Here is a 61776-nt window from a genome sequence, read left to right on the forward strand (position 1 = left end):
TATGTGAGAACATGTGTAATGCGAATTCTATTGTTTTAAACTACAATACATGCATTTAAAGCCTGGCTAAAAATGCATAAAATACTGTGAGTATTTAATCGAGTACTTGAATGTATATAATGCTATGAATGATATAAGCATGTTTTAAGGTGATGAAAGCTGAAGCATATGGGTAAGCTTCTGTTTGTATATTATTTTGACATTAGCCTTTACCATATTTTTCAACTGTATTTCTTTGTAACATATTTCATTTTTGTATTTATATTTTTGCAATTCATAATTTCCTTTTGTTTTCTACAATACTGCCGCATCGATCGCTGTCCTTTTTCTGAAACAGTTGTCAGATAACACCCCCCACCCCCCACCACACACAATAAAAATAGTTTTTTGCACTTCACGAATCATTAAGATATGCAAGAAATTTATTAGTGTTACAAAACAGTGATAACATCATTAAACGGTCAGAATGTGGATATTAGTTAACTTAATTAGTTATTTTATCTAGAAGTAGTTCTGGGTTCTGAAGAGTTTCTATATCAATATGAATAGAAAAAGTTCCATCCTGATTGATGGGAACAGCAACAGGGAGAGGAACAGCCATCCTTGACAGTGTCATCTAGAGCAGAAGGTACAAAAGTTAGGAATGTAAAAATCGTATTTTTTTCTTATTTTATATGTATTCTACTTAATAAAAAAAAAATATTGGCCTCTGACCTCTGGAATCCTAGCCATGATATTCAGGGTCCTCTGGGTTGGCAAGGCCACGGTCAGATCAACCTCTTTCTCACTGTTCGTGGCTCTTTCAAGCTTGAATCCAGCCTGGAGAGCTGCCATAGGGATGTGCTTAGACAGCCTAAGTGATACCCCAGGAGAAGAGAAAAAAATTAACAATTTTGTCCATTTTAACATATCAAAAACATTTCATGTGAGGTGTTTGATGTGAGGTGTGAGGTGTTGAACTATACTTTTTGGCATAGGTGGTGACAATTATTGGAAGCTTCTCCCATTCCAGCTCTAGACGGACAGCAGGGAATTCTCCGAGAACACCGGCCTCAGCTTTAGCAGTAACAGCATATTGTTGACACTCTGGACCCCAAGCAAACTTGGCCTAAAAAAGTATGTTTGTGCTTAATGTTAATGAAGTCAGTTTGCTTTAGTGTGAAGAAAAAATATTATTTTTGTTTTAGTATCACGAGTTCCAATCTTACAGTGACTTTGTGTTTACTGAGCAGGACACCATCAGCACAAATCTTCAAGTTGTCATTTTCAGCAATTGAGGAAACAATGAGCTGCACTCTTGCAGTTGGCTTGTCAAAGTAGGCAGCAAGTTGGTAGCCCAGTAGCTTTTGGTCAACTCTTGCAGCACGGGCAATGATAGCAAAAACAGGTGGAATAGAATTTCCGAGGAACTTAGCCTGAAAACATGAACAATAACCATTGAACCAGGACATTTTAGTAGTTCACCAAAGTTCACCTTTGGGTTTTGTAATATAACGTACAAAACAATGTATTAACATTTTAATAAAACAAATTGATTCACCTGTTTCTGAATATCCTCAAAGCTAGATCCAGTGCTTCCACTGCTAACTGCCTTTGAGGCTCCACGGGGTGCCATGAACTGCAAGCAAAGTCAAGTTTTAATTTCAAGCTTTTCAAGATAGATAATAGAAACCAGACAAATTAAATATAGTAAAAATCTTAACAGTATACATTATATATATATATATATATATATATATATAATTACCCGATCTTTGTGGAATTTCCTGAAGGGCTCAATCATGGTGGCAGTCTGTAGATCAATACAAAATAACTCAGTGCAAAACAAAATACTTCATGAAGATATTTATGATACAAATAATGGCTGTTACCAACAATCAACAATCCGTGTCCTCACCTTAGTTATACGAGAGCGGGACATGGAGGAGCTTGAACTGCTGGAACTGATGCTGCGGCGGCTACTGCTGCTTTCAGAAGAAACAGGAACTTTTTTCGCTTCAGTCTCCAGGATTTCCCTCAGTTTCAACAGGATGCTCTTTCCCTCTGGAGTGTCCTCATCAACAAGGTTGTTTTGCTTAAGGAGCCTCTCAGCAGCTCTAGGGCCAACTTGAACCTCAAGCTCGAGTTTTTCAACTGCAGGACCTTCACCTGAAGCCAGAACGACAAACCATTAGCATTATTTTTTTATAACTTTATATAACTTTAAATGTGTCTTAAAGAATACCTCTTGCTACTGAAACATGGGCTGAGTGCTGTCCAATTATGTACAACAGAGGAACATTCTCAATAAAAGCAGCATTGTGAGAATGGACCTCAATGCATCCCTTCATTTCAATGTATGGGACAGCAAGACAGAGGGTCTTGTGGAATGGAGTAGCAGTTCTCACAGCAGGCATTTCAGGATCAGTGTTCTCAGAGGACTGTGAAAATTAATTAAAAAGAAAAATGAATGTCAAAGAAAGCCATTTGAAAATGTTAAGCATATGTTCAACATTTTCTCCATCTCCATGTGTGTGTTTAAAGCTTACACGGTCACCAGCATAAGAGGTCTTTTGCATGGACAATTCAGGTACCAAAGAAACAATTCTCTCTGCAGAGGGATCTTCAATGTTTCTGACCACAGCAAGAGTCTCAAAGCTTTTGGAACAAGAACAGGATAGGATACCAAACCACAGGGGTTAGCCATTTTTAACCTTTTTAATCTTTCAAAAACCTTTTGGATCTTCCAGAAATTCATTTAAAATGTTTCCTATTTCAATATCATTTACATTGCATTACCTCAAAGTAGCAATATGTTCAGGAACCTCAACAGGCAGAGCCTCCACCTTGTAATTGCCCTTGAGAATATCTGCTCTTGCTGAAACTTTTCCAGGGACAATTGTACGGATCTTTCCTTTGGCCATAACAGCAGCTTGAATCAAGGCAGTGTTAACTCCCATCACAGCAAAGGTCTGCAGAGCAATGCTGGAGGAAGAATTAGGGAGATTGTGTTTGTTGTTCACATTTTTTATTATCATATCTTTAACGTGTCAGTGAAAGTGTACCTTGGTTTAACTTCTGCTTGGAATTGAACATCAGTCCTCTTCAGCTGCTCAAGAGTGATGGTCTCAGGCTGCTCAGGGAGAGGAGGTGTAATGGTAGCCTGAACTAAAAGGATGAACAGAACAATATCAAAGTAAGAAGTGACCCTTTTATAACTGTATAAAACTAATGCTGAATGAAAAATAACTCACTATTGACAGATGCAGCAGCAACTGCAGCAGTGTAGAAACTGAACTCCATGGGCACACCAACTGCTGTTGGAAAGATGCGACGTACTTCAGCTGCTAGTAGGGGTTTGGCATACTGCAATGCAATTCCTTCCTGCAAAGCTTTCAGGGCCTCCTTCAACAGTTCGCGTGGTTTGGGTCCAGTAGTCATCTGGGAATAGGTTTCATTTAACAGTCATCTAATTTTGAGAACTGCTAATGTGGGAGAAAACATTAAGTATAATACAATACCGGTATTGCTTGTTCAATGATGGTTTTGTCAATGTTCACATAAGCCACTTCCTGTCCAAGAAATTTGATGTAGACAGAAGCCAAAGTCTGATTGTTTGGCAGAGCCTTCCAGTTTGTGAGCTTGAAGGAAAAAACAGAGAAATTAAAAGTATTTTGCCCAAGTCATGTTTTTGAAACTACTTAAAATTAAACAATAAAGTGGAAATCATAACTTACTGCTCTTAGGGTGCGCTTTAGCTTGGTGATACGGTCAACACTTGCATCTGCTGCTGGAGATTGCAAAAGAGCCTCCTGGATTCCTTCAGTTCTTACACCAATCTGTTTGAGAGAAACCACAAAGTGAAGACTATTAAAATAATTAAAACAATACATCATTTTGTTAAAAAATCAAACCCTTTTTGGTGACCCACCTCAAGAACATCAGCAGCAGCTCCAGCAAGGTAGGCACGTGCTTTTGCTACTACAGCTCTAGGCAGGATGGTGGCAGCATCATTGATTATGTAGGCACTACCAGCAGCTCCAATCATAAGAGGAGCTTTACAGGTAAAGAGACATTGATGAAATTAAATTCTGCTATTTAATTCCAAGAGATTTTTTAAACATGTTAAGAAATGTTCACTTTGCCCTCTCTTAACTGACTTCTGAAAATCAGCAAGACTTACTATGATAGATGTCCAGCTGAAGGGCTCTGCTGAAGTGGTAGCTAAGCTTGTCCAACTTGTTGTTCAAGAGCTTTTGGCAACATTAGCTGCCCCAGCACTGAAATGGATAAGCATAATCACATTAGGCTTGTGTTTATGTAAAGTGATAAATAAAACATTTGTAAAATGATTTGCTATTCTTACACAGTTGCCATATCAGGAGCAGTGATTCTGGCCAATGACTTGATGTGGGAATAGGCAAAGCTTGCAACCTGCATATTAGTCTCAATCATTAAAGCACCAGCAAGACTGGAGATGAGAGCCACTGAGGGTCTGGTCTCAAACAATGCAATACAAGCAACCATACGCACTTCAGGGTGGAGAGCCCTGTCCAATAAGAGCTGCAGGGCCACTGGCTGAACCTGAAGTAGGAAACAAGGCTAGTTATATATCTGAAGAAAACATGCACAACATTTTATCCATATTGAATCCAGCCTGTGTCTGACACTTACCAATTTGGGCTCTTTTTTGGCAATGTTCCTCATGGCCATGATGGCATCAACCTGGACTCTAATGGGCAGAGAAGCACCTGCAGTTCTCAGTCCTGGCAGGAGTTTCATGATAGTTTTAAAACTAGCAGGGTGACCAGCATTGCCCAGAACTTTCAGGGTCAAAGTCATTTCATGAATATCATTCTTGGCAGTGGCTTCTGCCATAATGTCATGGAGGGGCTGAGGAGTGTGATGAACATATACAGTAATTAGAAAGTACAGTAAAACAAACTGACCCCAAACAGAAATGTTTGGAATGGATTAGGCATTTACCCTGAGGAGCTCTGCAGGGCAATTAGGAACTTCAACACAGTACTTGGCAATCATGGAACCATATCCAAGCATGACAACTTCACGCAGAGCTGGAATTGTAGCGATTTTCTCGTGCATTGCCAGACTCTGTTCAAAAAGATATGGAAATGATTAGTTTGTTGTAGACAACATTTGAAGAACGGCACTTTGAGTAGGGTAAGATGTACCCACAGCAGTCAACTGGATGGTGTCCAAATCAGCTGTGACCATTTGCAGAGCAACCACAAGAGCCTGAGTGAACTCAGCAATGGTACATTCACCAGAAAGGAATTTCCCCTTGAGGAATTTTACAATTACTGGTGTGCCAACAGCAGGAAGAGCATCCAAAAGCCAGTGCCTAACAGATGAATATTTTTGTGTTAAAAAAAAAATAGAAGCATTACATTTTATCCATTTTGCTTTCAACTGTCCAACGCTTTACCTGTAAACGGGTTTGTCCTTGAACTGAGCCCAGATAGCCTCAATATTCTCCAGGGTGGCAACACGCAGGAGCTGGACGAGCTGAAGATACTTAAGCGGAGCATCATCATGGACCATGGCCACATTGTTTTCCACCAGGTGCTTTAAGACCTCAACAATCTAGAAGGCATCAGACCAATGCTCAAATAAAGTCTTGAAAGTTCAATAGATACAACTGTAGAGGTTACATGTAAAATTGTACCTTTATATCAAGGGTTAAAACTTATTTAAGGTTAATTTGATTGAATGAAACAATTAATTAAACCTGGGCTTGTGCATCACTGATACTCAGGAGTTGGACTGGAGTCTGAAGAATCTCAGTTGAGAACTCATACTGCAGGGATCCACGGGCCAAATAATCAGATTCTAAGGGAACAATTGGGGTCTTCTCAATTTCAACAAAAGCCAAGGTTTGTCTGAAACAGAAAAAATATATATTTCTCAACTCTCACTTGATGAAATAATAAACTGTGTAATCAATATTGATTATAATTTTTTTTCTAATGGAAATCAAAGAGGGTCAATCATACTTTGCTTCCATCTGGGCAGCACCATGGATCTCATTGAAGGGTGAGTACTGATACAGTTCCTCAACTGTTGCCTCTGAGATCAGTACACCATTGGCAGCTGGTTTCATGATGTAGTTGTAAACTGCTGCTTCAACCAAACTCTTGTCCCTCTGTTAAGTAAAGATAAAAAAGTACTGGGTACCCATTTTCCATATATTGAGCAAACCTCTTATTTCTTAGCTGTCTATTGCATTACCTTGGTGCATTCAACACACTTCTCAGTGTACGTCAAGCCAATATCCTTCATGATTCTCTCCTTGCAGTGGCTCAGATCCTTAGACTTGGTGACAATAATGTGGTTGGCCTTTGGATCCTCATTGATGACATAGTGGGTCCTGCACACTCCCTGAACTCCAGCCTTAGAGAATAAGTAGGAAATTGAGATTGCAGATCTTTTAAATAGATGACATATTTACTTAATTCACTTTCTTACCTCTTGCAGTTCATAGATGTTCTGGGTCTTCTTTAGGTTGAGCTGAAGGATGTTGAGGATTCCTCTGTGCAAGTTCATGACAGTAGGGGAGACTCCTGCAGGAGCAAATACCTTTCCAATCACACCATTAGAATACTCAAACTTGATGGGAATCTGGAATTGAGGAGCCAGTGCTGAGGTGAGTTTAGTGGCTGGAGCAAAAGAGTCCGTGGGCCAGATGCCACTGTACTCATAAAGTACAGGATCCAGGAGCTGCAAGGGAGCATTTGCATTTTAACAGATGATTGTTGCTTTTAAGAGCTTTTGCTAGCTAGCACGTTTAGTATTGTCTCACAGTGGAACACCAACAATTGCTTCAGAGCTTAGTAGCATTTACCTTCATCAGGTAGGTATTCTCTGTCACAGCACTGAGGAGAACCTTGCTGCTGACTTTTAAACCAGCTCTTGCCAGACCTTCATGAGGGAGACCGCCCAAAAGCAGAGCCTCATACTTGTACACGTAGGTTTTATCGAGGGCAAACTCAGGAACTGAAAAGCGTTCAAGATTATTTTAGTTATTTATTTGTTTTAGTTTTTTTATTTTGTTGAGTGCATTAGTATGATTATTACTTTTTTAAGCAATAACGAAGTAGGTTTATTGAAGAATTACCACTAATTTGGAATAAAACATGTCAAATTGTACTACTTACCAAGGTTGATCTGTTGACTTGCTAAAAGAAAGAAATAAGACAATATAATTTAGATTTCAAGAGATATAATTTGTTCTTATGTGAAATCACCCTTAAATAATAAAAATAAATCTCAGCCACTTACCCACAAGGGCTACAGTCAGGGCAAGCACAACAGCTCTCATTGCTGATGGAATGTGAAGAACTTGACAGAGAGACAGATCTTTTATAGTACTTTTTCTGACATAATATTAATTCTTTAATGAATTATTAACAGATGTTTTTACGTGTTTGAAAATGTGTGAGACAACAGTTTTCATTGGTCATAGATTTAAATTAGAAGTTAGGTTACCCTGGTCTGTCATCATGTCATCCTCCAGGTCAATGTCCACTGTGAAACACTGATTGTTTGTCTTCATATCTGAGAATGTTTGTTAAAGAAAAAAAGGTTTCACTTTTTTAATGTATTCAAATTTATAAATAATACAGAAGACCTATTCAGATTTAACTTATACATACTACTGTTTATCTATACAATAAACAGAACAAGATTTGTTTATTTTTCTATGCCGTAGCATTTGGATTAATCTTAACTGGAATTAAAAAGGCTTGCTAATTCGAACGTTGTGTCCACATACTGTACTTTTGTCCATGTAGTGTATGTTGACAGACTTTATTTTAGGTTAGGTTACCCTGGCCCCTAACCATATCATCGAAAAACATTTAGTTAAAGTCTCTATTAGTTTATTTTACTAAAATAAGGAGAATGTAACAGTTGATGAACTTTGCTACTAGACCATGTGTCAGTTGGAATTTTACAATTGTTAATGCTAGTCATTTTTAATTAAACAGAAAATATTGTTTTTAAAAGATTAATAAAATAAAAAATTCATGAAATATAACACATTTAATCACAAATACTGTACATACTATAATATTATATTTTTTAGTTTTTCTTTCCCTGTTCTGGAGGCACACCAACAGTACACCTTTTCAATGTACATTTTCCTAACTGCATTTTTTCACCCTTGAAGAGCACTTCGGGAAGGGGATGCCACTTGATAAGTCATTCCAGATAAAAGTAAGACAGCTTATTTTTTCTCAAAAGGGCCCTTTTACAAGGCATTTGGTGAAGAGTATATTCAAACTCTAATGCCATGTCCTCTTTAAGAGCTTTTTCCTTTGTAGTGAGTATGGAATCAGGACGATCACTTTCGTTTGGAATTTTCCCAGTGTCTCCTTAATCTAACAAACCTGATTCAACACATCAGCTACTTAGAAGAGTAATTCAAGAACTGAAATGGATGTGTAAGATTAGGAAGACATCCAAAACGTTAACTGTTTTGTGCCTGAATTAATTGAGTTGAGGAACACTGAAACAGAACCCACTTTTAGAACACACTTATCCACTTCCCTTACCCTAAATTTATCCCTAATCACTTCTCAACAATGTTGCATAAAGTATCCATTCATCATATTTAAGTAAAAATTGTATAAATAAATCGTATAAATTATGGAACAGCTAATTAAACCCATGGAAAGATATTGATTGCCGGTGCTCATCATTTACTCACTCTTATGCCATCCCAGATTCTGCTGAACACAAACAAAGATTATCATAAGAACTTCTCATCCCTTTTGGTCCAAACAATACAAGTGAAGGGTGACCAGAAATTTGAAGCTCCGAAAAGGAGATAAAAGCAACATTAAAGTAATCCATCAGACTCCAGTGGTTTAATCAATGTCTTCTGAAGAAAATATAACTCCTTTTTTACTCTACACGTTGCCATTGCAGTCCCCAAGCACGATCATGATTTCATGCTCAATATTTATAGTGGAAAAGGGGTTATATTTTGGTCTGTTTCTCACCCAAAACCAACTGAATCGCTTCTGAAGACATTGATTAAACAACTGTAGTCGTATGGATTACTTTTATGCACCCTTAGTTTGCTTCTTTAGAGCTTCAATTGTCTGGCCACCATTCACTTACATTGAAAGGACCTACAGAACAGAGAAAGTCATACATATCTGGGACTGAATGAGGATGCGAAAACGAGTGAACTATCCCTTTAATGAAGCATTCAAGTCACTTCAGAATTATCATATTTATGAGATTTGTGGACATGAACACACCACAAAGTTGTAAATCCAGTGAGATTTTATTGAATTGCAGATTTTCTGAGATGGTGGCATGTCAATTTAAGAAGCACGGCAAGAATCGAGCAAACTGGTGACTGTACTGTTTAGATTGATTGCATTTTTGTCCTGTTGATGAAGAATAAATCTTTCAGAAAATGAAAGAGATAAAAAATGTGAAATGGGCCCATTTTGTCAAACTAAAATCACTTGAACACGCATTACATTGAAACTACGACTTCTGAACTTGTAAGTACGAACTTTCCTAGAGAACTTGGACAGTTTAAACCATAACATTACTGAAATAGTGTTTATATTGGCAATGTGTTAAACGTATGTGGATTAGACATATTATGATTTAAAAAAAAAAAAAAAAAAAAACTGTCCACAACAAAGTGTAACATTGAAGGAGGAAGCTGAGACATTTTTATTGACCAGAACAGAAACTTGCGGAGTGGGCTCTCTTCATTTGGGCCAAATAGTAACCACCCAGAACACCCTAGCAACTGCATGGCTATGTGCTAAAAACACAGTTAAAACAACTTAACAACAGCAACCTGACAACCACATGAGCCCCAACACACAGCAGATCACCTTGACAACTGCATAGCATGCCCCAGCAACCACACAGCACACCCTAGTAAACACATAGTCTACTGTAGCATTATTGTCCCCATTCCACCTGATATTAAGATATTATTCTGGTGATTGGATCACATGTGGTCAGCAGTGCTAAATACAGAACTAAGTGGAGTCTAAAACGTTTTGTGATCAGATCACAAAAACCACGAGTGTAACCGGCAGAGTAGACACTGTCTGGGTGAAGTTTGTCCCTCTGCAGCTATGGTAGCCCCCTGACGTCACTGTGCTCAGCTAGTCGCTGAGTGGCTAACAATTCATTTGCAGCTAGGCCAGTTTCTAGAAAACCGTTTTTACAACGGGCTAAGAGAGATTCCCTGGTGTCCAGATAAAGTCTACAATCTTGTACTGTTTCGATACGTGGTTCCCTTGTGCAACCAAGGTGTCCGATCGATTGCCAGACGCTTCCGGGTAGTCGTGCTGTGTACTACCGAAGGTCTTGGGCAAGGCACCCGCCGGGTAGCTGTATCGCGATTACAACGCAACATCTAAAAGGATTGTGAAGACCGGTGCAAGGGCTGTTTCTCCACTGTGTCATTTTATGTCACATTGAGATTGCTCCTGCTGCTTTGCCTTGCCTATTGTTAAGTGTAAATACACTTAACTATCAATATCAATAGTTTTGCCTTTCTTTTATATTTTCTTTTGTTTGGTTATGTTGCCGTGGCCTTCGCCTAGTGCCTCGTCTGACTGAAGTGGTATTGGCTGTTCCAGTATTTTACATAGTCCTGTTAAGATTTTGCCCAGCTGTATCTTCTATCCACCCTGCTAGAGATAACAACCTTTTCGTCCCTGTCTCTCTCCTCTAGAGTACTAGGGTAGCTGCTCACAGGAGAGGTTCCTGGTAAACTGCACCTCACAGTATTGATTGAATCACTTGCTTGTAGTGGCGGTGCCTATGTGTGTGTGTGTGCTGGGTGTGTATATGTATTTGATTTGTAGGCACCAGAGTTCAGAGCACGGTTGGTGAACTTCACGTTTATCCGGACCGGTAGCCTACCTTGACAGTGAGTCAGTATTGCCTTGTTGTGTACTGTCAATTATATTGTCTCTAGTAGCAGCCAATACCAGTCTTGGTCTTTTCCTTTAGGCCATGCCTTTTTGTTTGATATTAGGGACTCATTACATTGAGAAGGATGCTACAGACTTGTATCACTCCCTCACGCGTGCTGTTCAAGAGTCAAAAGAAACACCCATTCAGTTTTTAGTCGCGAGCCATGGATCTGAGACAACAAATTGTCTTTGCTTCAGAAAGAGTTAAATCTGGTTTGAAGAACAGCGCAGAGCTAATCCAAAATCAATTCCTACAAACAGTACTCACTGCAGACATAAAGCCATACTTACAGAATCCGAAAGTTGAAGATGAAGTCCTTTTGGAAAAAATGACAGCTGCATACACTCTGGAAATGGAAAGAAAGAATAAGTTGTCAACTACATCAAAAGCAAATATGATCAAAATTGCAGCGGTTAGTGAGGAAAGTGAGGAATGTGGAAAGGAAAGCTATGTGAATAAACCAAACAATAAGAATAAACACTATGAGACAAACAAACGTGATACACTGATGGAAAAGGTTGATCAAGGTAATAAAGTTATATGTGAAGCTATTAAGAACCTCACCACTCAAATTGTTAGTCTCCACCAGACCTCTAAGCCCCAACCAATGAGAGTGAGTGAACAGCCGAACCGAAAATATCACCCACAGCCAAAGACTGTAAATAGGAAACAGTGTCAGCAGTGTCAATTGTCCAATCCGGATGGAAGGTGTAGTCACTGTTATAAGTGTGTCAGCGCAGAACACTGGGCATCAGGTTGTAGAATGAGAAATACCTCAGCTAGTACAAACAAAATTGAAATTCTGATTCATCCTGCCGAAAACACAGACAATGTGGATCTGTTCAGCTTAAGAGCACCACTCACTGGTAAACAGCGACAAACAGCCAAGCTAGTAGGGAAGAGATGCCTAGTTCGAGCCTCCCTAGGGGAGTTGACACTTCAATACTGTGGGACACTGGTTCACAGGTATCAATAGTGGGAACGAACTGGAAAAGAAAATACCTGCCAGATGTTAAGGTGAGACCAGTGGAGGAGCTGCTTGAGGAGGGAGCGTTGGAGCTTTCAGCTGCAAATGTAACAGACATTCCGTATGATGGATGGATGGAAATCAAATTCACCTTGTCTAAGAATGCTTTGGCTGGGATGAGTGACAAACCTGTCGTGGTCCCAATCCTGGTTGCCAGCAGTGATATTGAATTTAAAGCCCCATCATTGGCTTTAATGTGATTGAAGAACTAGCATTGACGAACGACACCCGTGGAGACTGTACTCCTTCTGGTCACATGGTGGAAAGGCTGTGCTCAGCACTGGAGGTAGGGCGTAAAACGGCAAGAGCTGTCTTGAGAACCAACCCCACATAGCCAGAGCAGGCAGACAACCAGTGACCATCCTGAAAAACAAAGTGGTAGCGGTGCCATGCGGCCGGCTAAATAAGAGAGTGTTGAGTGCGTCACATGTAGTGTTGGTGCCGAACCGTGAGACACCATGGCCAACAGGCTTAGTCATCAGAGAGCAGTTAATTCAGCTCCCTACAGAAGATAACGGTAAAATAGAGGTTACCGTTGAAAACCTAACTGACAATGACATCATGCTGTGTAGTCGCACGACACTTGGATGGTTGCACTGTGTTGATGCCATCTACCCGTCGCAGACAAAGTCTATGGTTGATCAGAGACCTGAGACACGAGACAGCAGCAGTGTCACCTCACTTGCACAGCAATCCAGCCGGATGCCACAACCTGAGCCCTGGAACCCACCTGTGGACCTGAGCCATCTGTCAGATGACCGACGGCAACAGGTACAATAAATGCTCAGAGAGGAATGTGAAGTTTTTGCAAAGGATGATTGTGACACGGGGTGTATTGAAGATTTGCAAATGGACATACAATTAAAAGACAATGTGCCTGTGCAAGGAACATACAGTGCAATACCTAGACACCTCTACCAAGAAGTGAAAACTCACATACAGGACTTACTCAGTCGAGGCTGGATCCATAAGTCTTGTTCTTTATATTCTTCATCTTTAGTATGCGTCAGGAAGAAAGATGGAGGTCTACGCTTGTGCATAGATTACAGATTGCTGAACGGAAAAACACAGCCGGATCGTCATCCAATCCCAAGGATACAGGAGATCCTGGAAAACCTGGGGGGGCAACTCCTGGTTCACGGTGTTGGACCAGGGCAAGGATTATCACCAGGGCGTCTTGAGTGAGAACAGCAGACCCTGCACCACATGCATAACACCATGGGGACTGTATGAATGGGTGAGGATCCCGTTTGGGCTTACTAATGCGCCTGCAGCTTTTCAGTGCTATATGGAGGGATGCCTGGGAGATCTTAGAGATGAAGTGTGTGTCCCGTATTTAGATGATGTTTTAGTTTTTAGCTCCAGCTTTGAAGAACACATCCAAAACGTGAGACAGGTACTGCGACGGCAAAGAGAGCGTGGTATAAAGCTGAGGCCATAAAAATTGACTTTTTCAAAAGTGAGGTCTGTTATGTAGGTCAAGTAATCTCTGCAGAGGGATACAAGATGAATCCCAAAGAGGGGGAAGCAGTTCAAGCACTGAAGCATGAGACACCAACCACTGTGAGAGAGGTGAGAAAGTTGATGGGTTTCCTCAGTTACTATAGATCCTATATACCAGACTTCTCCAGGATAGCCAAACCTCTTTACGAACTGTTAGCAAAGTTTAAGTCTGAACAGACGCAAAGCCAAAAAAGAAAGAATGTGAGCCGTAAGTCTACTCAGTTGCCACTGTCCTATCCTGTCCAGTGGACAATGATTCACCAAGAAATACTGAACAGAATGGTAGATCAGCTGACAAATCCACCAGTGATGGCATATCCGGACTTGGAGAAACCCTTTGTACTTCACGTGGATGCCTCAGAAGAGGGCTTAGGTGCAGTTCTATACCAGTGCCAAGAGGATGTTCTTAGGGTCATTGCCTATGGCTAACGGACATTGTCAGCAGCAGAAAAGAATTACAAGCTACATTCTGGCAAATTAGAATTCTAAACACTAAAATGGGCCATCACAGAATGTTTTCGTGACTACCTGTTCCATGCACCTGACTTTGTTGTATATAGTGACAATAATCCTTTGACCTATGTCACGAGGTCAGCAAAGCTCAATGCAGCAGGGCACCGCTGGGTGGCAGAGCTGGCTGATTATAGATTCACATTGAAGTACAGACCCGGAACAGCAAACAGAGATGCAGATTTCCTGTCACGAAGACAAAAGCCCATTGAAGAGATCATGCGAGAGTGTACAGAGGACTGCCCTCAGAAAGCAATCAAATGCATCGGTAAAGCTCTGGAAAGAGATAAAACCCAAGATGTTGATTGGATCTCTGCTGTCTCTGCACTGCCAGAAGGGTGTAACATCTCAGAGCCAATCCAGCCTCTTGCAGTGGAAGATATCAGAGTTGCCCAGAGTGCAGATTTAGCCATAACCAGAGCTCTGGCTTTGAAAAAAACACATGCATTCTTGAAACATAAAGACAAGCTGGCAGAAAGTGAAGCAGTGAGACAACTTCTCCGAGAGTGGCCCCGTCTAAAGATTGATGGAGAGGGCATCCTCATAAGAGAGACTGCAGCGAGAAAGCAGCTAGTTGTTCCTGAGTCCCTGAAGCCTACTGTGTACAAGCATCTCCACTGGGAAATGGGAAATGGTGGCTCTCGCAAGAGAACGGTTCTTCTGGCCAAAAATGAGACAAGAAATGGAACACTATGTTACCCAGATGTGTCGCTACATAAAAAGGAAAAAACAGAATAATCAGGACACCTATCCAAAGCATTGAGACCTCTGCACCGTTTGAGATGATATCCATCGACTACCTACACTAAGACAAGTGTAAAGGGGGTGAGGAGTATATACTTGTAGTTGTGGATCATTTTACCAAATACGCACAGGCCTACGCTACGAAAGACAAGTCTGGGAAGACAGCGGCCAGAAAACGCTTTGATGATTTTATTATGCGTTTTGGTTTCCCATCCAAGATACATCACGGTCAGGGAAAAGAGTTTGAAAATACTCTCTTTCACAAGCTACAAGACTACTGCGGTATTCGCCATTCACGCACCTCCCCATACCACCCTCAAGCTAATCCTGCAGAGCGCTTCAACAGAATGCTGCTGGGTATGTTGCGCACGCTTGAAGAGTCTCAGAAGTCAAGGTGGAAAGAACACCTAAACAAAGTGGTCCATGCCTATAACTCAACTCTGCACGAAGCAACGGGATTCTCTCCATTCTTCCTTCTCTTTCGTCATGAGCCAGCTTTACCAGTCAATTTAATGTTCCCCAAGAAAGGAGGAGAAAGGAACCAGTCATAGACTGACTATGCAGAGAAGTGGAGCGAAGTCATGCAAGAAGCCTATGCTATTGTGATGCAAAACATGAAGAAAACTGCAAGGAGAGGACAGAAAATCTACAATCAAGCGCACGTGGAGTTCTGTTCTGTAGCCAGGTGATCATGTCCTGGTGAAAAACCTCACGCCCAGAGGTGGTACTGGAAAGCTGCGTAACCACTGGGAAGACATGATTCATATTGTCAAGGGAAGAAAAGGCCCTGATAGTCCAGTATATGTGATTGACCCTTTGCAAGGAACAGGGAGAAGATGGGTGTTACATCGTAGCCTACTTCTACCATGCCCTTATCTGGTTGAAGAGCCAGAAGGTCATGAACCCAACCTTGAAGAGAAAAACAACAGAAGAAAAGCAAGACGGCCAGACATGATACTTACCGAACAGACACAGACAGTTCCAGTGAGGAGGAGTATCGTCTCTGGACAGAATTGAGACATGCTGCGGTATACACCTCTGAATGCAGATGCAGAAGAGTTCTGTCCGAGAACAGAGACACTCCGAGACAGGCCTGAGAGGGCGCTTATACCGGAGTTGCAGCCTGAAGAGGAGCCTATTGAGGAGAGACATAGCTCGGAGAGGAATATTGATGTTCTGGCTGCTGAATCAGAGGATGAGTGAAGTGATACTGAGATACCACCATGTGTTCTGTTGTGGGGACATTGTTGATTAATATTGTGAAGATAGGAAAGAAAATGTTTAGACATTTTTTTTAGTGGGGGAGGGTGTTGCGACCTAGAAGTATTATTTAATAATTTCATCATTTCCCAGAATAGGAATATGTTTAGAATTCTGTATGGAAATCACTATAATTTCATTGTAATTTCATTTGATAAATTTTCTGGATATTATTCTGATTTATGTTACTGAAAGGTGAAAGTTCAGTTACGATGCTGTCATAAGCCAGCGCAGTAGCGGTGTCGAGAGCTGAGCCGAGTAAAGTGAACGTAGGCTATATCGCTGAGGTTAAAAGATGTTGTGTTGCTTCGTGTAAAAAAAGATAATTCCAACAGAACTGGCAAAATAAAGTTGCAAAAGAAAAGACGGAGTCTGTTTTAAGTGTGCAACACTTACTCTGGCGATGTGATTTGTCAGATTAAATGAACATGATCCCCCTGAACTTTGTTATAAAACTCCATATTACCTAAAAAATTAGCTCTGAATAATCACAAAATGACAAATAACTGCAAGTTACAACAAATACAATAACAGTAGCATAAATAAAACCAGCAACCAAAAAATCATTTATTCATACTGCAAAGCATTACTGGGAACTTGATCACAGCTTCTTATCACAGTATTATAAGACACAGATCGCAAACTTTGCTCACACCTCTCAGAAAAAATGCTTACACCTCTGTTTGGCCTCATGTATTCAGATACAAGACAAAGGCAGGCCTAACACAGTCGTAAAGCCTGACTGAGGCCCACAAAAACAAAGTCATAAATCTTGCTGATAAAAACTGTCCAAAGTCAAACAAAGGGAGTACAAAACCGACTACAAATCCCAAGAAGCCTTGCTCACTTTACAACTGTGTGAAATTTCAAAAGATTGAACTCTCAACTCCTATTGGACGAGGCACTCTACAGAACGCACCTCAACTATGGTGTCATGAGGAGTAGAAATACCTCGAAAATTGTCTGTACCCCGCTTCCAGTGACGTTATGTGCCGTATGCAGCTCATCGCTGCTCTCAGGTGTTGCCTCGTTGCACAAGGAAGTAACATGCAACTTGAAACTGCGGCAATACAATCTCTATCTCGCTGGACGAGTTGAGGTTACATTGTGTTCCACCGAACACTTTAACGGATCTGAAGGTAACCGCCGAGCAATCCGCATCTTCATCCGTTTGCCTGCAGAAGTGAAGAAAGAAGGATCCCCTTTCCTCTTCAATCAAGTTGACGTCGCTGATTTCTCCGCCAGCCCGCCGAGAATCATCAGCCGTACCGCCCACTGACAGAGCGAGGAAACGGCCCCCCCCGTCATCACCCGAGCCTCGAGAAACTGAGTCGGAGTCAAACGATGGATGAACACATGTTCTACACGCGTACCCACGCGATCCAAGTAAGAGGTTAACATCTGGGCAGAGATAGAATATTTAGGTGTGTTATTTTTGTGAATCAAGTTTATTGTTTGTACAGTTTACGGACCACCGAGTCCACTCATTGTTGCTAATAATACTCAAGGTATTAATGTAACATACTTTTATCACAAATGAGAGTTTGCTGTGTTGTAATCCAACCACGTTGGACTGTTGTGTATTTACGCCATCGCGGATGAGACCGGCACACTGTGTTTATCCATTAAAGAACCAAAGGCCGCGGGAGGGGTTACGCGTTCACCGCGAGCCGTTCACCGCGTCTCTGAGTGATAAATTAGTAGTTGCCTTCTCTCCCACTATCGCGAAACTGGCTTCGGCGCCGCCACTCTCTCTCTCTCTCTCTGTCGTACTAACCACACACACACACAAGTCATACAAGCGAAGACACGCCGCACACGGGCAGATGCCATTAACCGGCTTCTCTCCGCCCACATTCATGGCCATACTCTCTGGCTGGAAATCTCACGTGACATACTCTCCACGAGAGTCACGTCCGCCATTTTGTGCGCATCACTCGTCACACACACACACATACCATCCTCTCATGTGTTATAGGCTTATTTTGGTTACCATATCTAATCACGTCACTGTTTAGTTTGTAGTTGGATGACTGAAGTTTATTGACTGCATTGTATTCATTATTAATTGATATTAGATTTTCAATAAACTTCGTTATAATTAAAAGAGAAGTGTTTTGTTTTGTTTTGCATACACATGTGTCAAAGGCTGGCAGAGGATGCCAGTGCTCGAAATCAACCCTTCGTTGTTCCCTTTTTAATCTTGATAATCTACGGACATCAATTTTCCTAAGAGAACAATCTAACATTGAGACTGTTATACTGTCTGGTTATTAGTCCCTGATTCCAGGGTGGTGCCCCGTCGAAAATAATCCTGATAATTGACAATTATCTTTGATGATTGCTGAATTTGAAAGATCAATAAGCTAGTGTTAAGTCTAATCGATGTTTAATTCATTTTAATAATGAATTATTATCTTTGATAATAATTAATATTCTATTAATTTTGATGATTGTTGATATAAAGGATTAAAAAAGCTAACATTGATTCTAATAAATGTCCTATTGATTTTAATAATGAATAATTATCTATGATAATTATTAATTATTGCTAATAACCAAACCCGCTCCTAAACTGTGAGACCTACACCTCACAGGAATGCAGGAAATAAGTCATACAAAATATGACTGTGGCTCTTTGAGTCGTTGAGGCTTACTTTGTTTAAAGGATGGCAAAAACAGCGCTTGTCAAAGCATTGGGCGTGTCACGTTCTCTCAAGAATAATCTAAAGAAGGAATTCAGACACAGCCGATATAAAGATGCAACAAACTCATACTCAATATGAGCAATTATCTGCAAAATAACCAAACTATTCTACAGTATCTGCTCAGCTTTTAGAGGTATGTTTATACATTACATATGTTTTAAATATAACCACACACACTGGTAAGACAAAACTTCATATGTTTACTTGTTGCCATATTAATAAAATTGAAATAACTTTTAAAAGTTCATTTTGTAGTAGCAAAAGTTAAAGGAAGGATTGGTGAATCCGCACTCCAAAATGGGATAAATCTCACATCAATTTATTTATACAGCGGCCCCAAAATAGTACAAAAATGTGCAAAAAAGTACCAATTTTTGGTTCACCCCTTCATCAGTGCTAAATACCTATGTGTTTGAGCGTGCATGTGTGCGTATGTGTGTGTGTGTGTGTGTTTGTGTATGTGTTGTGCTATGCGTGTGTGTGTGTGTGTGTGTTTGTGCGTGTGCATGTGTGTGTGTGACATAAATTCAAGCATTATTTCGGCCAATGCTGTGTCTTTGTTGTGAATTCATTGTCAAGTTTCAAACTTATTGCTTTATTATTTAATTAAATTAAGTTAATAAATATGGCTTATAATTACATAATATTTTAGTTTATCTTCTATTTATTTGAATTATATCAGATACAGTTTTTAGAGAGGGATTTAAAGCTATGGTCACGTTACAATGTGCTCCTCACCTGTTACAAAACGCCTAAGTGTCACGTTGTAACGTTTCACTTTACTTTTTCCAGGTAGATGGTGAAAAATGTATAAGCTGTATTCATGAAACAAGTACACATATTTGTACCAGTCATGTGTAAAATTAATCTGAAAAAATACTTTAAACTCCAAAATGCATAGCTGTAACGGTTACCCTGTCTTGTCCCTCTGTTGCCCTTTGTTTGTGATTTTGTCACTTTTGGTATTCCTTAGTTTTCACTTTTGTCACGCTTGTACTGTTGTAGTTTTTCATGCCAATTTTGTGAAAAATCACTCAAATTTCAGAAGAATAGACTTTATTATCACACAATAAAGCCGAGTTGCCTACGGTGAAACCACAGTACCAACAACAACAACAACAACTGAACCATCTCTGATTTGGTTTTACTTAAATACACCTCCTCAAACAAGGTGGGGCTTACATGCATTATCTATCATGCTCTTCATTGACTCTGGTCTTACCATATTAAGAAGTAACAGAAAGTCCTTTGGAAGAGATCAATTCTCCCCCCTAATTAATGCTATTTATGTTTCTGCACACACAGTCAAATTGTCAAACATATGTGAGCACACATTCATCACGTCACAGGCCTTTACACAGAGTAAACTGCATGTTTGCCCCTCAGACATAACTGTGGTATAAATCAATAATGTTTTCATTGATTACTCCTGATTAACTTGATAAAAAATATACTACATATTCCCTCCTCTGTGACTTTCTATAGTCACAAATTAACATATTTAAGCATGTACGTGCTCCTGGTTTGGTCTTGTTTTTGGTTGTCACATTTATGTAGAGTGTATCAACAAAATATTCATCCTAATTTTAAGAGTTCTTGCTTGTAGTGTAGATGTCTTCAACCCAGATGCTTTGCGCATCGTAGAGGATCACCCTTTGGGGAGAGGTTAACCAGCACTTACACCCAGGGCGTGGTTCTTCATATCTTCTTATATATTCATTGAAGGAATCAATTTTCTCCCAAGTTGGTCTTTCTGTCCATTCAGGGTAGTTGCCATTGCCTTGGGCCATTCACATCTATCAAAGTCATCTGCTTTACTGTTGCTTGAATCCAAAATTATTTTACCAACGATCACACACAACAGAATCTTATTCCTTCCACAATGTTATTATCCAGATATTATATTAATTTTAGTTAATTGTGCACCCCATTCTTTTGGCAATCAGGCCATGTTAATTTTTAGTCACCACCATATATTCTTTTCCATTCTTCATTATTATTAAAATGTACATGAGTTCAATAAAAGCATAAACAAAAATAATTTTCCAATCGTAATTCTTCATCATGCAAACAGTCCCAGGTTTGCTTAATACTTCTTTAATAATTTAGGCACTTCTTTGTATGTAATGGTTCTCAAAGCTTTACCTCCAAAATCAATCTATAATTGGTCTTCTACACAGGGTGTGATCCCTGATAACACAGTGATAGAATGCTTGTTATTCATCGCTGTGATAAAATATTTTAATAAAGCGGTTATTAAGACACAGTTGGGTTGAGTGGAACTCACAACTTCTGGCAGGTTTCTTCTAGACCTCCCTTTTGATGCTTCTTTCCTAAAAGCATCCATCCACTTCCTTAAACCCAGTTCACCCTTCTTGGGCATGTTTCCAGGGCGGTGGCGCCCTGTCTTAGGCAGCTCTCATTTTGCAAATGGAGAGTCTTTACCCGTCATTGGGTCGTCACCTCTTGCCACTGGAGAGTTTTACCCATCATTGGGTCATCATCTCTTGTCTCTGGTCTCGGTACCGCTCAGTCTTATTATCCAATCTTTAATAATCTGGTATCAGCAAACAGCTATTTTCCCTTGCTTCAGGGAGCATCACCTGAGAACCATCACAGCCAATGGAACCATCTACAACTGCTCAAACATTGAGACAGTCCAAAACATGGTTAAATTCACAAAGCGTTATTCAAAGTTCAACAATCTATTGAAATTGTCCAAATGAAAAGTAAAATGCAACAATTGAACTCATTTATAGTTCACTAATTTCCATTCAAGTTGTTATGTTTTCTCCTTTAGCAAAGGTCACAAAAGACCTTGTCTCTTGGTGAAGACTGACCATCAGAACAAATCAAAATACAGGGTCGCCTCTGTCAAGCTTCTAAGATGCTTAATTTAAATCATCACTTTAATTTAATAATTTTTGGGTAGTTTTAGAACCTACATTTATTCTTCCAGATGTACATTCAACCAAATCTCTTATCGTTAGTATGAGCACTTCACTTGAAATTGCCCTCTGAAAATAACAAATCTTTAATCATGATGAGGAAAGCTGTTTGAACCTTTCCTTCATATTACTGTACCTAACATTATTGTCAAATCACATAATTTTCCATATAAAAGAAAACAAAATCAAAAGAAAAGAAAACAATTTAGTGATATGGTTTTAGCCCACTTAAAAATTTAAACTTGAGAGCGAGAGGGAAAGAATTTGAGGGAGAGATTGCACTCCTTCACACTGTTGTTACAGTTATTCCCTTTTTTTTTTCTTAGAAAATCACAATAACACCTTTATGTAATTCTACAACAGTGAGAATAGTGATAAATGTAATATTCAAATGAAATAATATTCAAATATATTTCATTATATTATCTGCTTTCAACCTTTCCATTTTAAACCATCTTCAAGAAAACTTCTAGAATTTCTACTTCTCTTATCCCTTCCCTCCTCGTGCAATAAAAATAATGCACATTTGTATTCAGACCATTGAGAAATTTAAGTTTTCATTTTAAATCAATAAACTCTCTTATGATTACTTTCTCCCTTTTTTTACTCTTTCTCAGGAGAAGGAATTTTCATTATGTCAAATAAACCAACATAAATCACCGTTTTAAATTAACAGAAAATAAATTAAAGATTTTAAACAAAATAAAATAGTAAAGTGGCACAATGGAAGGTCAGACAAATATCTTGTGTTTTGCAATAATTGATCAGTAAAATACATTATGCCCTTTGAATTTATTACAAGTCTAATTTTTTATATCCTAATGTTATCATAATTTAATAATATGATTTTTCAGTTATTATCGTCTTAATACTTATCAGCATTTTATGATCAATTATTCAGTTAAATAGCAGAGACAGATGTTACTGTGCATAAACTGTATACCTCTAAAATTGTATTTTCATGGATTTAACTCAAAATAAAAAATAGCTTACTAGAAATAGACACTTAATTAACTCCTTGCAGTACTGATTAAGCTTTTTCTTTAAAGTGAGGGTAGTCTTTGGAAAATTTAGGGGAGTAAACAATCCAATATGTTACTCTTACTTTGCCAACAAATTCGCAATTAGATGCTGGATTTAAATTTAGACCCTCAGAACAATTTAGACATGGATATTGCACCCATGGATGGCAGTTGGAGAATCAAACATCCACTTAGTCATATATGACTGAAATCAACTTATCAAGAGAAATTTGAATCCACAATTGAAATGTCAATTCAGTAATGATTACCAGCATTCATGATAGGAGGGCCAATCATATAACCGCCCACATACTGTATTTCTCAGTCTTTTTTCCTTGTCTCCGGACTGTCTCCTGTAACATAAGCTTCTTCAATAAATCATCTGGCTCAACAATCTGCAATGATAGAGACTGGTTCCAGAATGAGTTATTGAAATGACTTACACAATGCTGACAACAGAGAGAGTAAAACATAGTTAGCATCAATTTCACACAGAATAGATACATGAACACGAAATTATTTATGATATTCAATTGAATCTTAATGTTTCTCTATGGGTTTCACCCAGTACCAATGTCCAGTTTTTCCTTAGCATTATCAATATTTTTTCAATCAAATATACCACATATTGGGACTTATTTCAATTCTATCTGGCATGACTGGTCATAGAATAAACCCAAGAAAAAACTTCTCTGAGTAAATTTGAAACGTAGAGAACATGAAATGATTTAACTTATTTTTAAATTTATTTTCTTTAATTCTAGTCTCAGTGACAACTTTCAGTGTACCCATGATCAACCAATGCCTACACTGTATATATAAAACAAGAAATAAAAGAAAAATATCTAATCTTAAAAGCTATCTCTGTTTTCTAAGTTTGGGGGCCCCCTGTGTTTGACTAGAGACATCATGAGAGACACCATGAGAGACACCGGGTTTAACCACTCCTGCTCTCTCTCCTTACAGAGCGCAGGATCTGTTTCTATTAAGAGCACTATCAGGTCTCACTCAATCTCTCCAGTCAGACTTTTTCTAGCAAAAATAATAAACACTATCTGTCTTATTTTTGTTGGTTGATCAAGTTTACACCAATAAAGTTGCACAAACATATACATTGTTCTCCAGACATATTTAAACACATCAAAAATAAAACATATAATCATGGGTTTTTAAATGTATATATCAAGACATTATAGTTTAATTTAATAATGTTGAAACTGTAATTCTCTCATATTGGACTAGACAGAACATAAAACAGACACATGAATGTGAAATTTTCACATTTGATTTACTTTTCATATTCCAATTTCAAAATCCTTTTTAATCTCCCTTTCCCATTTTCTGTGGCTTTGATAACTACTGGCCACACTACGTGAAATGACATCCACATTCTATCCAAAGTATTTGGAGCTGACCTTTGGGGTCACATAGGGAGGTATTTTTAAAAAGAACCCTGTCCTTTTACCCTCCTCTGCATCTCTCAGCTTTTTCTCTGCCCTGTCTCATATTCCTCAGTGAATTTTAAATTTTCTGGATATAGCTCTTACTTTATTTTACTCTGATCTTTTTATTTATTGATTTTTTAACATTTTAATCTAACTGTCTTTCTAAATCATTTTCCTTTTCTTCTAATATTTGAATTATTATACCCCATACATGAATACATTTCCTATATGTTTGTCAATTTACCTTTAGGATCAGTCTTCATCTAGATCTTAGTTTTTATTTCTTCACTGGTTATTTCTTCATTTTTACTTGGCATATAAAAATTAAAAATTATTTTAGCAGCATTAATTTAGATAAATCAATACATTTAGAGAATAAATGAATCTCTTGTTTTTTTTTAATGTATTTCCTTCAACATTAATCTTCAACAGCAATATTTTGAAAAATTTTTCCAATTTCTTTCACCTTTACTTTTTAATACACAAAGTTAATTCACGTCACTTTATTATTTATTTATTTGTTTTGCTTTCTCATTTCTTTGAGATTTTACACAGTGGATTTCTAGATTTTAGTATTTCCACTGGAGTTTTACCTTATGTGATATAACAACACTTATCTTAACTACACCTTTGTTTAAATTCCAATTACTGAGTTGACTTCAGTTTAATGCAATACACTGGACTTAAAGCTTTAATTCTTATTTTCTTTATTTATTATTTTATTTTTCTCCTAACTATTTTTGATTTTTCAAACTATTTTTAATTTCTTTATCGTTGTTAAATTTTTAATTTCAATTTCAAATGTTTTATTGTTACTTGTCCCTGTGCTTTAAAGGTTAAACTTTAAGCACAGATATCTCTTTTGACTTCACAAATTCTCTATATGAAGTTTACTTCTCTTCTGTGATTTGACCAGTTCAGAAGTTAAGCATATTTTCACTGCCAGCTGCTAGTTCTAAAAAAAACCTCACAAGCTGAGAGTTAACTTTCTGTCTACGCAGCAAAGCTGAGTCTCTCTAACTTGGTCACACACCCTACAATATCTCTTGAATGTATAGATTATCTGCATGAAGTCAAATACATTTCTATGCTACAGTCTAGTTTAGGAGTTATGTTCTAGCCCATTCCAATCAACAGCTGCTAGACTAAGAACAGCCAAGACTAAATGTTTTCCAGCCAGTTGTAAGTTAACTTTTTGATTTCTTTTTCCTAATTTTGTTTTACATCTATATTAAATGTATATTTCTATCTATATATCTTTATCATTGGTTTTATCTCCACTTTACAACCAGAATATTTATTAGGTGCCTTTTCTTCCTGTTATATCAGCTCTTCTCTGCCTCCATATATTGATGGAAGGTTGAAAATAGCCCAAATATATTTTCTCTGCTGTAAATTGCATATATACCCCTTACCATTTATGCAGCACAGGCTGATATTTTGGAACATTTTTAGTTTTCTATATTTTAACAAAGTTAATTATTCCAAAGTTTCTCAAGACAGGCTTTCAGTCCAATCTTTGTACTGGGCTTATGTCTGTACTCAGTCATACACGTCCATACACACTTGCTCTTTACACACTTTCAAACACAAATACAGATACTCTCACAAACCACAGAAATGACCACACTTTTTACAAACACAAGGCCTTTATAAACACAGAGCTCACAATAACACAAAATAATTCTAGAACGCTAACTATTCTACCACTCCTCTTGAGTGACCCGTTCCTACAGGTTTTATACACACAAACACACACTCCTCTTGAGTGACCCGTTCCTACAGGTTTTATACACACAAACACACACTCCTCTTGAGTGACCCGTTCCTACAGGTTTTATACACACAAACACACACTCCTCTTGAGTGACCCGTTCCTACAGGTTTTATACACACAAACACACACTCCTCTTGAGTGACCCGTTCCTACAGGTTTTATACACACAAACACACACTCCTCTTGAGTGACCCGTTCCTACAGGTTTTATACACACAAACACACACTCCTCTTGAGTGACCCGTTCCTACAGGTTTTATACACACAAACACACACTCCTCTTGAGTGACCCGTTCCTACAGGTTTTATACACACAAACACACACTCCTCTTGAGTGACCCGTTCCTACAGGTTTTATACACACAAACACACACTCCTCTTGAGTGACCCGTTCCTACAGGTTTTATACACACAAACACACACTCCTCTTGAGTGACCCGTTCCTACAGGTTTTATACACACAAAACAATTAACAAAAATTTACAGATGATTGCATGCAATTATTTCTTCTGGAATCAAAACCCTTTATTTATTCTTATTTTCCTTTTTTTATTGGTTTAGAAGAGCTTTTTGAGCGTTCTTACCACCACAGGCGAACTGGCAAGTAACACAAACGTTTATAAGCAAAATATGCTTACCTCCTAATGGTGGCCACCGTGTTTGTGTTCGCCTTCCCAGCCAGCCTGTGATGTAAAGACTCTGCTCTCTTCTGTCGCTGTTCGGACGCCAATTGTTGTAGTTTTTCATGCCAATTTTGTGAAAAATCACTCAGCATCTTTGGGGTTTTGATTTCAGAAGAATAGACTTTATTATCACACAATAAAGCCGAGTTGCCTACGGTGAAACCACAGTACCAACAACAACAACAACTGAACCATCTCTGATTTGGTTTTACTTAAATACACCTCCTCAAACAAGGTGGGGCTTACATGCATTATCTATCATGCTCTTCATTGACTCTGGTCTTACCATATTAAGAAGTAACAGAAAGTCCTTTGGAAGAGATCAATTCTCCCCCCTAATTAATGCTATTTATGTTTCTGCACACACAGTCAAATTGTCAAACATATGTGAGCAAACATTCATCACGTCACAGGCCTTTACACAGAGTAAACTGCATGTTTGCCCCTCAGACATAACTGTGGTATAAATCAATAATGTTTTCATTGATTACTCCTGATTAACTTGATAAAAAATATACTACAGTACCTCCATAGTCTTGTGTTCACTGTTCATTGTTTGCACCTGCCCTTGTTAATTTGCCTTTGGTTTCTGTTAATCACCTTGTTATCTTGTTTGAGTTCTGTTCTTTCATTGGCCCCTTTTCCCATGTTTGTGTATTTATACCCCGTGTCTTTGTTCAGTCTTCGTCGATCGTTGTTTGATGTTAACCCGGTGTATCCTTCCCTCCCGAGTTCCCTGTTCGTGTCTACCTTGGTCAACTTACTCAGTTTATGTTTCATTTCCCCATCGTGGGTTGTTACTTTGTGTTTTTCCTGTGTAGTTCATTTAATAAAGTTCAACTGCGTTTGGATCCGCATCTCCTCGTCTGCTTCGTTACTCAAGCATAACAGAAGCAAACTTAAAAAAAAGTTTTTGTTTATGCCCACTCTCCCCTATTTATATTATATATTTTTGAGTTGGTGTTTATAGGTCCTATTTAAAACATGTCATTGTATTCATATTACCCCCACACACACACACACACACACACACAATCACACATTAAATTTTACATGAAATAAAAAAAAAATCTTGTATAGCAGTAATTATTACACTAACAATAATTTATACTATTATACTACATTAAACATATCTATATTTTTCAATGACGTCATATCAATCGATACAGTAGTTTATTTGCACTTCTACAAAAAGTAAAAAGGTGATTAAAATCTTAAAAAACCTAAAAAAAACGTCCTGGTTACTTTCATAACCGCTGTTCCCTGATGGAGGGAACTAGACGTTGTGTCGATGTGGTGACATTAAGGGTCACTCTTGAGAGCCCGAGACACCTCTGATTTTTTATAAAAGGCCAATGGGAATTGGATATTGGTATCTGCATGCTCCTTCCCCGGACATACAGTTATAAAAGAAAGGGACGTGCGTACCGCTCATTAGGTTTTGTTTGAATAAGGTCCTGGCCATTTCAGCAGCTAGTTCAGGATTGTGGCAGGAGGGACACATCATCTCGTTCCCTCCATCAGGGAACGGAGGTTCCGAAAGTAACCATGGCGTTCCCTATCTGTCACTCACTCGACGTTGTGTTGATATAGTGACACTGGGGATCCCCTACAAAAACGTCACAACTAGCTGAACTGGGTTACGTGGATCGGCGGTGCGAGACGTGCAGACTGCTGCTGTGTGCCGCATAGCCAGTGCACCGGGCTGTCCCGTAACCTCCCCTGAATCTTTACTGGTCTCATGATTCAATTCGATTACGATTATCATGTCAATGATTCAATTCAATATCCTGATGCATCACGATGCATTGCATCCTCAATTTCAATATTACTGCACATGGCTAAATTTTCATCAATAAATACAAGCAGTCAGATATATTACCTCCCTTTTTAATTTATCTGCTCCAAGAAAGTACACTTCCTGAATGTAGCACACATAAAACAAACCTTAACACTAGTAAATACTAAAGTACCGTACTTGACAGTTTAATGCTCTTTTAGTACTTGTATATAGTGCAGTGTACTTCTTCATAAAATATTTAAATGTTAACAAATGTATAAACACTAAATTCAATTATAATCCAAAATAAATAGAGGCCAAGCCTACTTATTGTGTGAATATGGTCAAAAACCAAACATTCTGCAGTGCTCTAATATACAAAATATAAGCAAATAACAGCACTGGGAACAGGGCACTTCCTGAATGTGCCAAACATCACAAAGATGAATCACTGCTCAGCATTTGGGAATTTGTAGGTTTTTCTGTAAGAACACTAATTGATCCACATGCTCTGGTTTGAGAGTGCTTCTTTTAGCAGTGACGACATCTCCTGCAGTAGAGAAAACCCGCTCTGCAGACATGCTTGTGCCTGGGATACACAAGTATCTTTTTGACAGCCGAGAGAGAAGGGGAAATGTGACCTCATGGACCCGCCACCAGTTCAAAGGGTACTCAGTGAGAGGCAGAGATGGTGCTTTACAGTATGTCTCCATTTCCTCCTCAGCCCGGCATAGGGGTCTTGGGTTCTACTGTACCTTCATTGTCAGTGAAAGACTGTACCAGCAAACTCACGAGCAGCAATGAGGCCTTTCGTTTGGGAGCAGAGGCCTTTCGGTTTTGATTGCATTCTTGATCTCGTGGATCATAGGTGAGTCTCTGATTGTATCCGACATATTCTGGAGGAGTTAGCATTTAGAGGAGCAATGAGAGACACTGTTGAATTGCGCTCTTCTGACATCAGTGTGGTTGCATCTTTCATAGGCTTTAATGCCCTCACAGTGTCCTCTGCATTTGTCATATCTTTTTCAGTGAGAGTGCACAGATCTGACTCTCCTTTTCTGACTTCTGGAGACAGCAAAGTGGCACAGATTGCAGGTTGTTGTTCCTAGAACCTCTCGACCATGTTGTATGCACTGTTCCACCTTGTTGCAACATCAGTTATCAGCTTGTGATTTTTCAGGCGGTGAAAGAATGTTGATATTCGTCTGACTCTTCCCAGAAGACTGGAGAGCGTTGTCACTTTAAGTGCCCACTGGGACGCAAGATTCATCGTATGCACGAAGCATTTTACATGAGGGAATTTTACCACTTGAGCTGCAACGATCATGTTCGACGCATTGTCTGTCACAAGCTCAAAATCTTTATCTGATAGCTGCCATTCCTCCACTACATGAGACAGTATCTCTGCCAGATGAGCACCCATGTGAGACTCATAAACGGCTCTCGTTTGCAGCACATGTGACAAAATCTGCCAGTCCAATCTAACGTAATGTGCCATTATTGTTACATAAGACTCTGTCGTGAGGGAAGTCCATGAATCACATGTTATTGCTACTTGATTAGCTTGGCTCATTGATGTTATTACCTGAGCTTTGGTTTCGTGGTAGAGTTCAGGTATAACCTTTTCAGTAAAGTGGCTGCGTGACGGGAGCTTACATCGCGGCTCCAGATTCTTCAACAGGTGGCGAAACCCGGGGTTGTCCACCAAAGAATAAGGCCGTATATCCTTCGCTATGAAAGCTGCCACAGATCTGGTTATTGTCTTTCCTTTCTCCGAGTTGGGCGGCAAAGTTGATATCGTTTGATCTATTTTTGGCTGAGCTGGGTCCGCCTTTACGCTGGCAGGCGATAGCATCTCAGGGTGAAAGCGGCTAGCGTGGTTTCTTAAGTTAGTGGTATTACCAAAAACCTTTATTACGTGTGTGACAGGCTTTACATACAGCATGTGTTTTGTCCAGTTCGGTGCTTACCAGTTTGTTCATAAAAGCCGAAATGTGCCCAGATGTCTGCTTTTAAAACAGTGGGTGCATTTTTAGCCTCCCTCCGCCATTTTACGCTGGCGCGATAAGCGCGTATCGCGAATAATGACAGTCAGTAGGCTATAATCGGTTATGGTCTATTACTGCATCAATGCAGAATCATCCACGTCCGCATCGTGATGCATCCTAGAAACGATTAATTTCAACACCCCTATCGAACAGCCCTTTTGGGGACGAGTCAACTACCCAAAAGTATAAGGACAGGCTTGTCCTCGTCTTGCCTCTTTTCCCTCTTTTTCTCCCTATAAAAAGAGAATTCGCTAACCGACTGGGACACCAGTGTGACCCCAAGGTGAAGACACCGCGGAGACCACACCCCTCCCAGAGAGAGGTGGTCACATGGTCTTGCCGAGTCTAGTCAGTCAGTATTTCAGTATGTCATGTGGAGTAGTCCCATGTTAGGTCCTGCCCAATGGGGGAGGAAACTCTACGGGCATGGAGACTGGGGCAGAGGGGTCTCTGCCCAAGGAAGATGCAGTTTGCCGACAGGGAAATGTTTTTCAGTGGAATATGCTTTGCAAGGGGTTGCCTACTGTCCCAGTACAGGGCGTAGTTAGCACAAGTACTGTGCTGGCAGTGAGTTTCTCCGTGAACTCAACTGCCGCAGTGCTAGGAGGAAATCAACTAGGGGAACACATCTGTGAACACTGCTGGGAATCAACTATGCACTTCAGCTCAAGGGAGGTGAAAGGTGCTAGGCACAAGCAATATACCCAACTCAATGTACCGGCTCAACCCAGAGATTGTAGAATCTCACAAAGGTGTTGGGTGTAGCCCAGCCCGCTGCTATGCAAATGTCAGCTAGAGAGGCGACACTGGTCAGAGCCCAGGAGGCCGCCAATCTACTGGTGGAATGGGCTCGTAGCCTGCAAGGGGCGGCACATGCTGAGCCTGGTAGGCAACAGCTGTGGGGGCATCGCCGAGTAACCCCTGGCTGCTCCACCATAGAGGGTAGTGAGGGAGGGGGAGCCAAGAGAGTGGGACCAGGCAGAGAAAGGTGCCTTCCACAAACTCGTCAGCTCCTTGTGCACTTCCGGAAAGAAAGGTACTGGGGCGGGTGTGGCTGTGAGCGGCGCTGCGAGCCCAGACACAAATCATCCAGCCCGGGAAAGCATGTTTGTAATTTCTGCGTCCACCTGTGACTGGGCGACCACACCCGAGAGGAGAAGCCCAGCGGAGGTTTCCACGTCAGACAGGACACGCCCGCTCTCCGATGCTGCGCTCGTGCCTTCACAGGCACCGAATAAGAGGTTGAACTCATCCTAATACCTAACTGAAGCAAACGAGAATGCCAGGGAATGGGAGGTCCGCAGGGATTTAAACAACGGAGGTGGTCCCATTGTGGTCCCCAAATCACTCCCCGTGCTCGCTGCGCTGCCCTCATACCCGTAGATATTATTAGACACAGTTCACACATCTTGCTGAATAATGCACACGCCTTACAGAAACAGGAATTTAGTAATTAAATATATTGCTTTGTGGCTATTTGGGACTGCTTAGCAGATACAAAGCTTGACAAATCATTAGGGCTTTTCACATTTTCTCAAGAATAAAATTTATTTGAGTTTCCAATATGATTGGAAGTCTTAAAGGGCCAGAGGGCATAAAACTGAGCGTTTCAGACAAAGGGCCAGAGACAGGTTGGAAAATTATTATTTTACTAAATTATGTCTGTTTTGATGCAAAAAAAAACTCAAACAGTTGCTTTACAGAAGCAGCAAATGACAGCTGATTGGAAACAATGCCCAAACGAAAGTGCAAATTTACATAAGATTTGCACAAAAAATTCCTGTGCTTTCGTGCAGGTCGAGATCCGTGGGAAACAGACATTTAAAGCTGGCACTTATATGTCAGTTGCTTATAAATGTGCAAGTGATTTAGAAGCACACATTAGCTCTGTGAAGCACAAAGGGTCAGCAAAAGGTAATCATCAGGTAAATTAACGGACTACTTTTTGCGACCAGGTGAAATTGTTATCACATTGCTTCATTCTCCATGACCATTCAAAATAATATTAATAGTAAATGTTACACTCATCAAATATTTTATTTTAGTACATGGACATTCAAAAGAATGTTGGACATTTTTATTTATTTTAATATATTTATGTTATGCTAATAGAGTGTCTTTTTCACTGTACTAAAATTTACATTCATAGCAGCACTGTTTGGTCCAAAAGGTTTTTGAAAGATTAAAAAGGTTGAAAATGCTAACTCCTGTGGTCTGGTATCCTATCCTGTTCTTGTTCCGAAAGCTTTGAAATTCTTGCTGTGTTCAGAAACATTGAAGATCCCTCTGCAGAGAGAATTGTTTCTTTGGTACCTGATTGTCCATGCAAAAGACGCCTTATGCTGGTGACCGTGTAAGCTTTAAACACACACACATGGAGATGGAGAAAATTATACTGTAATCGGTGCAGAACAATTCACTTGTTAGCACACGTGTGTATTTTTCTTTATAACGGCAATAATTTATATAAATAAATCCTTTGGTTCTAAGCTTGCCAAGGACATGTGATTCTTGAAATTATGTTGACCACTGGTTGGTAACAAAGACAATCTATAAATTAGTTACTACCACGGTCTATTTGGCCAGAATATCCTGCAGTTATAAAAACATTACAACGTTTGACCTTATCATATTATCAATCGTTAAGTCTAATGTTACCGAACGTTACCTGACTTTTGTAATGTAATTTATTTCAAAACATCAATGTGTCAAATAAGACAAAAGAACAGCATAAGATATGGCACTTACCTGCTCAGATGACATGTTTTTGGATAACCGTCTTTTCTTTTCTTTCATCAGATGAGCAGATCTGAAGCACAACCAAAATAATGGTCTTCTGCAAGACCCACTCAGTTTTATTTTTTAGCTGCTAGAGGGCCAAAAGCTTCATAGTGCAGCTTTAATTCTATGTGGGAAGGTTGTAGGAGATTTTATCAGGTATAATCAATGTAAACATTGTTAATTTGTACCACAGTTATATCTGACAGGCAAACATATAGTTTACTGTATGTGCATGAAGGCCTTAAGAATGTGTGTTCCATATATGCGTGACATTTGAAGGTGTGCAGAGTAAGCATTACGTAGGGGGCTCCCATGACTGCTGGGAGAACATATCCCTTCCAAAGGTGGTTCTGTTGCTTCCTAATATGGCCAGACCAGAGTCTGATAGATAATGCATGTTTAAAAAGGATAAGCCCAACCTTGTTTGTGAAAATGTATTTAAGTGAATGAAACCCAGAGTTAGTTAGTTGCTCTGCAGGCCGACTCAGCTTTATTGGTTGCAATAAAGTCTAATATTCTGAAATCAAAACCTAAGAATTTGAGAGTGATTCTTCATAGATTAAGGCAAAAATCTACAACAAGGGCTGTCACTATTTTAAAAGCTTTTACTTTTATGGCTTGCATATATATTGTATTTACGTATATTGAGGGATGGCCTGGTCATCAAAGGGATTATGGAGACAAGTTAAGAAAAGTTATTAACACAATCTCTAAAGGAATAATCCCTGATGATGTAGCACACCTACATCACCGTGATGTCTATTTTATGTGTGTGTGGACTTATTTTTTTTAGATTGTTTGCTCATCTGCAACATATCTATAAGAAGCTTTCTTTTGTATGATTAAAGAACAATTCATCAGATGTCTTTCAGACGTTTATTATTTAAAATATAAGCAAATCTGCCCCTTTTAACATTGTAAAATATGAATAGAAAAAATGCTCTTGAATCAGCGGATATATTCCAAGGGATTAACCTTTAAATTAATGTACAAATGCTTGTGTGCACTGAATTAAAATTAATGAATAGTAATACAGCATCAATTGTGTATTTTTTTTTTTTTTTTTTTGTTTGTTAACCTTTTTTTAAATGTAGCTAATTGGAGAAATTTCATGTAATTTAAAACTAGTCATAAATTGGATGTGGCCCCTTTAAGAGCGGAGTGTCCCGACACTGGAGTTTGGTGACACCTGCTTTCCGGTTCTGTCTCATGCTGGTCAGAACCTGAGAACATGTATTGCACAAGTGAGCTCCCAGTTTTGTTCATCGTTTGAGTATTCTTTGGGTAAATATCAAATTTTACACAAGCTGCTTAATTCTGTAAATTCCATTAAATATGTTTTCAAAAGAGTTGTATGTTAAAATGTAGTGCTTGTTATGGGTTATTTTTGAAGGATGCATGTGGATTGCATATGTGAAGATTGACTGTATTCTGTGCAGAAATGTGAGAACTGGGAATGTAAATTTAGTATTAATCATATCTCATTTAATGATTTATTGCCCAGAGTGTTTTCCAGTTTAGTGAATAACTGTAATATGTGTTATATGTGAGAACATGTGTAATGAGAATTCTATTGTTTTAAACTACAATACATGCATTTAAAGCCTGGCTAAAAATGCATAAAATACTGTGAGTATTTAATCGAGTACTTGAATGTATATAATGCTATGAATGATATAAGTATGTTTTAAGGTGATGAAAGCTGAAGCATATGGGTAAGCTTCTGTTTGTATTTTATTTTGACATTAGCCTTTACCATATTTTTCAACTGTATTTCTTTGTACCATATTTCATTTTTGTATTTATATTTTTGCAATTCATAATTTCCTTTTGTTTTCTACAATACTGCCGCATCGATCGCTGTCCTTTTTCTGAAACAGTTGTCAGATAACACCCCCCACCCCACCCCACCGCACACAATAAAAATAGTTTTTTGCACTTCACGCATCATTAAGATATGCAAGAAATTTATTAGTGTTACAAAACAGTGATAACATCATTAAACGGTCAGAATGTGGATATTAGTTAACTTAATTAGTTATTTTATCTAGAAGTAGTTCTGGGTTCTGAAGAGTTTCTATATCAATATGAATAGAAAAAGTTCCGTCCTGATTGATGGGAACAGCAACAGGGAGAGGAACAGCCATCCTTGACAGTGTCATCTAGAGCAGAAGGTACAAAAGTTAGGAATGTAAAAATCTTATTTTTTTCTTATTTTATATGTATTCTACTTAATAAAAAAAAATATTGGCCTCTGACCTCTGGAATCCTAGCAATGATATTCAGGGTCCTCTGGGTTGGCAAGGCCACGGTCAGATCAACCTCTTTCTCACTGTTCGTGGCTCTTTCAAGCTTGAATCCAGCCTGGAGAGCTGCCATAGGGATGTGCTTAGTCAGCCTAAGTGATGCCCCAGGAGAAGAGAAAAAAATTAACAATTTCTTCCATTTTAACATATCAAAAACATTTCATGTGAGGTGTTTGATGTGAGGTGTGAGGTGTTGAACTATACTTTTTGGCATAGGTGGTGACAATTATTGGAAGCCTCTCCCATTCCAGCTCTAGACGGACAGCAGGGAATTCTCCGAGAACACCGGCCTCAGCTTTAGCAGTAACAGCATATTGTTGACACTCTGGACCCCAAGCAAACTTGGCCTAAAAAAGTATGTTTGTGCTTAATGTTAATGAAGTCAATTTGCTTTAGTGTGAAGAAAAAATATTATTTTTGTTTTAGTATCACGAGTTCCAGTCTTACAGTGACTTTGTGTTTACTGAGCAGGACACCATCAGCACAAATCTTCAAGTTGTCATTTTCAGCAATTGAGGAAACAATGAGCTGCACTCTTGCAGTTGGCTTGTCAAAGTAGGCAGCAAGTTGGTAGCCCATCAGCTTTTGGTCAACTCTTACGGCACGGGCAATGATAGCAAAAACAGGTGGAATAGAATTTCCGAGGAACTTAGCCTGAAAACATGAACAATAACCATTGAACCAGGACATTTTATTAGTTCACCAAAGTTAAACTTTGGGTTTTGTAATATAACGTACAAAACAATGTATTAACATTTTAATAAAACAAATTGATTCACCTGTTTCTGAATATCCTCAAAGCTAGATCCAGTGCTTCCACTGCTAACTGCCTTTGAGGCTCCACGGTGTGGCGTGAACTGCAAGCAAAGTCAAGTTTTAATTTCAAGCTTTTCAAGATAGATAATAGAAACCAGACAAATTAAATATAGTAAAAATCTTAACAGTATACATTATATATATATATATATAATTACCCGATCTTTGTGGAATTTCCTGAAGGGCTCAATCATGGTGGCAGTCTGTAGATCAATACAAAATAACTCAGTGCAAAACAAAATACTTCATGAAGATATTTATGATACAAATAATGGCTGTTACCAACAATCAACAATCCGTGTCCTCACCTTAGTTATACGAGAGCGGGACATGGAGGAGCTTGAACTGCTGGAACTGATGCTGCGGCGGCTACTGCTGCTTTCAGAAGAAACAGGAACTTTTTTCGCTTCAGTCTCCAGGATTTCCCTCAGTTTCAACAGGATGCTCTTTCCCTCTGGAGTGTCCTCATCAACAAGGTTGTTTTGCTTAAGGAGCCTCTCAGCAGCTCTAGGGCCAACTTGAACCTCAAGCTCGAGTTTTTCAACTGCAGGACCTTCACCTGAAGCCAGAACGACAAACCATTAGCATTATTTTTTTATAACTTTATATAACTTAAAATGTGTCTTAAAGAATACCTCTTGCTACTGAAACATGGGCTGAGTGCTGTCCAATTATGTACAACAGAGGAACATTCTCAATAAAAGCAGCATTGTGAGAATGGACCTCAATGCATCCCTTCATTTCAATGTATGGGACAGCAAGACAGAGGGTCTTGTGGAATGGAGTAGCAGTTCTCACAGCAGGCATTTCAGGATCAGTGTTCTCAGAGGACTGTGAAAATTAATTAAAAAGAAAAATGAATGTCAAAGAAAGCCATTTGAAAATGTTAAGCATATGTTCAACATTTTCTCCATCTCCATGTGTGTGTTTAAAGCTTACACGGTCACCAGCATAAGAGGTCTTTTGCATGGACAATTCAGGTACCAAAGAAACAATTCTCTCTGCAGAGGGATCTTCAATGTTTCTGACCACAGCAAGAGTCTCAAAGCTTTTGGAACAAGAACAGGATAGGATACCAAACCACAGGGGTTAGCCATTTTTAACCTTTTTAATCTTTCAAAAACCTTTTGGATCTTCCAGAAATTCATTTAAAATGTTTCCTATTTCAATATCATTTACATTGCATTACCTCAAAGTAGCAATATGTTCAGGAACCTCAACAGGCAGAGCCTCCACCTTGTAATTGCCCTTGAGAATATCTGCTCTTGCTGAAACTTTTCCAGGGACAATTGTACGGATCTTTCCTTTGGCCATAACAGCAGCTTGAATCAAGGCAGTGTTAACTCCCATCACAGCAAAGGTCTGCAGAGCAATGCTGGAGGAAGAATTAGGGAGATTATGTTTGTTGTTCACATTTTTTTTACATATTTTTAACATGTGTCAGTGAAAGTGTACCTTGGTTTAACTTCTGCTTGGAATTGAACATCAGTCCTCTTCAGCTGCTCAAGAGTGATGGTCTCAGGCTGCTCAGGGAGAGGAGGTGTAATGGTAGCCTGAACTAAAAGGATGAACAGAACAATATCAAAGTAAGAAGTGACCCTTTTATAACTGTATAAAACTAATGCTGAATGAAAAATAACTCACTATTGACAGATGCAGCAGCAACTGCAGCAGTGTAGAAACTGAACTCCATGGGCACACCAACTGCTGTTGGAAAGATGCGACGTACTTCAGCTGCTAGTAGGGGTTTGGCATACTGCAATGCAATTCCTTCCTGCAAAGCTTTCAGGGCCTCCTTCAACAGTTCACGTGGTTTGGGTCCAGTAGCAATCTGGGAATAGGTTTCATTTAACAGTCATCTAATTTTGAGAACTGCTAATGTGGGAGAAAACATTAAGTATAATACAATACCGGTATTGCTTGTTCAATGATGGTTTTGTCAATGTTCACATAAGCCACTTCCTGTCCAAGAAATTTGATGTAGACAGAAGCCAAAGTCTGATTGTTTGGCAGAGCCTTCCAGTTTGTGAGCTTGAAGGAAAAAACAGAGAAATTAAAAGTATTTTGCCCAAGTCATGTTTTTAAAACTACTTAAAATTAAACAATAAAGTGGAAATCATAATTTACTGCTCTTAGGGTGCGCTTTAGCTTGGTGATACGGTCAACACTTGCATCTGCTGCTGGAGATTGCAAAAGAGCCTCCTGGATTCCTTCAGTTCTTACACCAATCTGTTTGAGAGAAACCACAAAGTGAAGACTATTAAAATAATTAAAACAATACATCATTTTGTTAAAAAATCTTCCCCTTTTTGGTGACCCACCTCAAGAACATCAGCAGCAGCTCCAGCAAGGTAGGCACGTGCTTTTGCTACTACAGCTCTAGGCAGGATGGTGGCAGCATCATTGATTATGTAGGCACTACCAGCAGCTCCAATCATAAGAGGAGCTTTACAGGTAAAGAGACATTGATGAAATTAAATTCTGCTATTTAATTCCAATAGATTTTTTAAACATGTTAAGAAATGTTCACTTTGCCCTCTCTTAACTGACTTCTGAAAATCAGCAAGACTTACTATGATAGATGTCCAGCTGAAGGGCTCTGCTGAAGTGGTAGCTAAGCTTGTCCAACTTGTTGTTCAAGAGCTTTTTGGCAACATTAGCTGCCCCAGCACTGAAATGGATACGCATAATCACATTAGGCTTGTGTTTATGTAAAGTGATAAATAAAACATTTGTAAAATGATTTGCTATTCTTACACAGTTGCCATATCAGGAGCAGTGATTCTGGCCAATGACTTGATGTGGGAATAGGCAAAGCTTGCAACCTGCATATTAGTCTCAATCATTAAAGCACCAGCAAGACTGGAGATGAGAGCCACTGAGGGTCTGGTCTCAAACAATGCAATACAAGCAACCATACGCACTTCAGGGTGGAGAGCCCTGTCCAATAAGAGCTGCAGGGCCACTGGCTGAACCTGAAGTAGGAAACAAGGCTAGTTATATATCTGAAGAAAACATGCACAAAATGTTTTTCATATTGAATCCAGCCTGTGTCTGACACTTACCAATTTGGGCTCTTTTTTGGCAATGTTCCTCATGGCCATGATGGCATCAACCTGGACTCTAATGGGCAGAGAAGCACCTGCAGTTCTCAGTCCTGGCAGGAGTTTCATGATAGTTTTAAAACTAGCAGGGTGACCAGCATTGCCCAGAACTTTCAGGGTCAAAGTCATTTCATGAATATCATTCTTGGCAGTGGCTTCTGCCATAATGTCATGGAGGGGCTGAGGAGTGTGATGAACATATACAGTAATTAGAAAGTACAGTAAAACAAACTGACCTTAAACAGAAATGTTTGGAATGGATTAGGCATTTACCCTGAGGAGCTCTGCAGGGCAATTAGGAACTTCAACACAGTACTTGGCAATCATGGAACCATATCCAAGCATGACAACTTCACGCAGAGCTGGAATTGTAGTGATTTTCTCGTGCATTGCCAGACTCTGTTCAAAAAGATATGGAAATGATTAGTTTGTTGTAGACAACATTTGAAGAACTGCACTTTGAGTAGGGTAAGATGTACCCACAGCAGTCAACTGGATGGTGTCCAAATCAGCTGTGACCATTTGCAGAGCAACCACAAGAGCCTGAATGAACTCAGCAATGGTACATTCACCAGAAAGGAATTTCTCCTTGATGAATTTTACAATTACTGGTGTGCCAACAGCAGGAAGAGCATCCAAAAGCCAGTGCCTAACAGATTAATATTTTTGTGTTAAAAAAAAAAATAGAAGCATTACATTTTATCCATTTTGCTTTCAATTGTCCAACGCTTTACCTGTAAATGGGTTTGTCCTTGAACTGAGCCCAGATAGCCTCAATATTCTCCAGGGTGGCAAAACGCAGGAGCTGGACGAGCTGAAGATACTTAAGCGGAGCATCATCATGGACCATGGCCACATTGTTTTCAACCAGGTGCTTTAAGACCTCAACAATCTAGAAGGCATCAGACCAATGCTCAAATAAAGTCTTGAAAGTTCAATAGATAAAACTGTAGAGGTTACATGTAATATTTTACCTTTATATCAAGGGGTTAAACTTATTTAAGGTTAATTTGATTGAATGAAACAATTAATTAAACCTGGGCTTGTGCATCACTGATACTCAGGAGTTGGATTGGAGTCTGAAGAATCTCAGTTGAGAACTCATACTGCAGGGATCCACGGGCCAAATAATCAGATTCTAAGGGAACAATTGGGGTCTTCTCAATTTCAACAAAAGCCAAGGTTTGTCTGAAACAGAAAAAATATATATTTCTCAACTCTCACTTGATGAAATAATAAACTGTGTAATCAATATTGATTATAATTTTTTTCTAATGGAAATCAAAGAGGGTCAATCATACTTTGCTTCCATCTGGGCAGCACCATGGATCTCATTGAAGGGTGAGTACTGATACAGTTCCTCAACTGTTGCCTCTGAGATCAGTACACCATTGGCAGCTGGTTTCATGATGTAGTTGTAAACTGCTGCTTCAACCAAACTCTTGTCCCTCTGTTAAGTAAAGATAAAAAAGTACTGGGTACCCATTTTCCATATATTGAGCAAACCTCTTATTTCTTAGCTGTCTATTGCATTACCTTGGTGCATTCAACACACTTCTCAGTGTACGTCAAGCCAATATCCTTCATGATTCTCTCCTTGCAGTGGCTCAGATCCTTAGACTTGGTGACAATAATGTGGTTGGCCTTTGGATCCTCATTGATGACATAGTGGGTCCTGCACACTCCCTGAACTCCAGCCTTAGAGAACAAGTAGGAAATTGAGATTGCAGATCTTTTAAATAGATGACATATTTACTTAATTCACTTTCTTACCTCTTGCAGTTCATAGATGTTCTGGGTCTTCTTTAGGTTGAGCTGAAGGATGTTGAGGATTCCTCTGTGCAAGTTCATGACAGTAGGGGAGACTCCTGCAGGAGCAAATACCTTTCCAATCACACCATTAGAATACTCAAACTTGATGGGAATCTGGAATTGAGGAGCCAGTGCTGAGGTGAGTTTAGTGGCTGGAGCAAAAGAGTCCGTGGGCCAGATGCCACTGTACTCATAAAGTACAGGATCCAGGAGCTGCAAGGGAGCATTTGCATTTTAACAGATGATTGTTGCTTTTAAGAGCTGGTGCTAGCTAGCACGTTTAGTATTGTCTCACAGTGGAACACCAACAATTGCTTCAGAGCTTAGTAGCATTTACCTTCATCAGGTAGGTATTCTCTGTCACAGCACTGAGGAGAACCTTGCTGCTGACTTTTAAACCAGCTCTTGCCAGACCTTCATGAGGGAGACCGCCCAAAAGCAGAGCCTCATACTTGTACACGTAGGTTTTATCGAGGGCAAACTCAGGAACTGAAAAGCATTCAAGATTATTTTCATTATTTATTTGTTTTAGTTTTTTATTTTGTTGAGTGCATTAGTATGATTATTACTTTTTTAAGCAATAACGAAGTAGGTTTATTGAAGAATTACCACTAATTTGGAATAAAACATGTCAAATTGTACTACTTACCAAGGTTGATCTGTTGACTTGCTAAAAGAAACAAATAAGACAATATAATTTAGATTTCAAGAGATATAATTTGTTCTTACGTGAAATCACCCTTAAATAATAAAAATAAATCTCAGTCACTTACCCACAAGGGCTACAGTCAGGGCAAGCACAACAGCTCTCATTGCTGATGAAATGTGAAGAACTTGACAGAGAGACAGATCTTTTATAGTACTTTATCTGACATAATATTAATTCTTTAATGAATTATTAACAGATGTTTTTACGTGTTTGAAAATGTGTGAGACAACAGTTTTCATTGGTCATAGATTTAAATTAGAAGTTAGGTTACCCTGGTCTGTCATCATGTCATCCTCCAGGTCAATGTCCACTGTGAAACACTGATTGTTTGTCTTCATATCTGAGAATGTTTGTTAAAGAAAAAAAGGTTTCACTTTTTTAATGTATTCATATTTATAAATAATACAGAAGACCTATTCAGATTTAACTTATACATGCTACTGTTTATCTATACAATAAACAGAACAAGATTTGTTTATTTTTCTATGCCGTAGCTTTTGGATTAATCTTAACTGGAATTAAAAAGGCTTGCTAATTAGAACGTTGTGTCCACATACTGTACTTTTGTCCATGTAGTGTATGTTGACAGACTTTATTTTAGGTTAGGTTACCCTGGCCCCTAACCATATCATCGAAAAACATTTAGTTAAAGTCTCTATTAGTTTATTTTACTAAAATAAGGAGAATGGAACAGTTGATGAACTTTGCTACTAGACCATGTGTCAGTTGGAATTTTACAATTGTTAATGCTAGTCATTTTTAATTAAACAGAAAATATTGTTTTTAAAAGATTAATAAAATTAGAAATTCATGAAATGTAACACATTTAATCACAAATACTGTACATACTATAATATTATATTTTTTAGTTTTTCTTTCCCTGTTCTGGAGGCACACCAACAGTACACCTTTTCAATGTACATTTTCCTAACTGCATTTTTTCACCCTTGAAGAGCACTTCGGGAAGGGGATGCCACTTGATAAGTCATTCCAGATAAAAGTAAGACAGCTTATTTTTTCTCAAAAGGGCCCTTTTACAAGGCATTTGGTGAAGAGTATATTCAAACTCTAATGCCATGTCCTCTTTAAGAGCTTTTTCCTTTGTAGTGAGTATGGAATCGGGACGATCACTTTCGTTTGGAATTTTCCCAGTGTCTCCTTAATCTAACAAACCTGATTCAACACATCAGCTACTTAGAAGAGTAATTCAAGAACTGAAATGGATGTGTAAGATTAGGAAGACATCCAAAACGTTAACTGTTTTGTGCCTGAAGGAATTGAGTTGAGGAACACTGAAACAGAACCCACTTTTAGAACACACTTATCCACTTCCCTTACCCTAAATTTATACCTAATCACTTCTCAACAATGTTGCATAAAGTATCCATTCATCATATTTAAGTAAAAATATTTAAATAAATGTAAAATAAGTTACTTTAATATTTAAGTATCAAAAGTACAAATAAATCATATAAATTATGGAACAGCTAATTAAACCCATGGAAATATATTGATTGCCGGTGCTCATAATTTACTCACTCTCATGCCATCCCAGATTCTGCTGAACACAAACAAAGATTATCATAAGAACTTCTCATCCCTTTTGGTCCAAACAATACAAGTGAATGGTGACCAGAAATTTGAAGCTCCAAAAAGGAGATAAAGGCAACATTAAAGTAATCCATCAGACTCCAGTGGTTTAATCAATGTCTTCTGAAGAAATCCAGTTGGTTTTGGGCGAGAACAGACCAAAATATAACTCCTTTTTTACTCTACACATTGCCATTGCAGTCCTCAGGCACGATCATGATTTCATGCTCAATATTTATAGTGGAAAAGGAGTTTTGGTCTGTTTCTCACCCAAAACCAACTGAATCGCTTCTGAAGACATTGATTAAACCACTGGAGTCGTATGGATTACTTTTATGCACCCTTAGTTTGCTTCTTTAGAGCTTCAATTGTCTGGCCAACCTTCACTTACATTGAAAGGACCTACAGAACAGAGAAAGTCATACATATCTGGGACTGAATGAGGATAAAGACAACGAGTGAACTATCCCTTTAATGAAGCATTCAAGTCACTTCAGAATTATCATATTTATGAGATTTGTGGACATGAACACACCACAAAGTTGTAAATCCAGTGAGATTTTATTGAATTGCAGATTTTCTGAGATGGTGGCATGTCAATTTAAGAAGCACGGCAAGTATCGAGCAAACTGGTGACTGTACTGTTTAGACTGAATGCATTTTTGCCCTATTGATGAAGAATAAATCTTTCAGAAAATGAAAGAGATAAAAAAAGTGAAATGGGCCCATTCTGTCAAACTAAAATCACTTGAACACGCATTACATTGAAACTACGACTTCTGAACTTGTAAGTACGAACTTTCCTAGAGGACTTGGACACAGTTTAAACCACAACATTTTTCCATCTGGAAAAAAGGAACACATATGTGAGAATACTGTTTGTAGACTACAGCTCAGCATTCAACACCATAGTGCCCTCCAAGCTTGATGAGAAACTCCGGGCTCTGGGCTTAAACAGCTCGCTGAGCAGCTGGATCCTGGATTTCCTGTCAGGCAGACATCAGGTGGTTAGAATGGGCAGCAACAACTCCTCATCACTGACCCTCAACACTGGAGCCCCGCAGGGCTGTGTTCTCAGCCCACTCCTGTATTCCCTATACACACATGACTGTGTGGCAACACATAGCTCCAATACCATCATTAAGTTTGATGACGATACGACGGTGGTAGGTCTGATCACTGACAATGATGAAAGAGCCTACAGAGAGGAGGTGCACACTCTGACACGCTGGTGTCAGGAGCACAACCGCTCACTCAACGTCAGTAAAACCAAGGAGCTTGTTGTAGACTTCAGGAAGAAAGATGGAGAACACAGCCCCATCACCATTAACGGAGCACCGGTAGAGAGAGTCAGCAGTTTCAAGTTCCTCGGTGTCCACATTACTGAGGAACTCACATGGTCCATCCACACTGAGGCCGTTGTGAAGAAGGCTCACCAGTGCCTCTTCTTCCTGAGACGGCTGAGGAAGTTTGGAATGAACCAACACATCCTCACACGGTTCTACACTAGTACTGTAGAGAGCATCCTGACTGGATGCATCACCGCCTGGTACGGCAATAGCACCGCCCACAACTGCAAAGACCTGCAAAGGGTGGTGCGAACTGCCAGAAACATCATCGGAGGTGAGCTTCCATCCCTCCAGGACATATATAACAGGCGGTGTGTGAAAAAAGCTCTGAGGATCATCAGAGACTCCAGCCACCCGAGTCATGGGCTGTTCTCACTACTACCATCAGGCAGGCGGTATCGCAGCACCAGGACCCGCACCAGCTGACTACATGATAGCTTCTTCCCCCAAGCAATCAGACTGTTGAACACTTGATCTATCAGGATCAATAATTAGCACTGCACTTTATTTATTTATAATCTCACACTGGACTGTCAACATATTCTCCTCAATACAACTACTTATATATATATATATATATTTCATATACTCTTACTTATTGTATATTGTGTATTCTATATTGTGTGTATTGTCTACTGTACATTGTATATAATTATTGTGTTGTGTAAGTATGTTGTTTACTGTAATTGGTATATGTCACTGTCATGACTGCTATGTTGCTCGGAACTGCACACAAGAATTTCACCTACAGTTGCACTTGTGTACATGGTAGTGTGACAATAAAGTGATTTGATTTGATTTTGATTTGAACATTACTGAAATAGTGTTTATATTGACAATGTGTTAAATGTATGTGGATTAGACATATTATGATTTAAACAGTCCACAACAAAGTGTAACATTGAAGGAGGATGCTGAGACATTTTTATTGACCAGAACAGAAACTTGCGGAGTGGGCTCTCTTAATTTGGGCCAAATAGTAACCACCCAGAACACCCTAGCAACTGCATGGCTATGTGCTAAAAACACAGTTAAAACAACTTAACAACAGCAACCTGAGAACCACATACTGTAACAATGAGCCCAAACACACAGCAGATCACCTTGACAACTGCATAGCATGCCCCAGCAACCACACAGAACACCCTAGTAAACACATAGTCTACTGTAGCATTATTGACCCCATTCCACCTGATATTAAGATATTTTTCTGGTGATTGGATCACATGTGTTCAGCAGTGCTAAATACAGACCTAAATGGGATCTAAAACGTTTTGTGATCTGATCACAAAAACCACATACGTATATTGTCAAAAACGCATCTGAACACATCACATTTGAGGTGTAAACGTTAATCTGTCCTGTTTGCATCCTGGCAGCAGCGAAGCACCTCGCCTTGCCTGTGAATCAACTGCTGCACTAAACCAAAAGTTTAAAATTCACAGGTTCAGAGCGGTTTAAAAAAAAAAAAAAGAGGTGGTCCTGCACGGTTTGTGGGGAGAGTAGGTCTCTTTAGAGACGATGCCAAGCCAGGCGAGAGATAACCCGCAAGTGTCTCTTCTACCTGCCTCAGCACCCACGATAGTCGAATATGTTGACGCTGAAGGATGAAGACATGGGAAGTACAGCACCCACGATAGTTGAATATGTTGACGCTGAAGGAACAAAGACGCGGGAAGTATAAGGTTTCCTCCATGAACGAGAGAGCTCGTTATGGAGGTCATCAAAGAAAGGAAGGAACTGATGAGGCGTTCCCTTCCCCTGGCCACCAGACAGAAATCTGTCCTCCAAATTGGAGCGTTTGGGGGTCTCTTGTTCGCGTGGCCAGTCTAATTGAAGCCTGGCCACCGCACGAGTAATCACCTAGAGTAATTCCTCCGATGATTTATTATCATGCCCGGAATGCTCAGAGTTGGGTAATTCAAAGTCCGCAGACTCAAGAGATTCATGGTCCCCCTCATGAACCGAAGAGGTGCCGGAGAGTGCTTCAGGATCACGGGAAGGACCAGCTGGATCTGGGGAGAGAGCCAGTGATAGGGGCGAACCCGTCTCTCGCTCCTCAGCCAGATCCATACGAGACCCCCACGATGGAAGTGTGGGCGCTGACTTTCGGAAGCAAGACGAGTGCGAAGCATTTTGACTGAGAGCAGATCGCAATGCTCGCACCCCCAAACATATAAAACAAAACTGATGTGTGTCCCTCTCAGCCATAGAGCGTAAACAAGGAACACATACCTCTTGTTCTGTCTTTCAGTCATTTTCTTTTCTTTTTTTGAGAAAAGAGAAAGGTTTCTGCGCACTGCCTAACAAAATCTAACTCCTAGCAGAGGAAAGTAGAATGTTTCTGACAGGCTCATGAAGCACACACACAGAGTGATCTGAAGACAAATGATCTGATGATGCACCTGTGACACATCTATTTATAGCCCTGCTACAGGTGCATCCAATGATGTCACCAACAGAGGCTATAAAACCTGGTCAATTTCATTGATGTGTTGCACACATATTAGAAACAGCTGGTCACACCTAAAGTTGTTCCCAAAGCGCTAAGTCAGCACAGCATCAAAGTGTAGCTTTTTGACAGGGAACTGTATTTTTGTAACTTTAAAGGGTAACTAAACACCTGCTCAGAGTCTGACTCCACCCACTAGAAATATTTGAAAATGCTGGAAAAGTGGGCAGACCCCGGCGGGGATAGAGGGAACGAACCGAGTGCGGGGCTGAGCGGGGGCACCTGAGACTCGTAGTGATGGATTAATTGACAGCTGCTGTCAGACTCTATGTTATTATTATTCCTCACACGGTCGCAAGACGACATGTACATTAATCTGGCATGGTGAGCTGGAACCTGCTTACGTCAGCTGTCACCGCTTACGTCACGAAGTACCGCAACAGCCAATAGGAAAATTCAACTGCAGTAGCCACCGTTCAACCTGAAGAGGGCAGCACTCAGACGTTTTTACACCATATATTGTAGAATTAAAACACTTTATACACAAATGTCAAAAAAATTACTTGAATCAATGACCAGTACTAATAAAGCCCCATGCTTACAGATCATTAACTAAAAAAAGTTGGTTTAGGGTTTAGTTACCCTTTAACCAGTAACCAAAACCAAAATGGCTCATCACCTGTGGATTGACTCTACCTCTCTGGACTCCATTTCCCATAAACCTTGTACCTGTCAATGATTACCCGTTCACCTGTTTCCAAACCATTCATCTATTTAATACTCACACTCTCTCTCATTGTGAAGTCTTGTTTTGCCCAGGCTGACATTTCTGAGCAATTTCTTAGTTTGTTGAATTACCTGTGAAATATCCTGGACTGTTTACACTGTCTTTGATCGGTTGCTGCCTGCTTACAATAGCAGTAGCCTTCTTTTACCTGGATATAACATGTGATTGTTTGCCACCTGCCCCGATCTTTTGCTTGTTTACTTTTTTTTACTTTTTACTTTTGCCTGATCTTACCACTCTTGACTCCCTTTGATATTACTGCTGCTGGTGATTTAACCCTACCTGTCTGAATTACTATGTTTATTGTTATTAAAAGCTTTACTTGGATCTCAACTCTGTTGACTCATTATTACAATAACAGTGCTGCAATTTAGAGATTCCTTAAGTGTGTATGCCACTCTTTTATTATTTATTTTACTCTGTTAAAGACTACTTCCAGTCTCTGCAAGTGCTCAGGGAAAGTGGGTGATTACACTAGTATGTCATCAAGGTACATTAGCATGATGTAAAAAATTAGATCACCCACAGAAGCCTGCATAAGATGTTGAAACGTTGAAGGTTCATTGCAAACCCCAATGGGCATCCGAGAATACTCAATTATCCCTAATTGAGTCGTAAATGCAGTCTTATGCCTGCCTCACTCGTGGACAGCAACCTGATGGTATCACTTGCTAAATCAATGGAAGAAAATAACTTTGCTCCTTTTAGTGCATCAAAGCTTTCATCTGTCCTAGGCAGAGGAAACACATCTTGCTTGGTCAGCTCCCTGTAATTGACACAAAGCCTGAGACTGCCATCAGTTTTCCTAATTTGCAATATAGGTGAAGCATAAGCACTAGTGCTTAATTGGATCACTCCTTTCTTAAGGATCTTGGTGATATGTTTTCTTATTTCCTTATACTGAATAGGTGGGATATGCCTATAAGGCTGGGCCACCGGTATATCATCCACCACATGAATCTCATGTTGCACTTTGTCTGTAAAACAGAGGTCTTCATCCTCGAAAGCAAAAACATCAGAGTACTTCATCAACAAATCACTCAGATCTGCCAGCTGTTCAGGAGAACCAGCAATGTGTAGCTTGTTGAGAAACTCTTTGGAGCTGTCCTCCAATAACTGACTGTCTTTTGTGTATACACTGATCTCTTCAATATCAGGAGAAATTCTCTGAAATCTCACCTCTCATTGGACCCTCGACACAAGACAGAGTGCCAAGTCTAGTTCTGCCATGTAAGCAGATTTCTTCTTGGGAGAAATTCACAAGCTGTACAGTAAACAACAGTATTCCAACTCAAGATAAGTCTGATAAGTCCGAGGTAAGATATGTTTAAACCGTTGACAGCTGTAATCTTCAGACAACCTGCTGTGGACTGTCAGTATTTTGCTTTGTGTTGTGTTTTGGCCTCTAGAGTTCCTCATGGTGCTCTCATGCCCAGCTTTCCTCTTGTAATTAGTGTTATTAGCTTCACATGTGTTTCGTTTAGCTTTGTGTATTTAAGTGACTCTGTCCTCTAGTTTCTTTGCTTGGTGTTTAGTTGTTTTGAAGCCAGTTGTCTGAGTAAGTGTTTTCTAAACTCTGTGACTTTTTGATTATCCCTACCCTTGTATTATACCTTTCTCAGTTTTATTTTTTGTGTACTTTCCCCTCTGGAGCTTTTTGTTTAAAGATCTTTGGTATTTTTGTATATTTTGTGGAATGCCCTTTTTGACTGGTTTAGTTTTTTTGGAGAATTAACTTTTGTTGTTTTTTTTTTTTGTTGTTTTTTTGCTCCAGCTGTGGATTTTTTGCCTGAACTTGTTATTAAAAATGTTTTTCCATCTCAACTTCTATTTGCATCTTACTGTTGGGTCCACCATCCTCAAGGGTTGAGAGTCTGGCTCTCATGCTGGAGACCTGAGTACATGTCCTGGCTCTGACAGTGGACAGCATACCTACATCCTCCCCAGACAGGTGATTTCTGAACTCTCAGACATAGTACTGACTTGGCTTCCTGTATCAAGCAAACAAGAGGCCATTACTGCGACAGGACATCCAACAGCACGGTGGAGTAGTCAGTCACGACAAGTATCGATATTGGCTAAGCCTATGGACTACGAGGGTGCAAATTTCTCTTGCTGCACTGACAATTTAGCATTCTCTGTGACCTTCTATTTGTTTTTCTTCACACAACTCTTAGCTATGTGTCCTACACCTATTGACAGGCCATCATCTGTAAACCTGGGATGCATCTTGGGGTTACTATGAGCTGTAGGTTCTGACTTAGTGCACTGCAAAATGAGTTTCTTGACAGCTTGTGTCAGCTCTCATATATATTTCCACAGCTGGGTTTTTCTCAGGTATACCAACAACAGCACACTGAGCTTCTGCTGTCTCGACACAACACTTCTGTTGCTGACTAATTTTGTGACATGAGATTTAGGATCTACCACATAAGGGTCTCTCACAAGCTTGTAAAGCTATCTTCTAAGGCCTGTGTCCTTATTTCCCTCAATGAATTGACCTCGGTTTGCCAAATTCACATTTGATGATTGTTTTAGGATAGAACTCAGAATTTGTTTGTAAGTACAAACATCCTCTCCTTCATTTGTTTACAGCTATAGAACATCTGCAATAACTGAGACACACTACGCTTTCCTCAAAGTTGTCACATGTGTAAAAAATTTGATCAAACTCCACACTAGCAATCCATATGCATCTTTCAAAAATGATCCATTTGAGTGCCGGAAAATAGATGTTGCAAAACGGTTCTTAAAGAGGCCACGTCTCTAAAGAGCTAATGACCTTGCATCAGTGTGGAGTGGCCTGAAACAACTTTCTAATTACAGGACTCCTACCCCCAACCCTGTGGTGGACCAACGACTGGCTGATGACCTGAATGTGTTTTACTGTAGATTTGAAAGGCCCAATCTCACACCCCACACCCACTCTGATCTTCACTACACATAAAGACCAACATCTCCTGCAACCCCCTCCATCCCCCTCCTGCTACTCAACCTGCACTCAAGATCTGTGAAGACGATGTGTGTCGCATCTTTCAGAAGCAAAAGACAAGGAAGGCTTCAGGCCCAGATTGCGTCTCACCAGCATGCCTCCAATCCTGTGCTAACTAACTGGCCCCCATCTTCACACAGATCTTCAATAGATCACTGGAGCAGTGTGAAGTCCCATGCTGCTTCAAATGTTCAATTATTATCCCTGTTCCTAAGAAACCAAAAATCACAGGACTTAATGACTACAGACCTCTCACCCTGATGTCTGTGGTCATGAAGTCATTTGAGTGACTGGTGTTGGCCCACCTGAAGGACATTACTGGACCCTTTCTAGATCCCCTTCAATTTGCTTATCGTGCAAACAGGTCTGTGGATAATGCAGTCAACATGGGATTGCATCATATCCTGCATCATCTGGACAGACCGGAATTTCAACCTGCCACAGGCGCTGCTGATGCAATTTTACTCAGCAGTCATTGAGTCTGCCCTCTGCACTTCAATAACTGTCTGGTTTGGCAGACATCAGAAGACTACAAAGGACAGTTCGGACTACTGCACGGATTATTGGTTGCCCCCTGTCCCCCCTTCAATAACTATACACTTCCAGAGTGTGGAAAAAGGCTGTAAAAATCAGTCTGGATCCCACTCACCCAGCCCATTACCTTTTTGAACTGTTGCCTTCTGGTCGATGCTTCAGAGCTCTGAGCACCAGAACCGTCAGGAACAGTTTTTTCCCTCAGGCTATCCATCCCATAAACAGTGAAAGCTGCCCCATTGAGCAATAATTATGTACAATACACAGTTTAAGTCTATTTATATTATCTAACATATCCTCTTTTGCCATTACATACAAAGGAAAAAAATTTTTTTAACTGTACATAACATACTGTATTTTTGTACTTTATATAACGGATTTGTTTTAGATTTGCACTACGTATGTGTGTATGTATGGAGGTTGTGTGTCTTTGTTTATGTACGTATATGTATAATTATTAGAGCTGTCAATCTTTTAAAATGTTTAATCAAATTAATTACATGGTGTCCCGATTAATTAATCGCATATACAAATATTTGCTGAGAAAGCCCTTCATATAAAAATTATTCTATATATAATGATACATAGTTATCTTTAAATATAAAAATATATATAGTATATATGTATGTATATATATATATATATATATATATATATATATATATATAAATAAACAAATATTCAGATAATTACAATGCATTACATTCTTGTGGCAGAAGAGTTAATCATTGAATACAACAAGCGGCTTTAGAATACAATGTATTGTTTACTACCATATAATTGAACATAAGCCAATCATTGGGATACAGTTCACAGCAATCCATTTCTCAAGTGAATTTGTCAATTAGTTTGAGATTTATTATGAGGGCTTGTTTAAGGACCCGTCAATGTACACTGCATCAGACATGCTTGTGTAGTGTCTTGGGTGCGTTGCGTCATAAACAAAATGTTTAGGTCACTGTGTCAAGTTAAATATAGTTTAATACTTAGAACACATCTTGAGATCCCTTAGTTCGGATTTGCGCTCCATCGAGTGTTTTGAACACAAGAACATAACGGATGTCTGTGTTTTTCTGTCTGCTGAATGGTTGTTCCCTGTCAAAAAGCTATACTTTGATGCTGCGCTGATTTAGAGCTTTGGGAACAATTTTAGGTGTGACCAGCTGTGAATATATGTGCAACACGTCAATGAAATTGACCAAAATGTATAGCCTCTGCTGGTGACCTCATTGGATGCACCTGTAGCAAGGCTATAAATAGATGCGTCACAGGTGCATCGTCAGATCTTTTGTCTTCAGATCATTCTGTGTGTGTTGTCCTTCTTGACTGTCAGAACTTTCTACTCAGCGCCTCTTCGGTTCCTGAGTGTGATGCTGAACCTCTGAACATTCCACGCACAATAATAAAGAAGAATTAATCGAGGTGGTTACTTGGGCTGTGGCCAGGCAACAGTTAAACTGGCCATGCGAACAAGAGACCCCCAAATGCTCAAACTAGAAGACGGATTTCTGTCTGGTGTCCAAAAAAAAAAAAAGGGAAGGGAACACTATATCAGTCCCTTCCTTACTTTGATGACCTCCATGATGAGCTCTCTCGTTCATGGAGTAAACCTTCTACTTTCCGCGTCTTTGTGTCCTCGATGTCGACATATTCGACTATCGTGGGTGCCGAGGCACGGGGGTATTCAGTGATGCCGCCGGTAGAAGAGATGCTTGTGGGTTATCTCTCCCCTGGCTCGGCATCATCACTAAAGAGACCCACTCTCCCCACAAAGCCATGCAGTACCACCAAAACCCTTGTGGGGAAGGCTTATCAGTTAGCAGGTCAGGCTGGTGCTGCCCTGCACACTATGGCAGTGTTACAGGTGTACCAGCCTGATCTGTTGAAGGACCTGAGTGCGGGCACCACCGTTCGGGTATCAGAGATAAGGACAAAGTTTTCCTTCTTGATGCCCCAGTTTCGCTTTCTGGCTTACTTGGTCATGCTATGAATGTAGTTATCACCAGGTTCCAGGAGGCAAAAAGCCACGAGGAAGCCTTCGGGCAATTCCTTCCTCGCCACACTCAGGGGGAGGGGCCGTCGGCCACCCAGCCCCGCCCCAGTCCTTCTAGACGGGAAGCTCAAAAACAAAGTATGGGAACCATGTCCACCTCACAGCAGCCCCCAAAGCAAGACCTCAGGGCAGTTATTTATAAAAAGGAATAACCCTAACGGTTTTGCACCCAGCCCTGTGGGGGTAGCCCCCCATTGGGACGAGTCGCATGAAACATCCACCTGTAACCTCCCGATACCCCCATGAAACTCCATTCCCGCCGCCTCAGGTGTTTTGGGAGTTAGCGGTTTCCAGCTAAATGTTGGGTGTTCCGTTGCTTCCTGCCGTAGTCCAGGACATGGGACACTCGACATGCCCTCAACAGGAAGTGTCAGAATCGATACCATCTCAGAGAACCTGACAGCGTGGAAACTACTGACAGGTGTTGCTATGTGGGTCCTAAGAACAGTTGAAAAAGGCTACAGAATTCAATTTGTTCACCATCCTCAGCATTTCAACGGCATGGTTCCCACTACCGTGAAACAGTGAGAAGCATGTCTACTGTGGAAAGAACTGCAAAATCTCTTGGTCAAAGGGACCATAGAACATGTTCCCCTTCCAGAGAGAGAGTCAGGTTACTACAGCAGATACTTCCTGGTTCCCAAGAAGGATGGGGGGGTTGCGTCCGATTTTAGATCTTCGAGGCTTGATTCACTCAGAGGGCCTTCACGTTCAAGATGCTAACCGTCAAGACGGTCATGTCTCAAATCCAACATCGCGATTGGTTGGTCACGATCGATCTCATGGATGTGTACTTTCATATAGAAAGTCTGCCACAACACAGGAAGTTCCCGAGGTTCGCTTTCGGGGGTGAAGCTTTCCAACATCGAGTTCTTTCATTCGGTCTAGCCTTTTCACCCCACACATCCACGTAATACATGGATGCAGCACTGGCTCCTTTGCGACTCCGGGGCATCCGCATTCTGAATTACATAGAGGACTGGCTGATACTAGCACAATCACAAGAACTGGCATTACAGCACAGGGATATCGTCTTAGCTCATCTGGTTTCTCTGGGGTTGAGGCTCAATGCCAAGAAAAGCATCCTCTCTCCCACTCAGAAATGACCTGGGGATCATATGGAATTCGATCACAATGCGGGCACAATTGTCTTCCGCGCGAATCGAGTCCATTCAGAAAACCCTGAGCAAAGTCAGGCTAGGCCAAGGTTGCATTGTTCGTCAGAATCAACAACTACATGAGACTGTTTTAGTTGTGGCTCAAAGCCTGGGGATTTCAACCAATGGCCAATCATCTTGGATGATAAGGGTTACGCACCGCATGCTACGTACCCGTTCTATGTGGTTCAGACCCCGGTTCCTGACGCGGTCGTGGAGGGCACCTTTTGCTGCCCGGACTCGATCCTTCAGCTCGTCTGCCCTCACTACCCTCGACGGTTGGGCGGCCGAGGGTTATGCCACGATTCTCCAGGTGGATAAGGTGATCGCAGCACACCTGTGCCCGCTGAGCGCCACCACCTGGCACTCCCTTCCCGAGCCTGTAGGACGTCGTTGTTTCTAGCAATGAAAGTCTACAGTGCGTCTGGTCATGCCTCCTCCGGCCTGCACGCCATGGCCCTTCTACAAGTACATCAGGCCAATGTGCAAAAAGATTTGCACGAGGGTAGTTCTAATCCCGGTGTGCTGCAAGAACTGCGCTCAGCAACCGATCTCACCCTCCGAGTGACAAAGGTCACAGCACAAGCCATCGGGCAGATGATGTCCACATTCGTGGTCCAGGAGCGCCACCTATGGCTGAACCTGGTCGAGATGAGGGAGACAGACAAGGATCGGTTCCTTTATGCCGCCATCTCCCAGGCCGGCCTCTTCAGTGACACTGTCGAGGACTTCGCCCAGCAGTTCTCAGCGGTGAAGCAACAGACAGAGGCCATAAAGCACATCTTGCCCCAGCGCGACTCAAGAGTGTGCACCCCGTCTGTTTGCCGAGGTCGTCCCCCTGCAACCCAAACACAACTGGCTCTGCATCAGCTCGAACCTCATACTCACCCATGGCATAGAGCCCCCCGCTTCTCGGCCGGCCGCCAAGACCCCTCAGATGTCTCCCAAGCGTACCTGAGATGGGCCACCTGAACAAGGAGATGACTGCAGGAACACTGGAGCTGGTATGCAGACCATTCTGGTGGAGGGCCGAGAGGTAAATCTTTTGTTCCATTCTTTTCTGTTTGCCGCACCCCGCATGGGTTGCGGTACCCACATTGTCAAGAAAAGAGCGGTTTCCTCTCTCCTCAGTAGGGCTGAGCGATATGACAAAAATATTATCACGATATTCGTGTTCATATCTATCGATATTTATCACGATATTCAATCACATTTGCACATTGCACATTTTTTTGAATTTCCCAAAAAAGAAGAGAAAACTAAATTCTAAACAGTCTAAATAGTCTTTACAAAACTGCGTTGGGGGCCCAGATACAGCCAATGCAGTGGTGTCTGAGGGATCTTCTATGAAAATATTACAATATTTTATAGAGTTTATCAATTGAGTGCAGTTGGATAGGAATGTTATAAGATGATCTGTTAATTTTGAATCATAATGAAGGTATAAAAATATATTTATTTTTATTGTTTTTATTGTTGTGACTGAGGAATGATACTGTATGGGGGTTCAGGGGTATCTCCAGAGAGAAACATTTGAAAAAGTAAAAGTCTGAATGGGACATTTTTCTATTTCCATTAAAGTGAGAAAGACTAGGCTACAATCTAGTAATTGTTTTGTCTTTCATCCTTGTCAGAGATGAAGACATCTGAATAATTTCACAAAATTAGAACAGAAATCTATTTGTTTATTATTATGGCTTGTAACATGCTGATTAATAAAACTAAATTTAGAAAGAAAAAACTTTATGATCTAAAAGCGCTCTGGAAACACGCACCTCATGTTTGCGCACATGTTGGGAAAAAAGGAAGCGGGTGTGGCCCGAGACAGGGCATCAGTGAAGCATGTTTCAATGCTAGAGAAAAATATTCAAGAATACAGCGCAGAAATTTCAGATATGATGTAACTGGCACTGTTGTTTTGTCACACTGCTCACTAGAGACGATGAGAGGGCGTAACCGCCATCATGATGTCTTGCAGTCAAGATGGAATCAATCTGGGGTCCGGATCCGGAACGCGGTGGTCTGCATAGCGGGGACAATAGCAACTTCATACAGTCTGAGGCTGCGTTTCCACTGATGCAGAAGAAATCCGCACAAAGCCACTCCAAACGCTAGGGAACCGCTTGCCCTGTGCTGCTGTAAATTTTACAATCCAGACAATTAGCAACATGCATGTCTAGATGTAGAAAACTGGCTAAATATAGAAAATTACTCAAAGTTTTTTTTTATCGCGATAAATATTGATATCGTTTTATCGCCCAGCCCTACTCCTCAGGTTACAGCCTCGGCATCACAAACGAGGCCCCGCGCCTTCTCATGCCCTGCTGCATCACACAAACCTCATCCACGGGTAGCCACATCCTACCCATTATAAAGACATCCCACATCAAGGTAAGTGCTTGGAGGTTCAGATGACTGGCTGATTCTACCGCACTTTCGAGAGCTGTTGTGTGCACACAGGGACCTGGTGCTCATGCACCTCAGCCGTTTAGGGTTTCGGGTCAACTGGGAAAAGAGCAAGCTCTCCCTGGTTCAGAGCATCAATTTTCTCCACATGGAATTAGACTCGTTGTCAATGAACGAACGAGAACGGTCAGTCAGTGGTACGCTGCCTGAACTTGTCCAGGCAGAATATTTCGGTCCCACTGAAGTACTTTCAGAGGCTCCTGGGGCATATGGCATCCTCAGCGGCATGCTGCTTGGGTTGATGCATTTGAGACTGCACTGTCTCCGGACCTGAGGCATGCATGGGGCGTCTGGGGAGGCTCCATGCAGCCCGAGTGCATCTGTTCCTATGCTCATAGTAGCTTGCCTACACCTGCATCGGCAGATCACTCATCGCATGGCTCTTACACTCTAGACCGACCTTGCGTTTCTGCAGGCTGGAGACACAGCAAATGTCACAGCAAATGTCCATGCGGACGGACAACACCTCGACAGTAGCCTATATAAACCGCCAAGGTGTTTTTCGCTCCCGTCGCATGTCACAAATCGCCTGTTATCTCTTACTCTGGAGTCAGCGGCGGCTCAGGTCGCTGCACACCACTCAAATCCCAGGAAACCTCAATATCACAACAGATGCTCTGTCACGGCAGGTAACGCTCAGGGGAGAGTGGAGATTATACCTTCAGGTGGTCCGACTGAAACCTGTTCACTTCCAGGAATCCTCCCACTGCCCGCTCTGGTATGCCTTGACGGGAGCTCCCCTCAACACAGATGCACCGCCACACAGCTGGCCCTGAGGGCTGCGCAAATATGCATTCCCCGAGTGAGCCTACTTGCACAGGTTCTGTGCAAGGTCAGGGAGGATGAGGAGCAGGTCATCCTAGTGGCCCCTTATTTGCCCACCCAGACTTGGTTCTCCGAACTCATGCTCCTCGCTGTCTCCAAACAGAGGCTTGCCCACTGGATTGTGGATGCCATAGCAATGGCCTACCAGGTCCAGACATTGCCCGCCCCCTTGCGGGTTTGAGCACACTCCTCAAGAATGTGGCATCCTCGTGGGCACTGGCCAACGGCACCTTTCTAGCAGATATATGTAGGACAGCGGGCTGGGCAACACCCAATACCTTGCAAGGTTTACAATCTCCGGGTTGAGCCGGTCTCGTCTCGTGTTCTTTCAGGTGCGAACAGGTAACTAAGTACCTTCCTTGTGGTAGACCCGCATCTCCCTTGGCAGAGCCTCTCTGCCCCAGTTGGTGTGTTTGTAGAATCCTCCCCCTTACAAAGGGCAGGACTTACCACCGCACCTCTCCCATGTCCAGCCATTCGGCCCATATGATGTATTTGCCACTTTTTACCCTCCCCTCCAGGGCAGGGTGTGGCCTCCGCGGGGTCTTTTCCCCCTGAAAGAATAGGAACGGAATAGAACACCTTTCCTGGCGCATTTTACGAGCATTTTTAGGCCCCAGCGGACTCTATTTTTCTATGGAGAGAAAAATGTATAGAGAAAAGGCTGCGGCTGGCATGGCCTGCTCCCATATTTAGTACATCTCAAGGTTATGGGGAAGCACATGACGTCTTGGGGCGTCTGGGGAGGCTCCATGCAGCCTGAGTGCATCTGTTCCTATGCTCATAGTAGCTTGCCTACACCTGCATCAGCAGATCACGTGACCAGTTCAGTCATTGTGGCATTTTGTATATGGGACCCCTAGTGTCAATTCATCGACACAACGTCGAGTGAGTGACAGAAGGTGAACGTCTCAGTTACTGTCGTAACCTCCATACCCTGATGCAGGAAACAAGATGTTGTGTCCCTCTTGCCACAGACAGAACTTTTCCGCTGTAATGGCCAGAACCTTGTCTCAGCTCCTCAGTGCAAAACCTGAATGAACTTGCCTGCTGGCCACCCTTTTATACCCGTATGTCGGGGGGAGTGGCATGCAAATTCAACTCGCCAATTCTCATTGGCCTTTTCTCAAAGATCTGAAGGTGTTTAGGGCTCTCAAGATCGACCCCTAGTGTCACTTCATCGACACAACGTCTTGTTCCCTCCATCAGGGAATGGAGGTTACGATCGTAACCGAAACGATTTCCCTTGTACTTTCATGCACATTTTAACCTATCATCTGTGTGTTATTTGTCTGATCTATTAATTATTATTATTAGACAGGGCCACTTTTATTCCTAGTTTGCTCCTAGCCGTAACCAAATTTTGAACATGGGAGGACCAAACCATTTTGGGGGTGGGGGGTTGTTGTTGTTGTGGTCACAAATATAATGTTCCTCTGTCCATTAAAATAGTAAAGGTGTTACAATTATAATTTTTTGAATAAAGGCTTTAAATGCAAGTTTTTGCAAAAATTTTATAATTTTTGGCTTTAAAAGATATGTTGTTTTTTTAGTTCTCACAGTACAAGACAAACGCTGTGTCTGTATTGCTAGCAATATGCCTGTTTCAGTCATCTTTTTTAAAACATTTTGTGCTGTATCAAAGAAAATATTAATGTAATTGGAAATTATTTCCATCACTGATGTTTCTGACATGACATCAGTTGGCAAGCAAAAAGAAAATACACAAAATTATTTACTGCCATCAAGTTAAGCCTCATTGTTTCCCCCCATATAATCTTAACACAGTATTTTCTTCAAGAATCCTAACGATGCTCTTTTACATACAAAAACACTTCATATTGACCACTGCTGTCAAGGTCCAAAGAGGGAAAAAGATTATTATTAAAATACCATAAATGTAGTCCATACAACACTAAGCGCACAAGTCATATGTACTACTGTTATGATGTCTTTATAATGAACCTTTAATTACGCTTCATAGTGTTTGTCCTTTTTGAATCCTGAAATCTCTTGCTCAATATAAACTGCTATTCAATGAAATAGAGCTGCTTAAAATTTCTATTTTTATGTTCCAAGAAAAAGTAACAGCATATGGGTTTTGAACAACATAAGTGTTAGTAAATGAGAGAGTAAAAGTACATTTTCCATTTTCAGGTGACCTACAGGTGGCTCATTTTTTGAACACAGACCAGATAAGGACATACTCAAAATACTCTTGTAAAAAGAAGACTCTTAGGATATGCTGTACAAAATTCTGAATTAATTAAAGACATAAAAAATTGTTTACAAAATCTTAAATAGATTGTTAATGATTACCTAATAACATTTTCACAAAAAATATATGACACCGTCCTTGTCACAACCTAAAATCTCAATGGAAGCCACAGGTCTAATATTCAAATCTAGGTGATAACACACTATGTGTTTTATCAATAATTTTCTTAGACAATGTCAAGTGAATTTTCAAAAAAGCTCCTTCAAAAACCTGCCAGATAACCACATTCATTCAAATCCTTTATACTTCACACAAATTCGCACATTATCTCAATCCTGACATGCTGAAAACTACTCCAATAATGTTTTTACATTCACAATTATGCATGACTGTGACAGAGGGCTCTGTCGCTGACCATGACGGTACTCACATGGACACTACATACATTTGAATTGTACCCATTCATTCATGCTGCTCTCATTGTACAGGTGACGAGCTGTGTATTAGCAAGGAAAGCAAAAGCATTCTCTCTCTCTCTCGCTCTATCTCTCTCTCTCTCTCTCTCACACACACACACACACACACACACACACACACACACACACACATACACCTCAATCATGTCACCATTTCATCCCATATGGTTATATCAGTACACAAACCCATTTCTTTCAGGTTCTGTTTCTGGGTCACCCGATGAATGGACAAAACCACTTGATATCTGTGTTATTTTGTGTGTTTTTGGTTAAATGTTTGTCTAAACAGAGATGGATTAGTCCTTTTGTTTTACGTGAAAAAAAAAACAAGGTACAAATAATATATGTGGTACATCAAACTTTGTGATTTGGTGAGCTGTTACCTGCTATTGGTATGTCCCAGGGGAGGGGCATTGGATATATATAAGTAGCTTAGTTTTCAGAGTTGGAGTGGAAGGTTAAGAAATGTGACTCATAAACTAATTGTGGTAGGAATTCTTTGATTCATTATTTTATTTTTGCTTGTTTGATATGGAATCAACCAAAATTGTTTTCACTTCCATGGGAACTTTGTAAATAAACACCATTACACTTACATGATATTTGACTGAGCCATCAATTATTATTTTTTTTTAACTGAAACCCACCTTTGTGACAATGACATATGAATCACATAATGTACATGACATGTTTTCAATTACAAATTGAAAATTTCACCAAATGATGAATAGTTTAAACCCTTGGAAATTACTTTCGGTTGGAACAGCATTTTAATCATAAAACAGTGGTCAACTTTTGCACGATTAGTTAGATACTTTCGACTTACAAGACACTAACACTCTTAACGTGAACTGCTTGCTGATGCGTGGCACTGGAATGATCCATGAGGTTTCAGTTTTGCTTCTTAAACTTGACTCCCACCTTCGTCCATT

General features: G+C 40.3%; 1 protein-coding gene and 1 pseudogene across 1 annotated transcript; both read right to left on the reverse strand.

The window, feature by feature from the left end:
• Positions 1 to 501: 501 nt before the first annotated feature.
• LOC127639514 (vitellogenin-like) lies at positions 502 to 17588 on the reverse strand (annotated as a pseudogene).
• Positions 17589 to 35245: 17657 nt separating this feature from the next.
• LOC127639515 (vitellogenin-like) lies at positions 35246 to 42049 on the reverse strand. The gene is given in 29 exon segments (XM_052121562.1): positions 35246 to 35273; positions 35275 to 35360; positions 35458 to 35596; positions 35709 to 35851; positions 35952 to 36158; positions 36284 to 36361; positions 36479 to 36523; positions 36629 to 36879; positions 36956 to 37151; positions 37260 to 37368; positions 37510 to 37695; positions 37776 to 37878; positions 37965 to 38151; positions 38232 to 38351; positions 38448 to 38549; positions 38642 to 38766; positions 38894 to 38991; positions 39078 to 39295; positions 39386 to 39604; positions 39698 to 39823; positions 39908 to 40073; positions 40159 to 40316; positions 40462 to 40612; positions 40726 to 40874; positions 40961 to 41122; positions 41198 to 41449; positions 41574 to 41725; positions 41886 to 41906; positions 42010 to 42049. Coding segments are annotated over 29 exon segments (4017 nt in total).
• Between the last annotated feature and the right edge of the window lie 19727 nt (positions 42050 to 61776).

Source organism: Xyrauchen texanus, chromosome 48, assembly GCF_025860055.1.
Source record: "Xyrauchen texanus isolate HMW12.3.18 chromosome 48, RBS_HiC_50CHRs, whole genome shotgun sequence".
Taxonomy (NCBI): domain Eukaryota; kingdom Metazoa; phylum Chordata; class Actinopteri; order Cypriniformes; family Catostomidae; genus Xyrauchen; species Xyrauchen texanus.